Below are 72,089 nucleotides of genomic sequence, written 5' to 3' on the forward strand. Positions count from 1 at the left end.
CTGTCCTTCTCTCTGCACAGACTTCAGTGTAATCAGAGGGTGGATTTTATGCTGTAAAATTACAATAGAATAACCAAGGAAAAAAGTACAGTTTTGGCAGAAGTGGTTCAAAGATGAAAGCATAATGCAGGATCCAACAGAATAAATATTTTTATATAGCGACGAACATAGATTTTTCCATCTAACTGGGGCAGAATGGACCAACACAGTGTTTACAGGTTTTGTAGTTTAGCTTCCCTTAGAATGGTCTTTAAAGCATAGCAGGAACAAGGAATCTGTTGGGAACCGCCCTGCCTGGTTTCAGGAGCTGTAACCTCCCCATGGCTAAGGCTGAGTGAGCAACCTTCGAACCATAAGCCACTAAGGAGACAAAGCTTATCTCCCTGGCAGGAGCACCACTTCTGCTCCTTTTACCTCATCCATAACTGGCCCCCAATGCTTGGTTGGTTAACCAATGATGGGTAAGATTCTTCAAGGGGGGAATGACGTAAGACAGGCATGATCACAGGGAGGCCCCAGGGAAGGACTTGGGGGGCTATGGCAAAAGAGGGTGATGGGCCCTCACCCCTCAGCTTTGACATAACCTGAGTCCTCATTCTGTCTGCAAAGAAGTCTCCTAATTTCTTGGCTGCCTTACTTCCCCTGCCTGACTTAAGCCTGAAATAATGACAGAGGGCCTTGCAGCCCTGTGCTGGAAAGGGCGGGTTCCCTGGGTGACCGGGCCTAAGAAAGAATACATAAACTTCTGTGAAACCTGCTTTGCTAAGAATGTTTTCAATTAAATGATAAGGATCTGAGCAGGAAATGAGTTTGTTTCCCAAAGTTGTGTAGCCCTTTAGCTAACAGACCCTGACTCAGAATAAGCCCTAGTAGTTCTGTGTATGCTATCTATTGTTTGATTCTTACTGCCTGACAATGATTAATGAACTTTACCTGTATCCCTGTGCAAAATGAACCTAATAAAAGCCCATTGAGGCAAAGGCTCCTAGTCCTTCTCCTTTGAGAGATCGGCCACCTTTCCTCCTGGAGCAGATCAAGTCTTGGTAGACTTATTCTCATCTGTGGCAGACACGGGGCTCTTGGAGCAAACTCCCGCACAGGAATCCTCATAGCTCAGTGATACATGGTTGTGAGAGAATGAGGCAAGTAAGCTAGACCGGGAAGGACTCTGACAGGAGTAGATGGCAGAATGTGCTCTTGGTATATCAAGCCTAGAAAGAGGCAGATCCACCTTCCCTTTCCTCTGATGGTATATTTATTGACTCTGAGAGCACTGTAGGGACAGCACTAAAGACCTTTGGACAGTCCTGAAACTGTCAAGATCCAAATTTTTCAGAGAGTCCCAGAAAGCCTCAGTGGGTCACAAACTTCTCAGAAAAACACACGATGTAGGTTTTTAAAGTTCAGTGAGAAATTAGACCAATTTTCTGTTTTTTCAGGCTATTGTTATCGATCCGTTATCCCATGCCTCAAGTTCTTCTTCCCAAGGTTTCAGTTCTTAAAGGAAAGGAAAGGAAAGAAAAAAGAGGCAGACAGATACACACATGCACAAACATGAGACTGTCAGGAAGGTCGGCTTGATGGGAATGGACACGTAGAAAATGCTTTACCATGTGGCGTATACATCTTATGTTAAACATTTAAAGGTGGATAACTTAGAGTGAGTTAAATGCAATTCTGTCTGACTTCTGAGTCCACACTGATTGTATCAGACGAATGTGGGCCAGGCCTTCAACCGTATGTACTAATATATAAAAAATACATAAAGAGCTGAGTACCATGAGATGGGGTGGGTTAGGACCACTGAGCTAATATGGAAATGAAGTGAAAAAGAAATAGAAGGCAGTATCCATGAATAAGTGATCTTGGTAATAATAGCAATTAAATATTAGAATGCTGAGGGTGCTCCAAGTGAAGAAGTAATCAGAGCCTTTGATGACAAACCCTTTGGGGGATAAATAAATCTGGGCATAATTTTCCCTACATACTCAGGTAAAGCACCAAATTGTCCTGTTGAAAGCAAATAGTCCTTTCTTTACCATATTGACAGTCTCATTGTGTCAAAGAAAGTGTGAAAAACAAAAAGGAGCTCTTCTGTTTTTCCCTCTTTGCTTCCTGAACAATACAGTTCTAAAGCCTTCAGGTCCACGAATGCCAGAAGAGGCTCACTGGTGTGCTGCAAGAATTGTTAAAACATGCAGTACCTGACTATTTAGTGAGGGATGCTGACCTCTCTTCCCTTAGATTGTCAAATAAAAAAAATGGCAACAGCCAACTCAACAATAGCTGCCTGGTATGAATAAATCAAGATTATATCTATTTTTTGTCAGATCAGCAAAAAATATATTTTTGGCATGCCACAGAATTTTAATAATTAGTGTATGTGTACCAGAAGGAGAAAAGGGTAGAAAACCTCCATTTTAGGTGAAAGTAGATAAGGTTGTCTACTATCTACTCCAAAAGCAGGTGGTGGGGGGAGCAACAGTGGATATCAGAGCCCGAATGGACTGAGGCCGATGTAGAAAAGGGTGGCTTGACATAGGGCGTCAGAGACTGAGAAAGGTTACAAGTGTGACCACTCAGAGAATTTGTCCAGTGGGGGAGTCAGAGCCCAGGGGAAATGAGGGACATCCATGGAGGGCAGGGCAGTGTAACACAGTGAGCGAGAATCTCACCACAATGAGGTGGGTGTCCCCATGTCAGGTGGCCCAGCATGGGCAGGTAGAGCCCACTTAGTGTTGCGGGTCATCTGTACAGGGAGGGGACCAGGCATGGTGGTGACAGAATACACACAGGGAGAAAATGGTGGTAGAAATTGTAATTTGGTGGTAGAGGACAGTTGCTCAAATAAGAAATATAATGAGGATAATGAGAGCCAGACTGTTTATGGTTAGAGAAGGGCATTGCAATTGAAAAGAAAACTTGAACAAATTTTGCGGTGTTGGTTTTCAATAGAGATATCAGTGTGACTCATGGTTTTCAATGTATGAAAATAGATGTAGAAATAAATATACATGTAGATATACAGATATACTCCTAGGCTCAATCCACTGTGAAGACTTGGAAACAGTAACAATTCAACAGGGATGAGTATACTTAGTTCCTAGATCTTGGTTTCTAATACCCTTCTCCACTCGGAGGAGCCTGACTCTTTGGAGAAAGGGCTGATTCCAGGGCTGGGGCAGACGAAATGCAAGATGAGCCTGTGGCATCTCATTGTTCAGAAGGGGCAAGTGAGTTACAAAGAGATTAAGGTGAGTTGTCCAACTCGCACGTCTAGTAAAATTGCTGTTAGTTCCATGTGGATGAGACATAGACCTAACTAAAAAGTGAGAGGAAAAAAATGAATGTCTAGAATGGTTTTGCACTCAAATCGTTTGACCAATATCTTTAAGCTCCAACTCCTCTTTAAAGAAACAGAAAGGGGAAATCAGAGAGGAGGCACTGTGACTGAGGCTTATGCAAGAGCAACGACATGGAACTCCCATTAGGGGATGGGGTCACAGAGGAAAACCATCAAATAAAATGTTTAAGGTATTTATATGTCACTCTTCATGATTGTCGCACTTTCACTAACCACAAAAACAGGTCCCAACCCCTAATCACCTGGGACAAGGAGGGCTGCTCTGCCCCTTGGTCGAGTCTGTAGCTGCTGCAGCAAAGTTGGCGAGCACATCAGTCAATTCTGGCTTGTCATTGATGAAATGTAAGGGAACCTGAGTGTTTTCTGCATCCCAACAGCTGGGAAACCTTGTCTGAACCCTTCACCACTTTGTGTTTGGCTTTCTCTGTCTGTAAAGGAAGGGACTTGGACCTGAGAATCTGTAAGGTCCTGTGAGTCTTCACATTACATTTTGTTTTTCTCTCATTGAGGGAGCTGAATAAACCTTAAGAAATTCATCCAATGGTTAGTTTTAGGCTAATGTGTTCTGCTCTATTGATGAGCTGTGTCCGAGCCAAGACGGCTGATTAGTTAATCAGGATCCCACAGCTCCTGAGTGGACCTCAGGCCTGGATGCCTGTCACAGGGCCATATGTGGATGATGAATGATGTGACACACTAAAGACTACAACAGGGTACCACTGGCGTAGGCTGTTAAGGTAGCATGAGTCAGCTTTCCCAGCTTCTACCTTTTTATTTAGATTAAAATTTGGTCTCACCCTTTTTCTCCTCCCCCCTCCCCATTTGGAAAATGTATGAATGCCTTTACCTCATTCAGATGGCCAGGCACACTATGAATACTATTGTATTTCATAGTCTATGGATCCAGAACAGGTATTTTAAGCATGAACTTTAAATTTTTTGAAACAATTACAATATTACATAGAAATTGCAAGTAGAGTGCAGAGAATTTTTTCATGAACTGTTTGAAATACACACTATAGTGTTTGGAGATAATGAGGCATCAGGCTGGCAATTCCCACCCCTCCCCACACACACCCAAATCATAAGAATAAGAATTAAATGAGTTAGCATATGTGATAGACAAAATAATGCTCCCCCCTTTATCAAATATGGAAAGGAAAAAAAACCTAGAATGAACCTTGTGACAATGGTTTGGAATTGGAGATATCAGTATGACTGACTCATGGTTTTCAAATATAAATAGATATAGAAAGAAATATAAATGTAACATATACTCCTTGGCTCTGTTCACTGTGTGGAGTATAGCTAGTGCCCAGATCTCAGTTTCTACTATCATTTCCCACTAAAAGGACCCAGGACTCCTTGGAGAAATGGCTGATTCCTGGATGGAGCAGGGAAAGTATAAGATGAGCCCAAAGCATCTTGTGCCAAAAGCAAGGGTGTGCTCAAAGAATGATCAGATAGATCAAGCCAATTTGAGGGGGATGCTACTGGCAAAACTGGTGACAATTTGTGCATCAAAATAGTTAAAGTAGCATGTTAAAATTCATGAGTAAAATGGGACATTATGAGTCCTTACAGAAATAAAGAATGAATGAATTGAAAGTTGAATGAGGGACAAGATATTTCCATAGCTTTAAAGTATATCCTTACAAAATATTTATGAACTATGAAGGGAAAAAAAGTAGTGTTACAGTGGGAAAGTCCTTCAGATTCCACCTTAATGAAGTGATCCGGATGAATATCATCAGTAGTGGGACAGATAAAACTGCAGTATCTGACCAAATGCACTGAAAGGAGCACAGCATGGCTTCATCATCTGTATGATACTCCTTAAATAAAAAGAATGAGAGAACACTAGAAAACTTCATGATGAGGAAATACAAATCGGAAGCCTTTGTTTCTGACTGCCATGCTCCATCATTCTGATTCACACCAGAATAAAGACCACCAGACTCAAAAGAGACATGCCACAGACCCAGGTTTACAAACCTAAATTGGTGGTAACCATTCACAGTTGAGACATCCAGCACTAAGCTGTATATTTAAATTCTTATTAGTGTTAAGTTCTGGTACCTTGATGTTGTAAAACTTCCACTCAGTGAAACCAGCCTCTGAATTTACAAGGTTATCTGTGCTTATACCTTGTGAGCCAGTACTAGAAAAATCTCAACTAAGGAGGTCAACCTATAAGTGACAGAAGAAAACAGACTGGTCACCTACTACCATAAATCACTGAAAGGTAGACAGCAGTAGAAGGGCTGCTGCCAAACAGAGAAATATACTCAAAAGCAATGAGGGATCACTTCCAACATCAATGAGAACATTCACAAGGGTCACCCAAAATTCCAGAGGCAGGGCTTCACAAAGATGCATGGCCAAAATCCCATTTAATGAGACAAACTATGGGGGTCAGCAAAAATAGGTTTATAGTTGTGAGTACGTGAAACAGAGTTTATTTGTGTTTGATGATTTATGAATTACAATGTTATTTATTTGAATCATAACTGTAAACCTACTTTTGCCCACCCCTGCATGTATCAGAAATGAGATGCCTTAACTGCAAAATGTCTAGTCAGATCACTGCAGATGAAAACACAAAAGGCTTCTTCAAAGGAAAATTCTCAAGAAAGAATACAAAGAAAGTAGAAATGAAGTTAATGTATTCTAAAACCACAACTAGGAAAATATTTGGCATTTTCAAGTGTCAGAGGAGGAGCACTGAATATGTAGGTAAGAGTCTAATAATGAACTTGAGTTTGAACGTGGTTTTGAGGCACTAGTGAGACTCAGCTTTCTAGGATGACAGAAGCAAGGAGACTTGATGTTCAGACATCACCACCAAATCTAGTTTAAGTTTCCCTTTTATTTCCCACTGAATTTCCTTTTGCTCTTCAGATGTGGAAGAACTGAGCTCATCACAATCAAATAACCCCACCAAAGCTTCCCTAACACGAAATTATGTAATGAGTCTTTTCAGTCTTCATAATACTTTTTGCCTTCAAGTCTTTTTGTTGGCAATCTCCATAGGCAGATCGTCTGCATCTATAGCTCATTACCATTATTCTGATGGTAATGTTACATCTCATTAATTACTTGAGAGCAAGGTCAAATTTAGCAGCCAAATCTCCCCTTTTGTGAAGCCATCAAGAGCATATCTACCCTCCCTGCCAAAGCTTCAATGCTCACACTTGTTCTCTCTCTTTCCCCTCCTTCCACCCTCCTTCCCCTCTCTCTCCACCTCCTCATCCTGTCACGGTATTGCTAGTTACAAAATCCTGCCTGATTTAAGCCCTGATTAATTTATTCCTTTTCACTTTCATTTGAGAAAGGACAAGCAAGAATGGGTGAGAAACTCACAGAGACATGAAGAAGGGGAAAGATCTGCATGTGAGAGAGAGCAGATTATCTGATTTTATAAGTAGATATTGCAAACTATAGGTATGTTGTTCTGTTGAAAGTTTAGTTTATGAGTTGGATCTTTTTGATCAAGACTATGATTTTATAAAGCAGATCACTGAGATTTTTTAAACTTATTTTTTGCTGATTATGCTAGTACAGTTGTCCTGATTTACCCCTTTTGCCCCCCACCATCCAGCACCCTCCACTCCCTCAGGCAATCCCCACACCATTGTCTATGTCCATGGGTCATGAATATAAGTTCTTTGGCTACTTCATTTCCTGTACTGTACTTTACATCCCCATGGCTGTTCTCTAACTACCTATTTACTACCTATTTGTACTTCTTAATCCCCTCATCTCTTCACCCATTCCATGACACCACCCTCCCAGAGTGTCATTAAAGAAAATTTTCACAGCCAAGCAAATAAAACAAACCAAAAATATAAAACAGTTAATGTTTTTAAGATTCCCCTTTATTTCCAGAATTTGGCTTTGTTACAGAGCCGTCAGCCAGTCCAAAGTTCTCAAAAGTTGTTTCAGTTCCAGAAGAAACTCACCTGCAAAGTGTACATTGATGTGTGAATCTTTAACAACTGGCTCAGGTTTTAGATTTTTTTATGAAAGAACTTTCAATTCCACAATTCATTTACTCAATTTAACTTCTAGAATCAGTAAGCAAAACTTCAACTTCATAAACACAGCTGTACTTGGCAAACAAGCTTAACAAGATAAAAAGGATCTGTGTAATCACTTTCCAGAGTGTATTTATAAATTAACCTTGCTTCTGAATAGTTAGAATTAAGTTAAACCAACAAGCACTCTCTTACATTTGACCATATTTTGTTGAGGTGCTGAGCCTTGTGGAAATACAAAACTCCTGGAAGATGTAGAACTTCTGGTAGGCTGCTGCCAACCCTTGAACTTCTTGACTCTATACTGTTAAGTGCATGTAGAACCATGCACTTAGATTCAGAACTATATATCTTCCTGGTCATTTTTTAATGACCCTCTCTATCCATAACATTATTTTGCCTTAAAGAGTAATTTATCTGATGTAATATAGCCACAATGACTTTCTTTTGCTAAGAATTTATCTAAGAAATCTTTTCTCATTATTAATTTTCAGTCTTTCTATACCATTATGTATAGGTGTCACTTACACAACTGATTTTTAAATCCAATCTGAGCATCTCTGCCTTTTTAAAAATTGTTCAGTTTAATCCACTTATATTTATTATGATTATACACATTTGGTTTCATTTTCACCATATTACTATTATTATTTTCTGCTTTCAGCCAGCCATATTATTACTTTGCTTGTTTTCCACACTACACCTTTTTTGAGGTGTAGTAAACATGTTATAAGTAAACATGTTATGTCTACTCATATTATGTATGTGTCAGAATGTCACATTCTATCCATCATATTTCTTAATTACTCTTTTCTATTTTCTGTCTCTTTATATTAGTATCACTCACAATGACCCACTTGTGGAATTTGATTTCCTGTCCTCACAACTTTAGGCTCTGCGGTAGCAGTTCCGATTTTTAGAGGGCGACTCCTTCTACTATGGGGCACAGTCATAGTACCACCATACTTTAAACTGTGGCTGCCACTAGACTGTTGCGTGGCTGCCACACAACACTGTTCCTCATGTCAAGAGACCAGTCAGCAAGGGAAGGACACACCACTACTGCAGGGGTAATTTATGTGGATCATTAGGAGGAGGTACAGCTGCTGTTACACAGTGAAGAAAGGAAAGAATATATTTCACACTCATTGAACAATCGGGTCATCTTTTGACATTCTGCCCTATTTGGATGATTAATACATGAGTGCAGCATCTTATCCTTATGGAAACTGGTTGTGCTCTTAAAACTAGTTGCAGCAGGGACTGTTAACTTTCTCCACTAACTTTGCTTATATAAGATTCCTCCAGAAATGAGACCAACCAGAAACCTAATGATGCTCCTCCCGAGTGGGACAAAGTTACTACAAATTGCAAATGGAAATAAACCACGCAGTCCAAGGGTGGACTATGGTAAATGCTGATCTCTGCTCAGAGTCCCCAACTCCCATTTCCAATTGCAGGACTGAGACGCTCATTTCTTTGTTGTTGGGTGCATTGGCTACTGCTGGTTTGTGTCTGAGTCTCTCTGGGAATTATCTTTGGCCAAAGGGGCCATCTTTCCCAAGTTTATCAACTCTTCTCAGGGGCAACATGTATCCAGTGACTAGTTAATGTTGGGTATAAAGGCTCAGTCTAATTGTTTCAATTTAGGATACTCTTAAGGGCCATCCCAACTTGAGAGATCTTTGTGGAATCAGCTGAGGCTTCTATTGTAACTGTATCAGTGTATCTCCTTCTGCCTGGTTCTTTCACTCCCTTAATGACACTCCCTAGATGTTCTCCAAATAGCTTCCTGCATACAAATCTTCATCTCTGTGTCTGCTTTCCAGAGATTCTACAAGACATTATCCTTTTCAGATAATACTTCTATTATCATGGGTTACTGGGTACCCAACCTTCTGTTCTTGTATCTACATTTTGGATTATAAACTCATCTTGAATGGTAATTTTCCTATGAAAATCCTGTGTGGCCTAGACTGTGGAAGAATCACTCCATAGAGATTTTCTGTTCACTTCTGCCAGGTACCACAGGGATATCACTGTCCCAGGACTAATTTTTATGTAAATTTCTAATCTTGACAGTCTCAAATCATGACAGAAGTGTACATTCTAACTCCAATACAGCATGAGGCAGAAGCTGATATTTTTATTTTTCTGAGAATATTTTTTCTTTTCCAAAGCTCAGGAACAGCAAACTTTATCAACTCCCTATTAAGGTGAGTAGATCTTTTTTCTATGCCTGTCATTACTGATGCTACATCCCTTTGAACATCCCAGCTTCATGAAAGGGTATTAGTTCCCATTCAGTGTCTCATAAGACCCATGACCTTATATCCTAGCCTAATTGTGTGTTAAAACCCAAACTACATACTAAGTATTACAGAATTTGATAATCACCCATGGGGAAGCTTTAGGATCAGATCTGAAGCTTATAGCTCTTAATTTCAGGAACCTTGGTATTTCCATTTATCTTTTGCAAATTGATATGCATGAATATGATTTTTAACATATTACCAGAATCTGAAACTATCACTAAGTAGCTGAATGTTTCCTGGAGCTAGGTTTTAGTAAGAAATTGAAATCATGAGGACACTGACCTTGGAACTGAAGTGAAGGAAATGATATAACTAAGAAGAAAATGAAAAAGTCAAACTATCTCTTTTATGCTCAGGGTGGGTCTTGATTGGCTAGGTGTTAATATGATAAATACTGATGTAGAATGGTAGTGGACTTCAAGTATCTCCCTCATGGAACTGGGAGGTCCTTGTGGACAGGAACGTGTATTGTTTGCTGCTATAGCCCCAGCATCTAGTTCATGCTCAGCACATATTAGATGTTCAGTAGGTACTTGTTGATTAAATTAATGAATTATTGATAAAGCAGTACTGTGCAAAATGATAAGATATTAAAAATAAGAAAGAAGAATATGGCATCACACTACATGAACACTGGTCTAAGGAGAATAATAAAAAATAATAGGAAAGGAAAATGTGAACTGAGTTATCATATTCATTCTTTCCAGTGTTCTGCCAACAGATACTTATTGAGTGTATATTATTACTTTGGAACTATGCTAGGCATGGAGAATGTGATGGTGTGCAAAACAAAATATTCTTTTTGTCCATAGAGAAATCTGGGGAAGCAAATATCTAATGAAAATACTAACAAGCAAAAAGCAAGTTTAAAGAACAGTTGACCAGATGTTCTTTTAGCCCAAGAAAATCTCTATTTTTACCTATTGTTCCAGTGTAATTCTTTTAAAATATATTTTATTGATTATGCTATTACAGTTGTCCCATTTTCTCTCCTTTATTCCTCCCTGCTCTGCACACCCCTCCCACTTGCATTCCCCAAACTTAGTTTATGTCCATGGGTCATACATATAATTTCTTTGGCTTCTACATTTCCCAAACTATTATTAACTTCCCCTTGTCTATTTTCTACGTACCATTTATGCTACTTATTCCCTGTACCTATTTCCCCTCTCTCCCCCTCCCCTCCCTGATGATAACCCTCAATGTGATCTCCATTCCTGTGATTCTGTTTCTGTTCTAGTTGTTTGCTTAGTTCATTTTTGTTTTTGTTGTTGTTTATGTTAAGTTTTTGATAGTTGTGAGTTTGTTGTTATTTTACTATTATTATTTTTTATCTTTTTCTTTTTCTTAAATAAGTCCCTTTAACATTTCATATAATAAGGGCTTGATGATGATGAACTCCTTTAACTTGACCTTATCTGGGAAGCGCTTTAACTGCCCTTTCATTCTAAATGATAGCTTTGCTGGATCGGGTAATCTTGGATGTAGGTGCTTGCCTTTCATGACTTTGAATACTTCTTTCCAGTCCCTTCTTACCTGTAAGGCTTCTTTTGAGAAATCAGCTGATAGTCTTATGGGAGCTCCTTTGTAGGTACCTCTTGCCTTTTCTCTTGCTACTCCTAAGATTCTCTCCTTATCTTTAATCTTGGCTAATGCAATTATGATGTGCCTTGGTGTGTGCTTCCTTGGGACTCTCTGAACTTCCTGGACTTCCTGGAAGTCTGTTTCCTTTGCCAGATTGAAGAAGTTCTCCATTATTTTTTCAAATAAGTTTTCAATTTCTTGCTTTTTCTCTTCTCCTTCTGGCACCCCTATGATTCAGTTTTTGAAATGTTTAAAGTTGTCCAAGAGGTTTTTAAGCCTCTCCTCATTTTTTTCTTGAATTCTTGTTTCTTCATTCTCTTCTGCTTGAATGTTTATGTTTTTCTTTTGGTCCAAACCATTGATTTGAGTCCCGGTTTCCTTCCTGTCACCGTTGGCTCCCTGTATATTTTCCTGTATTTCACTTCTCATGGCCTTCACTTTTTCCTCTATTTTGTGCCTGTATTCAACCATTTCTGTGAGTATCCTAATTACCAGTGTTTTGAACTGTGCATTGGGTAGTTTGTCTATCTTTTTATCACTTAGTTGTATTTTTTCTGGATGTTTAATTCATCCTTTCATTTGGGCCATTATTTTTTGTATCATTGAGCCTGTTACATAGTGAGGAGTGGAGCTTTAGGTATTGGCCAGGGTGGGGCAATCCACATCACTGTATGTCGGGGAGAATTCTGAGAGGGAACAGTGCTGCTTGGTCAGCTCTCAGCTGGCTTTCAGTCACTTCCTCTGCTACCCACAAACAAATTGGGCCCTTCTGTTGCTGATTCCTGGGTGAGTCATTTTGTGTACATTCTAGGGCCCTGTGGGTCTCTCCAACAAACTCTCCTGAGAGGCTGGGAGTTTCTCCTGCTGCCTCAACCCCCACAGGTTTTTTCAGTCAGAGGTTTTGAAGCTTTATTTCTCTGTGCTGAAACCCTGGGTTGCATTGTCTGTCTCACTCTCCATTTGTTCCTTCTAGTTTATCTGCACACAAATATGGGACTGCCCCATCCTCCAGTCACTGCCTTGCCGTGAGTCCTCTCCACACCAGCTGCTCATCTCTGCTTCTCCTACTTGTCTGATATATGTTTCTTCTTTAACTCCTTTGTTATTAGACTTCCATACAGTTTGAATTTTTGACAGTTTTGGTTGTTTTTGTTTTAAAATTTGTTCTTGTTCTTCTTTTGGTTGTGCAAGGAAGCAAAGTGTATCTGCCTATACCTCCATCTTGGTCAGAAGTCTGGTGATCCCAGTTTAATTTTTAGTGGAACCCCCATTCACTCTCAGAATTGTCCCAGTTTGGATCGTCATCCTGGCTATGACTGAGAGGTATCTGGTGTTAACAGAGTGCACAATAGGGAGAATTGCCTACTCAGGGAATAGAGAAATGGCTTTCTTGGGTAAGGCAAGACTGACCTGAAAAATGAAGGATGGAGGACACAAGGTATATGCTTGCGTCTGGGTGCCAGTGGGGAGAGCCTGACAAATAGAATAGTATGTGCAAAATAAGGACCATCAAGGAATCAACATAAGATCTTTGTGGCTGGAGTATCAAGGGAAAGAGGTTCCTTAAAAGGGAAGATGGCACCAGGCCATGCAAGCCTTGTAGGCATTTTATGAATTTTGGAGCTTTTTTCCTTTCTCCTTTAATCAGGAATGGAGGTGAAAGAGTTGGGGGATGTAGCATTTTGTAAAGATTCCCTTTGGCTGAGTGTAAAGAACAGATCTGAGAGATTTCGGGAAACTAGTTAGGAGATATGATAGTAGCCTGAAATAGAATGAGGGTACAGATGAAAAGAAGCGAATGGATCTGAGACGAATCTAGAAGGCAAATGAACAGAATGTGTTGATAGATTGGCTATGGAGAGAGGGGAATAGAAAAACATCTAGAATAAGTTTCTGGCTTATGCACTTGGATGGATAGCTATGTAATTCATTGAGCTAGGGAATGCGGCTAGTATTAAGATGTGGCATGTTTATCTATCCATATATGCATTTACCTCTTTAGGGAACCAACTCATTCAATTCAATTCATTGACACCTGGTACAAGGCAGACAAAGATGTTTTCTATGAAATCTAATGAAGGGTATAAAATGCACACATCTTTTTTACCTGTGATACTTCTCAGCTGCAAGTAATAGAAAACTAGAAAACTCGTAAAAATTGCTTAAACAATGAGAACTTTCATAGGTAAATGATGAGCTCCAGCTCGGCTGATTCAGTGGCCCTAATGATATAAAAAATGTTGTTCTTTCCATTTTTCTGCTCTGCTGTCATTACTCAGTTGACCTTTCCTTGACTAGCACCCTTTAATGTTGCAAGATTATTATCCCAGTTCCAAGCACCCACAGCTATAACAATGTTCAGCAGCAGAGTGACTATTTCCCCCCACACCTCCCTTTTTCCTCTTGGAAGTCTTTCCTAGAAACCCTCCAATAGATTCCTTCTCACATGTTAGTGCATAAAGTGATATCACATGTTTATTTCTAAGCAAGAACTGTTGATAGGAATGGATTGCCATGACTTGTCCAGTGAGGCACATGGCCAGTGGAAGAGGATGACTTGCCAAACAAATGTGGGGTTTTGTTTACAAACAAAGGGTGAAATGACTGTGGAATAAACAACCAAGGTGTCTGCCATATGTATAGAGCAGAGGAGTGTTATTAGTATTGTCTTAGGAATGTTATTAGTATTGTCCTAGGAGACTGAAACATAAGAAATATCCTTGGAAATTGGAGGAGAAGAAGTGTTTCCAAGACTGGGAGAGGCTTTATATTTGTTTTTCAGCTTCATCCTCTTCAATGTTGATTCCCTGTAAATTGTTCTTTATATCACTTAGTGTCTTCTTCATTTCTGATTAGATCATATTTATGGTTGAAGTACCCATTGAGCTCCTTGAGCATCCTTATCACCAGTGTTTTGAACTCTGCATCTGATAGATTGCTTATCACCATTTTGTTTAGTTTTTTTTTCCTGGAGTTTTGTTCTGTTCTTTTATTTGGGCCAGATTTCTTTGTCTCCTCCTTTTGGCAGCCTCCCTGTGTTTGTTTCTAGTTATTAAATAGAGCTGCTTTGATGTCGTATCTTGGTAGTGTGCCCTAATGTAGGGTCCAGTGTCACAGTCTCCCCTATCACCCAAACTGGGTACTAAAGGTGTACCCTTTGTGTGGGCTGAGTACTCCCTTCTCTTCTAGGTGAGTCTTCATTGCTGCCCGGAGGTTAATGGGAGGGATCTACCCAATCTAGGTAGCTGGTAGGACTAGCTGTGACCTCTAGCCAGGAACTATCTCCCTGTGGCTTACAGAGGTGGTTGGGTGGTACTTCGATGTGGTCTGTAACTGTCTGCTGGGTGTGCAGGCTCTGCAGTTTCACAGGTAATGCAGTCCAAGGTCAGTCTCCACCTGTGTTCTGTCTGGAGCCCTTGTTATAAGTGATAAAGTGATATGCAGATGGCTGCTGCTAATGCTGGGCCTGGAGCCACTCAGCAAGAGATGAGGGGGCTGGGCTCAGCTGTTGCTTGTTTGAGAGGATTTAGGAAGGTCTGAAGCCTGTGCCTAGCTTAGCTCATTATATGGACAAGCCACTGTTACCAGCTTGGTTGGACCCATAAGTTGGATGGGGCAGAATCTTATGTAATTGTTGGGGGATGCTTACTGTGTGAGCCAGGTTGGTGGAGACTCAGATACGGTGCTGCCACACTGTGGATCTGTGTTGGGAGGGCTCAGAAAAAGTACAGTGGCCATCGTCTGCAGTTCTATTTAGGAGGAAGCTCTCTGCTAGCTTTCACCCTGATGCCAGACACTTCAGTTTCTCCCATATGCAACTGGTGCCCTTCAAGGTGCTGCCTCAGTGCTAAAGTCCAGAGGGAGTGAGTCTGAGTAAGTCCTTGTGCAGGGCCCTCCAGGAGGAGATGCCCAAGAATCCTGCAGTTTCTTCTGCCCACCCAATCCCTACTGGTTTTTATAGACAGTAGTTGTGGGGAATTATCTGTCTTCCTGGCACTGGAACCCTGGGCTGGGTGGTCTGGTGTGGGGCTGGGATCCCTCACTCCTGTGATATCCCTCTGTTTTATACCCACCACATGTGGGTTTGGGACCAGTCCATTCTGAGTCTGTGTGTCTGCCCTCCTGTCCCTCCTACCTGTCTGGATGAATGTGGTTTCTATAATTCCTTTGTTGTTGGACTTCCATTCAGCTTGATTTTCTGATGGTTCTGAGTGATATTCGTTCTATAGTTTAGCTGTAATTTTGTTGTGGTTGTTCAAGGAGGCGAACCATGTTTGATATGCCTCGGTCTTCCCAACTTCAACCCTTTTTCCAGTGATTTCAGGCCTCCTCTCAGCTTTCCTGAATTCCTCTAGTCATATAAATACTGTTTCTTATTTTGCCTAAGCTTCACTGAACTGAGAGAAGAATGGTTGAATAGTGTTTTTCATAAAATACTAGAAATATCTGTTACAGAGCTCTGGCTTAATCCGAGCCTGACCTGTTTCTGTCATTACCGCTTTCGCCAGTTTTTGAGTTGTCACGATAATAATTTATCCATCTTGTTGTCAGAGTCACAGCTAGTTTGCCTGACTCTAGGGGAGTCTAAATGATTATAACTACATATGGTGTACAGTTTATATTTTAAATGCATTTAATTCCTAACACCCTCTACCTGCCACACCTCACATCCAAAGACATACTCGTAAAACTACTGTTGTGGAACCATGTTCCTGTTGTGGAAACACCACCTACCAAAGACCAGTTTCCCTCTAGTTTCTTTTAACTACTCACTAAGGTGACTGGCAATATTCACTGACCACAGTTACCAAATCAGTCCCCAGGCTCTCTAGGCCCAGAGCTGCCCCATGTTTCCACATTCTCTCCATCCTCACAAGTCTCTGAATTCGCTTTACAAGGCCAACCAGAAGTTATTTTGCATGATTACTAATTCATCTCCTGCTTTCCCCCTTACAATGGGGCTTTCCCAAGGTTTTAACTATGAGCATTAAATTACCCTCTTGATGCATCGCTTTCCTCCTCCTCCCAGGAATGTTTGGAAAGGAATCCAATTGTGGGCAGATGTTAGGTCTTTCTCAAAGGCATCCTGTGTCAGATAACAAGCATCCAGTTGTAGCTCAGATAGAACACTAATAGTGATTTACATGTTAAGTAAGAGCAGTAATTACTGGCTTTGAAAGCATATCATAATGACTTTTTACAGTTGTTCTTAAACTCTATTATTCTTCCTTTTTTATTCTCTAGTCAGTGTTCTTAATTACATGCCCCAGAAAAATTCAGTGGGAGAAAACACAACAAAACACATGAGATGGTGACATATCCCGGCCACCACACGCAGCCAGATACCATTTGGTAGGTAATGTGGGGTCACAGGGCCGTAGGTTTTGGCTTTCTCCTACTTTCCTTTTTTCACCCTTAAGACTAAACACATAAATGCCAGGGAATCAGTTAATCAAAATATATTGATCAAAATCTACTAACAAATTACCTAAGAGATTCACACTTTATTTATATTTCTAGATGCTCTCGCATTTGTTACCATGTACAACAAGACAAGCAGAGAACCAATTCGACAACAAAATGTTGTTCTTTTCCCTCAGAATTCACAGGATTGATTTTACAGGATTTGTCCTTGGCATTTTGTCACTTATTTTACCCTCCATTGAAGGATATTATAAGAAATGGAGTAAACGTGTGGTTCTCCCGGATGCCAGGCTATTACTGAGGACATTGTTTATTATATGACGCAGTGGGTTTTTTTATGAGAACTCAGTGGGAAATTTTTTATTTAATTTCATTATTGGAGGTAGTCGTACTTCACCTGAGCAGGTTTTTTTCTTTTTTAAAATTTTATGGTCTCTGTGAATCATGTCACTGGTCATGTTTCCCTTTTTGCTCTGACTACTGGAAAGCTCAGATCATAATGTTGTGGCTCATCTCTAAAAAGCATTCACTCATACTCTGAGATGTGTGTGTGCACTTGTATGTATGCATGCGTGTGTGTGCTGGGCTCACTCTTCACTCCATCCTATTTTTTCCTACATTCACTTTATTGGGCTGATAGTTTCACTTTAAAATTTTTTTTACTCAATAGAAATGTATTTCTTTCTCACATAATTGTTGAAAGGCAGATAGTTGGTAGGTGGCTTTCTGTGAGGTAATTTGAGGACCCGCAACCCCTTCACTTTATTAATTTCCCATCTTCTAGGGCCTCCCACTCCCTGCATGGAGTTAGCACACGGTGAAGAGAAGGAATAAAGGGTCACACAGGAGGTTTCACGGTGCAGTCACACAGCCACACAGGGTGGAAAGGGAAGCTGAGAAGTGTGATCTAGCATTGTGTCTGGGAAGAAAGGAAGTGGGTATGGTAAATGACTAGCCAAGATTTGTCACAAAACATGAATAGCCAAGTATAAAGGAAACAGCTCACTCTGTGATTCTTAACATATTTCTGCTAATAGCATCAGCAGAATTGCTCATGTTAGCAGAAATAACAATGAGTTGTTCTGGCACAGAACCCCAGAGTGAACAACAAATTTGTTGTGGCACCTTTACCTACTGGCCCTGCTTCTCTGCTATTGCCTTTGCTCAGGTCTTTTCTACTTCATGCCCCTCCTGCTGGGACTTCTATTTTTTTAGCCTCTGGAGAGGACTATGTCCTGAACATATCTTGTTTTTTTTTAATAAGTTGGTTCACATTTGGTTATTATCTAGTGCTGTGTATAAAAACACCTCAAAATTTAGTGGTTTAAAATAGCAGTAAATTGTCTATATCTCTCATGGTTTCTGTGGGTCAGAAATTTGGGGACCAGCTTAGGTGGGTGGTTTTGGCTTAGTGTTTCTCAAGAGGTTGCACTGAGCTATCTGCTGGGATTTGCAGTCATCTGAACACTTAACTGGGGCTGGAGGATCCACTCCCAACACGGCTCACTTGCATGGGTGGTGAATTGGTGCTGGCTGTTGGCACGATGTCTCGGTTCCTTTCCATGGGGGCCTCTGTAAAGGGCTGCCTGAGCAGCCTCTGCACATGGTGTCTGGCTTCTCCTGGAATGAACATTAACAAGATAAGGAACAAGCCACAAGGCTCTCTATAATCTGGCCTCAGAAGTCCCACACTGTTGCTTTTGCTATTTCTTTTGTTAACCCAGACAGTCCTGATTCAATGTGAGAAGAGACTACTCAAAGCCATGGACACCAGAAGGCAAAAAATCATCAGGGGTATGTGGGAGCCTGGCCACCACACATACCCTGCATTTGAAATATGCCCCTCCCTCACTCCCAAGTTTTCACAATTCTCTCCCACTTTCAATACCCAGATCAAAGTGATGCCTTTCTGTGATGCCTTCTCTGATCACTCAACAACTAACACTCCTATTGTAACTCTTTGTTCTTACCAGACATATGGTTTGTATTATTTAGTACCTTGTTTTGAAGACCCATACATATCTTTTCTCTCCGTTGGAATTTAAGCAATTGGAGGGATACCTGCCCTCATATAGTAGGTACTCAATACATATTTCTTAGATGGATGAATGAGGGAGTGAATGAAAAGTACAAGCCAGGAATCCTGGGTCTCTGGATATGGACTTACCCTCTGTTGTTTGACCTCGGCCAAATCACTTCATCTCTCAGTCTCAATTTCATCCTACATAAAATAAAGACAATAAATTATGTGTACCTCACTTTTCCTCACCAAGTTGCTTTGAAATTTGAAAGAGGCAGAACTCAGAAAAGTGTTTGCAAGTATATTAAGAGTAAGGGCAATGTGAGGTTAGTCACCAGACTCACCAGCGATGGCTGAGATGTATATTGTTGCCGCAGGTGGAGGTCAGCCAAGACTTCCAACTTCTTCCTCAAGGAACAGTTAACCCCTGCCTCAAGCTGTCAGCATACAAATGTCTTTTAATCCAACAGCTGCTGTCAGGATATAATGGCTCATGCTGGGTGAGGCTCTCAGCAAAGAGAATGTCCTGGACCAGGGAGCTGGGCCCTATTGCAGTCACAGCGCAGAAGCATCAAAGCTCAAAGGCCAGATTTGTTTCTCTAGGGGAATCCTCTGGGCTCCTCCTCCATCAAGTACTGAGTTTTCAATTTTTCCATCATGGACAATCATCTGGGTATAATTTTTCCATCCCACCCCTTAAATATTATTTTAAAAATTGACATAAATTCATCTTTTTTGGTGTACAATTGCATGAATTTTAAGACAGGGGTAGATTTATGTAACTACAACCACTACAATCAGGATACAGAGAAGTTCTATCACCCCAACAAGTTCTCTTGTGCTTCCTAGTCATACTCCTCCCTCCCAAGTCACTGACCTGTTCTTCATTACTACAATTGAAAATATAAATAAAATCATACAGTATGTAAGCCATATGTTTGAGATTCATCTAAGTTCATTCCTCTTTATTACTGAGTAATATTTCTTTGTAAGGCTGCATCTCATTTGCTTATCCATCCATGTGTTGACCTGCATTTGGCGTGGGATTACTGCCTCATGGTAAATGCAGGCTCAGATTTATAAGGAACTGCCAAACAACGTTCCAGAGTGGTTATATCATTGCAGATTCCCACCAGCAATATATTATATGACAGGTCCATTTGTCCTTGTCCTCACCAGGACTTGGTGTTGTATTTTAAAAGCCATTCTCTTAGGCATGCAGTCATATTTCGCGATTTTAGTTTAGATTTCCCTCAAAGATGAAGTATCTGTTCAAGTCTTTGTCCACTTTTAAGTTACGTTGTTTGCTTTCTTCTTATTGTTGACTGTTGAGAATTATTTTTATATGCTAGATACAAGTCCTGTGTCAGTTTTGTGATTTGCAAATATTTTCCTCCAGTTGGCAGCTTGTACTTTTATTTTCCTAATAGCATCTTTTGTAGAGCAGAAATTTTTAATATTAATGAAGTTCAGTCTATTAATTTTAAGTTTAATACATTAGGTTTTTGGTAAGATATTGAAAAGTACTTTGCTAACTACAGGTCACAGATATGTTCTTCTATATTTTCTAAAAAATTTATTTAAAAAATTTTATCTTTAGATCTATAATCTACTTTGAGTTCATTCTTTTTTTTACCCAAATTTTTATGCTTGTTTATTTATGTACATACCAAATCTTGGGTGTGTTAACTGAGAGCCAACTGGGCTAGGCACTGTGCTGTTTGTAAAGATGAATGAGAGATGAATGCCCTCAAGTTCACAATCTTTCTTTGAGAGAAAGACAGGTACAGGTGGCAGGTTGTAGGGGGAGGGGTAGAAATCCAACATAAAGAACTATAGTGGTATAAATCAAGTGAAATATAAATTAAATGTCAAGGGAAGATAAATGCGTGTGAACTTGTTTCCCTACAGAAGTTTAGAATCAAGCTGTACAAAAAACTGTAGTCATTAAAAGTTAAGGAGGCAGTAGAAATTGGAGAACATTTGTTTCCTAAAGAGTTGTATAGAAAGAAGTGCTGTAATTGTTAGCAGGAAGCAGTGAACACTTCAGTCTTCATAAAGGAAGTGGATTTGAGCGTTATTCCCTTAATTTTTAAAGATAGAGAGGATTTGGATCAGCTGAGAGGATGGGAAGGGTCAAAAAAAGAAAGTGGTTTATGAAAAGGTAGGCATGTTAGAAAAGCCCAAGGCATGTTTTTGGTCCTGGCAGTCGGTCAGTTTGTCCAGTGGAATTCTGGGTAAGGATTCTTTTTCCTTGCTCAAATGTTCATTCACCCATTATCTGGTAACTGTACGTAGGTTTCCTTTTGGACCTCCTCCTCTCACTGCTCCCAGCACAGTAGGAAGACATGTTCAAAGCTAAACAGAAAATTATGTTTCCTAGACTAAAATATTAATTCAAGACATCAGCAAGATGAAAGATTAGGAAGTCACAGTGCTTATAACCATCTCCCCAAACACAGACATGCACACAACACAGACAATAAATAACTACAGACATCAGAAAGTGGCACACAAGACCATCTCAACCAGTGACACCCCAAGAGGACATTGCTGGAACTTCTGTTGAATGGGAACCTGAAAGAATACAGGGGTTGGGTCTGCTACTACCATTTCGTTACTGAGCAAGTCTGAACCTTCAACTCAGCAAACATAGCAGAGGGTACAGCCTAGAGTTGGCCAGACACTGACTGCCAGTGACATAATGTGAGTCCTGAATCTGGTCATGCCCACAGCCTTATTGTGGAATACTCAGAGACAAGACACTCCACAGATATGAAACAAAAGTTTGAACCAGGTATCTGGGAAGACTGAGGGGAAAACTATGTATAATTGGAGAAAAGAGGAATCTTTGGCTTTGGGGTAAAAATAAAAAATGTTCTGCAGGCTTCCAAGGCCTTTCGTGATGTAGTGCAAACCCACCTTCCCACATTTGCCTTCTCTGCATCTCTCTCTCTCCTCATCCTAAACTTTACCTATTACTTATACCAAGCTCCATTCTCTGAATATTTCTTGATCCTTCATAACCCTATGCCTTTGCCAATGCTGTTCTTCATCTGCAATTGACCTTTCCTGTCCTTTTATTTCTGAAAGCTCTTTAATCATCTTTAATGTACCTCACGCAGAGGTACACCTTCCTACTGCATGCTTATGTAGTTCTCTATTATAGTACTTACCTCATTGCGTGGCATCATTTTGTCTGTCTTTCCCATTATTCTGTGAACCCCTTCAGGGAGCACATTGAGTCTTTTACACCTAAAATCCCTTCCAAGCATTTAGTACAATATCTCACACACAATAAAAGTGTAATAGATGCTTATAAATATAGAATAGAAAGCAAATGAATGAATTAGATATGGCAGTTGACAAATGAAGAGACACCTTGACAGAGTTCCTTGGCCTTTGTCCCAATATTCCTGGAATCTGTTGCCATCTTGGTCCATGGGTTACTAGAAATTTCTTATTTGCTCACCACAACCTACTTATCCTGTGTTTTCCAACCCCCCTTTAGTCAGGTGTGGCCATGGAACTGGTTTTGTTTCAGTGCGGTGAGGTGGGGGCATGGGTACCACTTTCTGGGCCTGGACTTTAGACCTCCCCCTGCATCCTCCTTGTTTTCCTTGATGCTGGCAGGAGATTGCCCATCCCTTTGGGGGCCTTTTTTTCATGTATTTCCAGAGCTAACATTGCTCTAACTAATAATAGGAACCAGTAGAACTTTCTCAGTTCAAACCAGATTCTGAATGTGGTAAATGTTACAAACAGGGCAGAACTATATTCTGGAAAGTCTCATTGTTGTCTCTGGCCTCTTGTTTTTAAGAAAAACGTCACTCGTGATATGAGGCATTGGGTAAGGTCTTGGAGCAATGGATGGAGGATGAGAGGTTCAGTTCTATTCCTGGGTCTGCCCCCCACTGGCTTTGGGTTTCCAGCCAAGGAAAATGACAGCATGGATGCTAAAATAATCCACCCAAGGGGAAAAAACATAAAAGCAAAAGTAATCTCCCCAGCAGAAATGCAGGTGATGGTGATTTCTGCCACAGGAGAAAATAATGCCCTTATGCATCATCTTTGCCAGGCTTCGCTAGTCTTGACGCGTGATGCCGCCCAATCACACACACACTGCTTACTGATTCCAAGCCTGGCCAGCTGAGAGGAGTGTTTTGACCTTTCTTTGGTGCAGGCAGACTGCAGATGCACCAATCAAAATGCCTCTGTCCTTGTCAGTGTCAAGTTTCTAAGCCATCGGATGAATATTGACTTTGCTTAGTTAAAAAACAAACAAATAAAAAATGCCAGAAGGAGCAGCACTATTGCTGAAACCCACCAATCAATGTTTCCAAGCTGCAGACTTCCCTGGCCTGGAGTATAATCTATTTTTACAGAGCTGTCTCCAGCACATCTACCTCCTGTGAACAGGCCCTCTGAGTGTCGCTGCCCACCCAGAGGAGGGACAGTTATTTCTTATCTTCTTCCAGCAGGCTTTCCCGAGTTTGTGTCTGTGGAGAGAAATCACAGCAATTGTTTCTTAGGAGCAAAGTTCCCAAAGAGTCAGAGATTCCTAATTCCCCAGGCTGGGGATTAGCTCTTCCCCACATTCCTCATCAGCACCTGCCACCATATTTGACTCATTTTGTATTCCCAGGACTGGATGACCCTTATCTGACCCTCAGCCTGAAGAGAATTGCCACCACTGACGTTTAAGAGTCTAGTAAGCCTTGGCATCACTGGGAGAATGTCTTCTAGATGAGTGTAGGCTTGCAGGGTTCACTCCCTGGGATTCTGATTCAGTGCATATAAAGTGGGACCCAAGATTCTGTGGTTTTATTGGCACCCTGAGTGAATGCGATGCTGATGGATCTGGAACCACACATTTAAGAACATCTCTTCCTCTTTGCTGTGAGTGATTTTCTGAAAACACAAATAGGTTCATGATATACCCCTTAAAAATTCTTTAATGGTTTCCCATTGCCATCAGGATCTGGTTGTAACTCCTTACATGGCACATCAGGGTGCATTGGGAACTGGCCCTTACTTATTTCTCCAGCTCAGTTCTCACCACCTGCCCTTTGTCTTCTTCATTTCAGTCGTTCTGAGTTGGGCTCTATGGTACTTTCACTGCTTTGTGACTGTTACTCTCTGCCTGGAACCCTCTGGCCCTCTTCCCAGTCTATGCCTGGCTCACTAGATCACTCATCCCCTTGGAAAGTCCTGCTGCCCTTTCCTGACTAAGGAAGGGCCCCACCTTTGTGTTTCCAGTGCTCTGCCTGACCCCTGCCCAGAGCATTTATCACTATGTGCTCTTTTCACCCTTCACTGGTCTGTGTCCCCCACCAGAGCCAGGACTGCTCATGCACGAATCATGTACTCAGCTGGTCTCCAGGGAGTTTGGTTAGGGGACAGGAGACAATGATGGGCAGAGGTGAGCCTGCAGGGCAACTGCCCCAGGCCTTGGTCTGTAAGGGTCAACAAACAACACTGGAAAAACTTGGAAACTGTTTCTGTTCCCATCAAAATAGCAGTGTCAAGGTAAAGTAATAAGACATTCCTGCTGGTGAAGACCCATCACTATTGAGTATTTCTCACTGTTGCAGTCAGTAAGAATTGAAAAGCAAACAAGCAGTGGCCTCGTGCTATTTACAGGAGCACTGGGCTGTTTCAGGACTGTATTATGACTCAGGAGCTCTTAATTTGGGGGCCTCATTCAAACATGCTAACATAGGGAAATGCCCACATCCCACGTGGAACCTACGTCATATCTCACTATATATGTTGAGTAGAATTGTCCTTAGGATGAAAAACACCAAGGTTGAAGGAGCCTGGGTCTTAAAATGACTGGCGAGGAGCCCCCTGCCATCTTGACCTGCTTCCATCAAGACTCAACTGTGAAAGAATATCCCCATAAAACATGGTATGGTTGAGTCTCTGTTACAGAAAGTCAGCCTTCGCTATAATTAATATGGTGTCTCCCAGGCAACTTTGTTAGGGTGAAGACCCTGACTCAGCAATGAGTTTCTCATTCATTGCCCAAAACATTTCCTGTGAGGAAAGCTCTGTGGGAAAAGCAAGCAGGTAGAGCTTAGCTTGACCATTCCGTGCATGCACCTAGTAACCCTCACAATTAACCCGAAGAGCCATGTTCCTTCTTTCATCCTCCCCCGAGGAAACAAATAAAGCAAATGAAAAAGAAAATAAGCAATGTCAAGAGTAGGAAGCACTTCCTTCCTTTGAGAATTCAGAATGTGGGTGCCTACCCTCAGTTAATAGCTGAGAAATGTCAGGACATTCTCTGGAGCAAAATGTGGAAAAGGGAGCATTGAGCTCTCTAAATAATGAGTGTAGGAAAAGCCAGTATCTTTCTCTTATAGGCTGTTGCTACCTTTTTATGAATATCACAAACGCGTTTGCTTCCAATAGTTCCTAACCACCCAGGAAACCACGGAGCCTTGTCATTTGTGCAGCTTCCCAGAGCCTGCAAAGACGACATCGTGATCCCATTCTCTAAATGGGAAAATGGAGGCTCAGAGGTCGAGGGGCGTATTTCAAGTGCAGTATAAGCAAGCAAAGAAGGCAGCAGGAGATAAGAATGCATCTAACTCCCTAGTCAATTTTCAGTTCCCCAGATAACACAGAACCTAAATAAACCTACATCAACACCATATGGTCTCCTCAAAGCAGGGATGTTGGGCACCAGCATTAAAATGGGCAACAGAGGAAAGATGGTTTGTATGTGTGAATAGTCAGGAAGCAAACTATCCTTTGGGTAATTTTCATCATTTTTAGTTTAGTAACCCAGGATGACATGAGTTTTGATTGGACAACTTGATAAATACCTATCCAGTCCTTATTTTTAACTCAAATGATAAAAAATCCCCCACAATTGTTGTGAATGATGGATAGATAAGAAATTCATTAAGCATGTTTAGAATTCTGGCTTATTAAATATGCTTCTTGGCTGGAAATCTTGAAGTCCCTTCACAGGGCTTGCCTTGAGTTTTGAAATGAAAATACTTTCTGTGTTCTTTCGTGATAAACTATTTCAGAATTTTCTTCAATGCCAGTAGGAAATGTAGATGCAGTAAAATGTTGTGCAAATCTCTTAACCCGTAACAGCCAGCAACTACCCCAATGCACGGCCTCTGGACACAGCGATGTGTCCCACTAGGCTGCCATAAGGACAATCACGATTTGTCTGTAGAATTAGACTTCACAGTTAGAGGCCGTGCTTTGGGTGCGTGATATCCTGCAGACTACAGGCAGATTTAGTGTCCCCAAACAGATGGGCTTTCCCTTTATGGGCCACTCTTAAGTTTCCTAAGCAAATTGCAGCTACACTAATGTCCCTTTGTGTAAAGGAGTGTTTACGTTGAACCACTTACTTCCCTTTACCTGAGGTGGGTTCAGAGCTTTGAGCCAGGGACAACTGGGATACGCCACCATCTGCAGAAAAAGGAATATTCCCTTCTTTGCACTCTTTAGGATGGACTGCGACAGGCAGAAAAAGCTGCTCTGGACGTCAGTGAGCATCTTTAGTTATAAACAGCAAACCCACTATAGCTAGTGGAAGCAAGTTGGGAAGTTAGTAAAAAAAAAATTGTGGTGGCGAATGGAGTGTCTAGGAGGCCACAGGGTGGAGCCAGGAAGGTTTGCATGCACAACAGTGCCCAGGCTGCGGTGCTGGGATGCTATGGCCAGGAGCTCCTGCCGGGAGCCCTCAGAGAGCTGGCTGAGTCTCTGCCTCCCTCACTGGAATGTACTCTTCACAGCATCATCTTCTTCATGACATTCCCTTTCCAAGTAAAATCTCATGTGACAAATACGATGAGTGGAAACTAGGTCACATTTGTGGAAACACATCTCAAGCTGCAAAGGAGGCAGGGAAACCAAGTGTCTGACCTCTCTTTTGGGAAGGTGGAGGATTTCCCAAATGCTGAAAGGATGTTCAAAAGGTCAATGGGGACCCACTAACATAAAATATGTCCACTATGTCTACCCTTTGACTATTCAATAGAGCCCTAGAAACTTTCTCTCATACTAAAATTCTACACGACTTTAATTACAAGAACAAAAGTCTTCTACAATTACAAGCACATCATGCAATTACATATTCCTTGTACAATTGAAGAATGCACTTGCCCTCCCCTCAAAAGGGGGGTAAAGTGTTGTCAGTTTCCATGTCGAGCTCCAAGCTCAGCTGTTCACCTTGTACAATTAAGTCGCAATCCCATCTTGATATTCTGTGCCCCAGACACTAAAATACAAAGTTAATTACCACCCTCTGTGACTCACACACCCTATAAAAATGGAAGGGAAGGAGAAGACAGGAAGCATAGTCAGTATACATACATGGCAAGGAAGAGAAACAAAGGCTGTTGTCATTGTTTCTGCAGGTGCTCACAAGTGTGCAAAGGGTGTTCACGCATCCTTCCTCCACACCACGCCATGTTTGCTTTGCCCTCAGGCTTCTGAATGTGTTTGTGGCCTGAGAGCACTCCCATGAAGTTTCTCTATTGGTCAAGGGGTTCTTGGTTGCCAACAGCAGAATCCACTTTAGCTAAAATGTGCCGATGCTCAAGGTATTAAACCATATCAAGCAGTTCACAGGGTGCCAAGAAGATCGAATACAGAGGATTGCAACCATAAACGGGGTCCAAATGACCACAAGCCTGCTGCAGTTCGATCCTCCACTACTGTCCCCAGTGTAGCCCCACAGCTCGCTTGGCCGACACCAGGCACAGGGTGCCTCCACTGGGCCTCCTGACACGGCTTCTTGTGAAACATGATCATCTCTCCACCACTCTCCCCAGCGGAGTCTATTCAGTATTTCTCTGTTCATGTCACTCTCTTCTAAACTTAAATCTCACAAAAGAATGTTTGATCCTAAGTCTTAGAAGAAACTGGCAAATGTAGGGGATGTCAGGATTCACAAGGTGGAAAATTTCCTCAATATATGAAAGATGTTCAAAGCATGAATAATGCCTATTACCACATGTGGCTAGCTCCTTTATATATATACACACATATATTCATGAAATCAAAATACCAAACATTTCTATTACTTCCAAAAGTTTCCTTGTGTCCCTTTGCAGTCTCTCCCTCCTTCTACCCTTGTCCCCAGCAACTATGAACCGTTTTCTGTCACGGCAGGTCAGTGTGTGTTTTCTAGAATTTTGTACGAATGGAATCATGGAGCATATGCTCTTCTGTTGTTGCCGTTAGGCTTCTTTCCCTTCAGCTGCGTTGTATTCCCTGGCACTGCACTAGAGATATTTCCCTGGCCCAAAACAGAAATTGTCTCATGCACCAAGACGATCATGATTTGACAAAATATATATGTTGCAGACAAAGAGAACATTGGGCTTTATATATAACCTTTTTCTGAGATGCTCAAGGAACTGTGCAGCCACCTCACCTTAGTGCTAAACAGGAGTGCAATTTTCTTTTTGGAAGATGCATGAATTCCATAATTTGTTCTTGTTCTGTGATTGGAATTCTGAGGACTTAGAAGAGCCCTTTTTAAAACAGTCTATGCACCTGGGTGTGGACCATCCTGACTTCATTTTACTGCTTCCATAAAGTGGTCCATCGACTTTGTGAAATGTGAACCGTGTTGACGCACCTGTGAGTGAGAATGATTTTCTTCATGCTTGCTTTTCTAACTGTTGGAGGAACTGGCAATGCCAAGTGCAGGGATTGGACTACTTGGCCTCACAGGCCCTCCATCTTCCTTGAGGCCACGAGGCTCAATAAATCATGCACTTTAAATATGGTAAAGTTTATTGTATGTAAAATCTACCTCCAAAAAGTAGTAAAAAGAAAAGGGGGGGGTATGTTACTAAACTGAGTAAATGCAGTGTGAAATGAAGAACAAGTTAAGCTGTGAGGTATACAGGAATTTGATGGAAGCCTTCTCCATCCTGAGTGCGATCCTTATACCTAGAAAGGCTTATCACAAAGTTAGAAAATATTGCCTAGCATAAGATATCTCGAAAGGCCCATATGCCCCAGGTTTTTCCTCCACCTGTGCACAGCGGTACCCGAAATTCCCTCCAGTATCTCCCCTACCCCCCGCAGAGCCCCTGGAGACAAGCATTTATACTGAGTGCAGGCATCATGTTACCTCATTAGCTAATGCCTTACTTTATTTACACCAGTGGCTCCCAACCTTTCCCCCCAGGAACCCTAAATTACACACCAGGGAGATTCTGAGACTCTGGGGCTCAAAAGTAGCTCATATTTTTCCAAGTGATGAGTCCTGCATGTCAGGATAATTACCAGAATTCCAGCTAGCTCTTAAACTTTAAGCTGCACCTATTCTTTGCCCAGTCCTTCCATGCCCAGCACCTTTGCCATCCCCTCACCGACTCAGGCAGAAACAAAGATGGGCCAGTACAACTGTGACCGCTGCTTTTGACCTTGGCCTCATGTTGCTTGTGATCATTGAGCTGAATTTTCCTTGCAATTGTTTCATGTCCATCCACCCCCACCCCCACCCCCCAAAAAAAGAAATCATGCTTCTTACTCTACTTTGGTTTTTGGCTATAAGGCTAAGAAGTCACTCAAATGGTTCTTTATGATCTTCTATTTAATTCCTGAGAAATATTACTTTCCATGCTGGCCTGGGGTTGCCACCAGTAAGGTGGCTAATGTTGCAGAGTGATTGTTTAGTGTGATTTACCTCCGTGGGTCCACAGCCATTTTGCTGAAATTGACCTATGGGAATAATGGATAGGATGGTAAATTTAGAATGTAGAAAGGACAATGGGGATAAAATTAGGGGCAAGAGGGGGTGCCAGGTTCCGGCGTGATGCTACAGATGGGAGCACAGGGTGTTGGGAGGCCATATGGGGACGATGCCCATGTCCCAGGGGTGCTGGGCTTCCTTCCCTCTTCTCTGTCTCTGTGGTTCTGAAATGGGTCACACAGCTCTGGACACCCCTCTTCTGGGCAGAATGTCCTCCTAGGAGTTTAGAGTCCACACAGGTCTTGTTTCCACACAAAGGAAGCTATTCAGATTTAAGTTAAGCTTTTAACTTAATGATTCGATAATCTATGCATCTCGAAGGGGACAATGTGGAGCCTCAGCCTCACAGTCGCTCTTGGAATCTGTGCCCTCGCACAGGCACACTCACAAGCCTCATTTGTGAAGATGTCTTTGAAATGTATTCGCTGAAGATAATTATAGAGGTCTAACACTTCTGCTCTTCAATTAATGCTATAAAATTAATGGTCCTTCATTTTTACATCCTATGCAAATGATGGTGTCATCTCTAAGTGTAAGCCTCTCTACTCATAGGCTGAATATGATTAGTGTCCCTTTAAGCTGAATTAGAGCATGTGACCTTCTGGGGTATGGCAGGAGCAAAACCTTCAAGTGCTATTTCCAAGGTTTCATTATGATATCCTCTTAAAAAGCAGAATTTCAGAGTTGACACCAAGACACGTTGCAGTGACTGATCTTTTGGGGTTGTGGCCTTAGGAGAGAGCAGACAGGAACTGGAGGACAGCTCATAAATCTCCTGTTTTCAGCCCGAGAATCACCAGACTCCACAATAAGCACATTTCTAAACAGAGGACAGATAGATTCCTGTGCGATAATGAGGCAGGTATAATGGAAACGCAGTGGTCCTCAAACACTGAACCCATTAGACTATCCTTTTGCAAATAGACCCAGGAGAATGATTGGTCAGAGAGTGGATATATTTTCTTGACAAGACATTCTGAGAACTTACATAATGGTAGGCTCACTGGCTCAGAAAGGGAAAAACTAAGATGTTATGATTCTTTTATTTTAAGAACCGAAGTCTAAGGAACTTGTACTTTGTGAGCTCTGATGAGGATGGTGACACCTGGCAGGAATCACTGAGTACACACATTTATTCCACGAGGTGCATTTTTGCATGGTAGGCAGCTTGGATGAGTTGAAAATATCTCATAGCTCGGGTGCCCTTAGACTCAGAGTCAACATCCTCACCCTTGGTTGGAGGGTTTTTGTGAAATAATTGGATACCATCTGGTATTTGAGTTCTGTGGAGATTGTGCAAGTTGTAAAAGATTGGGTACTAGGAAAGTGACAGAAGGGACATGAAAGAAGGAAAATATAAAGAACCTTGGGTGTCCCTTTTCCAATGGGGAGGGGGAGGAGCTATAAGCAGAGTCAAGACACCTGGGTGGAACTGGGTCCACCCAGTTCCCAGTTCATGAATTCTTCCATCCCTGGCACCAGGCTCACCGGGATTGATAGATGTACTCCTGAAACCAAGTTCAAAGAGAATGTATCACTTATCCTTTGTGATCTGCTGAACTGGGTGAGACACAGATATTCAGGTGATTTGTTCTCTGTAGCAAGCAAGAACCCTTGGCTGTGGGAATATTGACTGTGAGTTGAGAAAATTTGGAAGTCTAAAAGAGGCAGGCGTAAACTGTCTGCCTGCAGCCACAGGCTTGCCTGCTGGGTGTTGAGAGCTGCATACTGCTGAGCTTTTGCCCCGAGAGTGGTGCATTTCAGTGAAGTAAAAAAGGCTTCTAGTGTGGGTGGCATCACTTTGCATCACCCTGTTGCTGTTTTCTGAACAGCTGTGGCTGCACCAGGCAGGCAGCATGCCTGGTGTACTGCTCTGTCAGAGGAAGCTCAGCCAGATGCACCCCCCCCCCCGCCCCTGTACACTGTAATGAACATGTAGGACAAACCTGGGAGCTGGATTAAAAACAGGAGATGACTTACATACTTATAATGAGGTAGTGAATATTCTATTCACCAGAATTCCTCTTAAAGACAGCCCTGAATATATTTAAATGAAGAAATACTTTAGCAAGCCACTTGGGGTAGAGGGTGAGACCCTAGAGTATATTCAAGCTAGAAAAGTTATTATTAATCTGTTCTGCATGAGATAAGGGGAGGAATTTGTCATAATCATAAGGGGGAGAAGAGAGAAAAGAAAAGAAATCGAGGGGAAGTGAGTGGGTGGGGTGAGTTGGAGGCCAGCAGGAGATGGGAGGTTGCAACCTCTGTGAGGAGAACCCCTCCCCATGGTGCTGGCCCAGCTCCCAGTTCGTAAAGTGATCAAGTTCACAAAATGCTGGGTGTGAGTGGAGGTTTGTGAAGGCCCCTGAAAGAGCTGAGTGTGGGGTCTGGTTGTGGTGGGTAAAATGGAGGTAGCACCCATGACTGTGAGCATCACCGGGGTGGGGATGGTCCAGGAGTCTGGATTTTAATGGGTGGTTCAATTGCTTTTAAATCCAGTTTATCTTATTTTCCCAACGGTGGGGCAGTTGGGGGTGTGGGCAGCTGAAATCCAGGGTATAAATGGCTAATCATAAAACAACTGATATATCTAAAGATATCTGTTATTAGTGTATTTTGTATGAGACATTATCTAAGATAAAAGGAAACAATATAAAAGCTAATGTATTTGGAGATAAGGCCTTTAAAGAGAAAATGAGGTCATATAGGTGGACCCTAATCCATGTGAGCTTGAGAGCTACTTAGAGAAGGGCTAACAGTTCAGTTAGTCTGAGGTCATTAGAGTGGAGCCCAAAGTCTATATCACTGGTGTCCTTATAAGAAAAAGAGACACCAGGGGCAGATGTGCACTTAGGAAGGACTGTGTAAAGAGGCAGCAAGAGAGGGTGGCTATCTACAAGCCAAAGAGCAAGGCCTCAGAGGCAACCAACCCTGCTGATACCTTGATCTTGGACTTCCAGCCTCCAGAACCCCAACAAAATGAATTCCTGTTGGTTAAGCCACCCAGTCTGTGGTGTTTTGTTATGGCAGCCAGAGGTGACTAATACAAACTAAGATAGAAAGGAATAAAGCAATACTGGATTGACTTGCTGGAATGATCCAGACTATTCTTTCTTACCCCTAATAGCATCTTATTCCACTTTAAGATCTCACCTTCTTACTCCTCTTTTTTTCATTGCTTCAACCACAGTCTCCTTCACGGTGCCAAAATTCTGGGCGTGGTGATCTTATATTTGCCAAAATATAGGCAGGAGCACTTCTTAACTCATGGAGTTTGAGAATCCTCTGAGGTTCGTCTGATTTTCTGTCTCTCCACGTCCTGACTTGTCATTGTCCTCTCTGGATACAAATAATGAACCCCCAATGAGAGATGAATTTCTAAAAAAAAATAATGACTAGACTACCCGAGGAATTACAATAGAGTAAGTAGCCTATAATTCTACTTTTCATCTCTCCTGAAAGAGAAGCATTGTCCCAATACTTAAAGCATTTATTATATCTTAAAAGAAAGCTCTTGTTTCTGGTTCAGAGACTCATGTGGCATTTATAATTATATTCTGGAGACAACATTGCTAAAATTTGGGTTTTCATGCTAAAAGTGATTTTTTAAAAATATATAATTACCTATTAATTCTTCTGAAATGGTGTGATTTGTCTTTTTCTTTTCTCTCTTTGTGTGTGTGTGTGTGTGTGTGTGTGTGTGTGTGTGTGTGTTTTGTCATGCCTCATCCCAAACAACCCATTTTTTAAAAGAGAAACTATGAAATAACACATGGGTGCCTTGGCCTTGGCATAGCTAAGCTCTGCAACACATGGTGATATCTGCAGGAACATTGAACTGAAGTCATAACAATGGGTAATTTTTTAATATAATAGAAAATGATCATTAACTGTTCTCGACAGGAAGGAAATGAATTTTCCTCATTATACACATTCTGAGAAAAGTATGTATGAAAAATTTCAAAGGATGTTCTACCAATGAGACTTCAAGTATGTAATGACAATAGCCTTATAGAGCCTGGTGTCAGCAAACTGAACAAATAGAGCTTCTGAGGAAAAGAATGTGGTTCATGTTTCAGAAATATATGTAAATGATTTGAGATTTTAGAGGGTGATTAATTCAATACAGAGTCAAGTACCTTCCCCAGGGGTCTTTCTCAGATCTCAGGTAACTCATTATCTTTATCACCTTTCTCTACCCCACCCACTCAGAGTTAATATTCTATTAAACCTCCATAAACCCATTTCAACTTAAAATGGTACCTAGTAATATTAGAAGCATGCCTTTATTAAATGGTCTAGGTAAGTCACAAGAACTTTAAAATATTTTTGTAAGATATATGGGACTGTGTTAAAAGTTGTTTTTCAGAACTAATTCACTTCTAACAAATCTCAGTATTGTCCTGGTCTCTATGACACCACCCATCAACAATTCTTACTTTGACCCATTTCTCGTCATCTGTTTATCTTTTCTCCTTTATTTTGAAATTTAAAAAAACTAATATATTTTGAATTGTATTTTTCCCATTACCATTGATTTCCTTTATTCTCCCCTCTCCCTACAATCACCTCACTATTGGCAATATCCATGAGTCATTTTTCCTTTTTGCTTGATCCCTCTATGTTCTAACCAACCCCCCTCAGCTGTCAGCCTGTTCTCTCTTTATAAATCTGTCTCTATTTTACTTGTTAGTTCATTCAGTTTGTTCATTAGATTCCTCATATGAGTGAAATCATATGGTACTTGTCTTTCTCTGACTGGCTTATTTCATTTAGCATAGTGTTCTCCAGGTCCATCCATGCTGTTGCAAAAGCTAACATTTTCTTTTTTATGTCTAAGTAGTATTCCACTGTGTATATATCCCATAGTTGTTTTAACTATTTATCTATTGATGGACACTTGAACTATTTCCATATCTTAGCGACCGCAAATGCTGCTGCAATGCACACGGGGTGTTCATGTTTTGAATTAGTGTTTTGAGTTTCTTTAGATAAATTCCCAGAACTGGAATCACTGGATCATAAGCCTGTTCTGTTTTTTAATTTTTTGAAGTATCTCCATACTGCTTTCCACAGTAGCTGCACTAATTTGTATTTCACCAATAGTACAGAAAGTGTTCCCCTTTCTCCACATCTTCATCAGCACTTGTTTGTTGATTTATTGATAATAGCTGTTCTTACCCATGTGAGGTAGAATCTCACTGTGGTTTTAATTTGCATTTCTCTGATGATTAGTGACATTGAGCATCTTTCCAAATGTCTATTGGCTATCCACAAATCAATAAATGTGATACACCACAGAAAAAAATAAAGGACAAAAATCATATGATCATATCAATAGATGCAGAAAAAGCATTTGACAAAATCCAGCACCTATTTATGATCAAAACTCTTAGCAAAATGAGAATAGAGGGAACATATCTAAACATAACAAAGACCATATATGACAAATCCACTGCCAACATCATATTCAATGGGCAAAAACTACAAGCATCCTCCTTAAGATCAGAAACAAGACAGGGATGTCTGCTTTCACCTTTTTTATCATATAGTACTGGAAGTTCTGGCCATAGCAATCAGACAAGAAGAAGAAATAAAAGGCCTCCAAATTGGAAAGAGAGAAGTAAAACTGTCTTTATTTGCCCGTGACATGATACTGTTCATAGAGAACTACAAAAAGTCCACCAAGAAACTACTAGAGCTGATAAATGAATTCAGCAAAGTAGGAGAACACAAAATTAATATCCAAAAATTAGTTGAATTTTTATATGCCAATAATGAACTATCTGAAAAGGAAATTAAGAAAAAAATCCCATTCACAATTCCTTCAAAAATAATAAAATACCTGGGGATAAATCTAACCAAGGAAGTAAAAGACCTATACTCAGAAAATTATAAGAAATTGAAGAAAGAAGTAGAAGAAGATACAAATAAGTGGAAGTACATACTGTGTTCATGGACAGGAATAATTAAAATCATTAAAATGTCCATAAGAACCTAAAGCAATATATAGAGTCAATGCAATTCTTATCAATATACCAATGACATATTTCACAGAACTAGAACAAATATTTCAAAAATTTATATGAAACCACAAAAGGTCCCAAATAGCAACAGCAATCTTGAGAAAGAAGAATAAATTTGGAGGAATCATGCTACCTAAATTCAAAGTATACTACAAGGCCATAGTAGTCAAAACAGCATGGTACTTACATAAAAACACACACATTGATCAATGAAACAGAATAGCCCAGAAATAAACTCACATCTTTAGAGTCAATTAATATTTGATAGAAGCAAGCACATACAATGGCCTAAAGAAAGTTCGTTCAATAAATGGTACTGGGAAAACTGGACAAGTTATGTGTAGAAAAATGAAAGTAGGCCACCATTTTATGCCATACCCAAGAATAAGTTCAAAATGGATTAAAGACTTAAATGTTAGACCTGAAACCATAAAAATCCTAGAAGTAAACATAGACAATAAAATTGGACATTGCTTGTGGCAGTATTTTTTCTGATATATCCTCAGGCAAGGGAGACAAAAGAAAAAATAAACAACTGGGCCTTCATCAAACTAAGAAGTTTTTACACAGCAAGAGAAGCCATCAAGAAAATAGAAAGATAATCCGCTAAGAGAACGTATTTGCTGATATATCTGATAAGGGTTTAATATCCAAAATTTATAAAAAACTTATAAAAGTCAACACCAAAAAACCCCAATCCAATTAAAAAATGAGCAAAGGACCTGAATAGACACTTCTCTGTTTCTTTTCAGTCCTTTAGTCTCCAGTTCTCAGCTGCCCAAATCAAACAACTGTCTAAAATAGATACACACCCTAGAATTCTCCTCCCAACATTTACATCCAAGTCAAACCAAAAGGGAACAGAGACCAGATTCATGCATTCAGAGATCAAACATCACTTAAGGTAATAAAAGAAAGCAGACCAATTTTTAACCCATCAGGACAAAGTAACCGATTGATTAGATTTTTTTTTTTTCACTTTAGTGTTAACCTTGGGTCATTGACACACAGCTGCAGTGCTCTGAGGGTCTTGCCAAACATCTCATACTGCTTTTCTTTTTGGTCTATGGGCAGTCCATTCAGGCATGGAAATAGGCCACCAGTGCCCCTCCCTCACCATCATAAAGCAGCTTGTTGTTACACAGATTTGGGTCTTCTCACCACCCAACATAATAACTCCTGGCACAGAGTCTGGAGTCGGCTGTGACTCTCCCAGATGTGTGAGCCTTCCCCACAATGCTAGCCTCTGACATAGGATCCTACGCACAAGCCCCTGTAGCTGGAAGGACTGTCTGCAACTTGCATCATTAAAAAAAAACTTTTCACGCCTCTCCAGGTTGTCATCACAGATCACCTTTTTCCATCCCCACTACTCCCCTCCTGTCATCCTGATGCCCAGGGAAGCCCTGGCAAGGGAATTTCTGCTGGACATGCTCCTACTGTACGTGCGTGTGAAACTTTGGCACACCCCAACATGGCCCTGCCCTTCCTCTCCCCAGCTCCTTCTGTCCCTGGGGCAGAAAGGACTAGAACGACCATTCCTGCCAGTCTGCCAACTGGGCTCCTGGCAGCTGTGCTGGGGACTCCCCTCAGGCCCTGGGGTTCTCACAGCCTGGCAACAAAGCTCTTCTGTGGACACCCTTTGAGGGGCAAAGGCTTTTGTGACCAACAGAGCAAAACTACATTTTTAAATCACTGTCTTGCAAATGGCAAAACAAACAACAAAACAAAAAACCCTCTAGGTTTCTAAAAATAAAAATCTGATTCAGTTTTGAATTTTAGGATTCTGACTGATTCTGTACCCAGTGATAGCTGATGAAATATATTTAATTTGCTCTATTCCTCTCTCTCTCCATCCCTATATTTCCCACTTCCTTCTCCATCAGGGTGTTAAACTTTACAGTAAAAGGTAAAGTTGGGATGAAGTTGGAGGAGACTTAGAAAGAACAGAGAAGCCAATTAAAATCAAAACTAAACTCAAAACATCTTCCTACTTTCCTCCTCACTTCATTTGATACTTCTCTTGTACAAAAGAAATAGGTCTTCATTTGACCCTTCCCTACTAAGATGGAAAACATGAAACACTGGGACTTATTTTTTCCAGTTAAAGCCTTGGTTTTATTTTGCTGTTGTTTATTTGTTTTGTTATTATTAGTATACTGAACACAAAGAGAAACAGACACCAAGAAACAGACAATGCCATGAAGAAGACTGAGGCATGACAGTTGGACAGTGAAGTAAAGGTGAGGACCCCCCCGAAATCAACTCCAAGGCAGACACCACGTCCTTACAATAAGGACCATCTCCCAAACCCACTGTAGGTGCTCAGTGATAAAGACAAAGAAAAGGAAAAACCCAACATGCCACCTGCTGATGTTCATTCATTCCTCACTTCTGCTCACAGTGCTTCCTGGCAGGCATCCATGGCGCCATATGCTTTGGGGGAAGTGGGAACACTGAATGTTGTGATTATGGGGAATTGAGTCTCATTGCTTCATAAGATTCTGGGTGCCAGAAATGTTCTGAAAAAGAACATGTCCCAATAGGGGTGTGATGAGAGTCTTAGAACAGAATGGGGCTTTAGAGCTTCTCTAAACTCTTAATTATACAGGTGAGGAATTATACAGGTGAGGAATGGACGTCCTGCAGAGGCAAAGCAACTTGCCCAAGGTCACACAGGTGGTTAGTGTTTAACTAGAGTGTTGAAATTAGAACCTGGGACTCCTGATTCTCTTACCCTTTAGGCCAACTAACCACTCATGAGTCTTGGGCTCCAGGCTTCATCCTGGGGCTTTAAGGGTGATGCCACGGGAATTGATACTGGTGGTCCCCATATTTTTTCCATTAAGGTGTTAAAAAACACCCTTTTTGTTTCCTTACACCAAGTGATAATCAAATCACAAAGGAAGAAGAATGTGCACAGAATTTCACATTCTGTGAAAGTAAGAAGAATTTCACTTTTGCACAGGCAGCAGCTTGGTTTCTTATTCTGTAAACTGGAAACATCATTATCATCATCATCACCACCATCATTGTCATCATCTTCATCCATGTCTTACAGGGTTCTCATGAAGACAAAAAAATATGCAGAGGGACCGGCACATAGTAAATACCTAATAATCACCATTCGGCAGGAAAAATGTCCTCTAAAATCTCACTGCAAGCCCTGAGCCTGCGAAGCTGGTTGTGGAACAGAGGCCTGAAGTGTTCATGGTACGGGAAGAAGCTGTCCCATTGTGTCCCTTTGACGCTCTCACAGCCGAACAATTAAAAGCTCACACTGAGGGCTCTTGTTTATAGACATATGTATGGACATAAACCCACCAAAGAAAAGCAACCTCTGAAGTGGCATATGAAGGAGGAAAAGTGTTTTTATAACATTCAAATGACATTGAGATTCCTGGCAAAATAAAGAGGGAGACAGGACTCTGGCTGGTGTAGCTCAGTAGATTGAGCGCAGGCCTGCGAACCAAACAACCATGATTTGATTCCCAGTCAGGGCACATGCCTGGGTTGCAGGCCAGTTCCCAGCAGGGGACACACGAGAGGCAACTGTTCATTGATATTTCTTTCCTTCTCTCCTTCCCTTCTTCTCTAAAGATAAATAAATAAAAAAATTTTTTAAGAAGGGAGACATAGACTTGGGATGAGGAAAGAATTAAGAAGAAAACATATTTTAGAAAGGAGTGATTGTAGAGTCAAAAAAGGGATGTGTGAGGTCTGGTTTTTGCCCTAACTGCTGTGTGACTTTAGGAAAGCCACTTACCTGCTCTGTGTCGGTCTCCTCAGCTGTCAAGTGAAAGTAGAATTATATTCCTTATGGAGTTACAGAGAAAATGTATACATTTTCTGTAATGTATACAGAAAAATGTAATACATTTTCTCTGTAACTCCATAAGGAATATAATGCCTGCCAATGCACGCATGTGCATTGAAGAAATAAGATATATATATACTTGCTCATTTTAATTATGTAACCAAAGATGTTACATAAACAGATTTTCAGAATTGGTCAGATTTTAGAATTGGCTTTTTAAAAAAAAATTCCCACCGAGTGAAATAGGAATTAAAAAAAAAAGTGTCTTCTGGTTCTGAGGTCTGATGTTAACTTAGTTTTCTCCAACCTGTCCCTGCCTTTGAGAATGACATGTTGCTTTAACCATGCTTGTTTGGAACCACCTGACTCACAGGTGCCTCAGTGGTGGGACTCAGCCCCAGAGGGGTGGGCAGTGGGCAGGAAGTGGAGGGAGGGTCAGTTTGAGTGGCAATCCCTGGGGCCTAGAGGGGGGCCACAGCCTGCTTTTCTCCATTGGCCCCTATACTAAGCTACAGTTAGAACACTGCTGCCCCACAGGGATAGAGAAGGAAGGTTAGAAGGGAGGAAAGTAGGTTTTCTGAACATACAGCAGCTCCCTTTGAACATAAAGAGCAGCTGGTCTTGGTTTTCAGTTGCACTTCCCATTCTGGAATGTGCCCCCATCGCCCTGGGTAAAGTTGGGCAGCTCTGTTGCTCCTGTCTTTAGGAGAGGCATGCCTGCAGTGTGCACAGATGCAAGCACAGGTGCCTGCACGCATGTGCATGTGCGCACATGCAAACACACAGCACAGCCCACAGGTCCGGCAGTCTGCCTTACTTTGCTTAGTGTGTGCATCCTGGAGGAATTCCTGCTCATACTCCTGAGGCTCTGAGGAGATGTGAGCTCTGCTTCCGCAAGCAGTATCTTTTAGGAGTGATTTTCATTGGAGCTAGTCTCATAAAGATGGTCACTTGCCAACATCAGAACAGACTTATTACTTTATTAGAATTATTTGAAGTTGTTGTACCCTTGGTGATTCAATCACACAGAGAATCAAAGATGGGAGAGAAAGCAGGTAATTAAAATATGTATATAAAGCTGAAGGGGCAATCGCTGGCACATATCATGATCAATAAACCAATAATTTAGAAAGGCCAGCTTGCACTTGCACCCTGAGGCTAGTTCGCAGAGTCTCTGTCATGTTTTAGGAGAGGCAAACATTCCTTAAGCAAGTGACACAAAGACCTGCCAGCTGCCACCTCCTCAGAGAAGGAGTCTGGGTGTTTTCAGTGAGGCACTGACTTTGTCCTCAGTGGTTGTGCAGGTAGTTTGGGCAAGAGGTTCTCTTAAAGGCATGATTCTCAACCCTTTCTTTTCCAAACACATACAAACATGGTGTCCACAAGCCTAATAAGACTCCCAAGGAAACATGCAGATTTCTATGAAAAAATTAACAATTTGAGATAAGTTAATCTCTGTGATTATTTATAGCTTCCAAAGACTAATGGTTACAACACTGGTGTGGCTCAGGCCACAGGGGACGGGCTGAAGCCTACCTACCCCCACTCAGGACTGCTGACACTACCCCACGAGAGAATATTCCAATATAAGCGAGAAAGAGAATAGTAACATAGGGACCGTCTTGAATCTGTCCAACTTATAAAAATAAAGCTTCTTCATTAAGAGCATATACTTAAGCTGCTAGGAACAAACTTCTTTCCATGACTGGTTGAAACGTCCCTATATGACACACAGTGGAACTTAAGGACCACTTTTCCCATGTAGCACCTTAAGGCCTTCTGAGCCCAACCCAGAACGTCAAGTCCTTGTGGAGGCAGAGCAAGCCTCTGGCCAGAGGCTGCAGCCCATCAGCCCCTGTCCCCACCATTAATACTGTGGGTCAGCCGTGGGCAGAGCTATGTGCTGGCTGGCAGGCGAGAGAGGTATGAATGAAAACCAAAGTCCTGATTTTAGTCTTTAAAGTGCTGATGAATCTACTGGGATTAGTAAGACAAACATACATGAAAGACCATGCACACAGTCTGGGTAAGGACCTTTCCCAATGCTACCTCATCTTGTATGGTGTTGCTCACTTCTGTATCCCAGAACTTAGCAGCATCTTGAGCAGGTTCCAAGCCTACGCTCATTGCCTGAAAGACAAAATTCAGAGGAAACCCAAACATCAGTAGTGCAGTGCACCTGGGGTCTCACTACGCAAAAGGAGCCAGTTGTGTGGCTGCCAGGAGCTTTGGTGAGGTTAATTTGGCTATGAACTAAGGATGGCATTGTTTCATGGGAAAAAGGCATGGGGACATGAAGTTGCCTTGAAGAAATGGCCCCTGGTTAAGAGTACAGGGGGTCTCTGATTTTAGATATGTCCTAAAGGATGATAGGAGGCAGATCACCATCTGGCCAGCTGCTGACCGACAGCGTGCACACTGCTCCCTTTGCCCATGTGTACCTTGTCCAAAGGAGAGGAAGGGAGGCTGAGGTGTTCGTGGGGCAAAACTGAATGCCTGGGATGTTGTGAGCTTTGTAGGGAAGGAGAGATGCTGCCTGAAACAAGACTGGGAGTTGGTAGAAGAGGGCTTAGTGAGTGGAAGGCTGGCCCAGCAGGGCCTTCGGGACCCTGTGCACTGGGAGAGAGGCTGTAGTCAGTGGGAAGCAGGAGTGTGTTTGGGCCGAATACCTGGACTAAACTTAAAGCATTCTTTTAGGGCCCACAGGTCCCTAAATTTGTGCCAAAATAAGCAGAAAAACCTGAAGACATATGTGTATTCAGAAAACATATAATCGAAGACATTAAAAAATGTCTAAATGCTGTGCAATTGCTACCCCAGAAGTTTGTATGGCCTGAAGCCCTCACTTTTCTTTCCAGGTTCCTCTCCCTCATAGGAAAGGCTCTGGGTTTGGCATGGGGGGGCCTAGCTGCCAGACATGCTCTCCCAACTGTCAGCCCCCCAGACACTAACCAGAGAATCAAGCGGGAATCCCCCGGGGCCCTGGAAGGGAAGTCTGAGAACAGCATAAAGATGCATTTTCTACAATTTAAATGAGGCCTGTTTCTCAGCCAGCTCACACACATGAATCCTGCAAGTTCGTTCTTTCTGATTTTAAGATGCCTGAACCTGTGACTAAAAGAAAATGGGTCAAATCCCATCCTAACAAATCTCAGCGGATGTTCTAATTCTTCGGTAGTCCTTCACGTTGCTTACATTGGGTATTTGCCTAAAGGAAGTAGGACTTGGAAAATATCTGGTTCTACAGATTTTTGGAGGCAATTTGATGCAATTTGTTGGTAATAGGATTTGATCTGTACTAAACCTGAATGTCTGTGTTATGTCGATGGATTTAATGAAGTTTTGTTTGTTGTTGAGATGTGTGCAATATCATCCCTCAACCTGTCTTCTGTGGACTCCAGGTGGGAGTGATCAGGAAGGCTAGAAATAATAGTATACTTTATAAGGAGGCATTACTCTGTCAGGGAATTCAAATATTATCTCATTAATATCTTACCTTGGGGAAAGCTGAAGGGAGAGGAGATGAATTGTTCACAAAAGAAAAACCCACATGCGAAAGCACATATGAAATGAGGACCAGCCTTTAGCCTTGCCGCCCATGGTGGCTGGTCTCCACTGACAGCTCCTTCAGTGAACCCTGCCTCTCATTAGCTGTGCTTTGTGTACCTGCTTCCTTGAAACTGGCAGGTGCTGTGACTAGCTTTTGACCAATGAAATAGGACAGAAGCTTGTGTGACTTCTGGAGTTTGTGCATAAGGAGACTTGCGTCTTCTTCCTGGGTCTCTTGGAATACTACCTCTTGAGACATGCCCCTGTAGGACCCAGCTGCCACATCGTGAGAAGCCCAAGCCGTGTGGAGAAGATACACAGGTACTCCGGTGGACAGCTGAGTCCCTAGCCAGCATGGACTGCCAACCTCGTGAATGAACTGTCTGGGACTTTCAGCTCAACTGAGCCTTGGATAACTCCCACCCCAGCTTCCATCTGACTGCACCAGAGCAAGATGGTGTAAGTGAACACTGTCCATCTGAGCCTTGTTAACTTACAGAGCTGTCAGATGAATAAATACATTATTTTAAGCCCCTAAGCTTTGGGGTGGTTGACGGCTTAGTCATAGTGAACCAGAACCCTGCTCTTAATGTTTCAGTAGACGCTGTTTGGTGCAAACTTAATCTGGTCCTCTTGGAATAGCTGGTGAAGACAAGCCTCTGCTGGTCTCTCTTCTAGAGAGGTCTGTGGATTTCCCTCCTCACCTGCTTCAAAAAAGGTAAATCCCCTGTCCTTGGGAAGAGAGCATGGTGGTGGGGGGTGGGGCAGTGCAAGTAAAGGGGGAAGTAAGAGGCAACTTGCTCAGATAAATTCCTGGAGGGCCAGGCCTGCAAATTCAGATGCCCCCAAGGGCTAAGCAGGCAAGGTGAGAGAATGGTGAGGGTGTAAGGTGGCAGGGATTGGCCAGTGAGCACATTGGGTGGAACAGTGAGCACATACCAGTGTACACGGGGCAGTTGCTGTAGTCCAAGGGGCCACCGCCACAGCCTCTGCAGCCAGCTCTTCTAATTTTGGAAGTGAAGCTAGAAATCCATTTCTTTATTGCAAATGTTCCTGGTTTTTTAATTTTGGCAATGAATTTTAAATATTTTTAAGCCCTATGTAGAGAAAACACAATACACCTAGGACTCCAAGGGCCACAGGTTTGCTGGCTCTCCCACAGACTGCAGGATAAAGCCCAGGCTGGCCTCATCTCAGCGCCCATGCCCTCTGAGGAAAGACATCACACTCATTACCCGGGCACTGTATCATGGTTTACAAAATGCTGAATACTTTCACATCTACATCTTACTTGAACTTCTCAACTGGGGGACATACGGAGGCCAGGATTTTTTTTTTTTCTTTTTTATAGAAAACAGGCCCAGGGAGGTTTTGTACTGTACCTGAGTCAGCACTGCCCCTCAGTCCATAGCTCACATAACTTCTGCTCTTTCTTCAGACAGAGGAGCAGGGAAGGGGGGCAGTTAGGCCCTGAAAATGTATTGAGCCCAGGGTAGTAAAGTCAGTTCTGGGCAGCTACGAGACAGAGAGGAGAAGAGTTGAACAAGTTGAGAAGCTGCTTTGGGGATCCTCTGAAGTTCCCTGAGACTTAAGTTCCAACATCACGACTGACAACTTGGATTCTTCGCAGGGAAATGAGGTGAATGTTGGTCTCGCTGAGTTTGGCTGAGGTCTGGGCCCTTGGCGATGCCTTGGAGATGACCAAAAGGCTGAGGTCATTGAAGTAGGCTTTGGGCTTCCCACATCCCACCACCACACAACACAGACCACATGGGGGCCACAAAGCCATGGCCAGGTCATCTATTACTTTCTCATTCTCCCCTTGACCTCTGAGATAAAAACAGCTAAAGAAGGAAAAACTCGTGACCTGTGCAGCCTGGCTGTTGAATGTACCCAGCTCCCAGCAGCACTTGTGGGAATGGAACATCATGCTCCTGATGGACAACATGCCAGATGCTTCCACCTCACCCTTTTAATCTTTACTTTAGTCTGTAAATCACCCATTGCTGTGCATGGTTCCTGTGGGAAAGGCTATGAGGACTTATAATCCTTCCAGGATTATAAGAGACCAAGCAACTGCATGAACCCAGGTCAGTCTGCACTTCAGGCTGGCCTCATTCCCGAATTCAGGCTACCTAGGTAGATGTACATCAGCCCTACTGTTCCCTGGGCCAGTAACACGCAAGTTTTGAACTGCCTAACTCTGTGTGGCCCTGTCCCCACCTGGCCATGCTAATGGGATGCCCTGGAGTCCTCTGGGGTACAATATGCTCTCTCAAGGTGCATCTCTGACTCACTGCAGCAAAACCATATTTTGGTTAAGTAATACATTCTCTGTTGGAGACAGTCTGAGATAATCAGCTATCCCAAATTGGGACTCCTAAGAAATATCACAGTGTTTTCGTTTGGCTTAGCAGACATTTCCATTTTCAAGTTGTTCACTGCTCTGCACCCAGGAGTTTATGGTGGTCAATTTAGAACACCTGCCTCAGAAGTGGGAGGAGCCAAGCCTTGCCTCCTGGGATTTGAACTTGCAGTGTGAGAGATAGCTCAGCTGAGCTGGGGAATAAGGATTCGTTCCCTCTGGCAAAAAAAAAAAAAAAAAGAAAAAGAAAAACCCAACAACAACAAAGAAGAAAAAATCTAGGTCTAGATAGGCCTCATTTAGCTCACTTCAGGGCATCTTCCCCAAAGCTGGCGCAGGAGCCCAGTGTCTCCGGGAGGGAGGGAGGGATCTGACTAGCCATGTGTCTGACACACCCTGCAGCTAAGCTTAGGGAGGGAGAGAACTGCCAGCTGCCCTGGATGAAATTCCAGAGGGAGCTTCCTAATCAGAAGAGAAGTGTCCTGGCATCAGACGTGGGGAAGGAGGTGTCTTGAGCTGTGGGAAATGCAAGGAAGGTATCGTTTCTGAAAACAAAGTGTGATGTGCCAGGCAGGGTTTTTAATATTCAGGTTGAAAAGGGTTTTAGATGTGACTTGGCATCATCGACAACAATCTACTTTAACTCGATTTGCTATAAAAAGATGTCACTTTTGCTTTTTCCATAACACAGGAGAAAATGCTGTGCTTGCCTGATTAAGTACCTTGGCTATGCTCCTGTGTCCAAAAGACACCATTCAGAGAACCCCTGGGGTCAGGCTGCCACAGCTGGGTGGGTCAGCTGCGACTCTTCTTAACCACAGGGCTCAGGTCACCACACTTAGTTCAGTTTCCCTTGGAAGATGCTCCTGCAGTTCCACTGCTTCATGGGGAAAAAACGTTATCCAAACCGTGATTGCAAATTGTCCCTTGCTTCGTTTCCCTTTCTTCTGATGCCTGTCAAGCCACTGAGATAAAGAGCTTCTTCAGCACAGCGAGACAGCTATCACAGACCAAGCCAGGCAATCCATGTTTAGTTTTCCTAACTTTTCCTCACTTCCTGTTTCTAAGTCCCCAACATTAATCCACACATAGCACATGTTGTCCCAAATAATTGACAAATGTCCTTTGGCAACATAGTCGTTAGGAGCAGGTAAACAACTGGAACTTTAGCCACTGCACTCGTTCATCTCGCAGAGATTAAGAAAAACTGCACATCTGGAAACAGTATGTGCAAGGCAGGTCTCCCAGCAATTTGTGACCAATCACAAGTGTACACTGCTTTGCACAATAGATGTGCTACTGAAAAGGTTATATGCAAATCAAATTTTTGTAAATTGAATTATATTTAACATGCACCAAGGGAGCTGGCTATTTTAGGGACACCAAAGTTGAATTCATTTTGTGGAGCAGGGAACACTTTGTAAAGCAAATTACCATCCTCCAATTCATATACTGTTTGATAAGGTCAGGTTTTATTATTTTGGACCTTTTTGAACTAGAGCATGCCTACATTGTTAAACTGGTAATAATAAGATATTCAGAGCCTTTGCCAAATTCTAGATGTCAGAGAAGGAGAGAGTGAAAACTAACTCTAACTTTCCTCCTGAAGGGAAGGATGAACTGGAACAAAGGAAGACTTTCCAGCATCGATTTGCAAGGATGCCCAGGGCCCTATTATTTCTTTTGGTCTCAGCCCAGCTGACCCTCCTCAGCCAGGGCTCTCAGTGCCCCTGTTACATTAGTTCTTTCTGGAATTGCAGGCGAGACTGGTAAGTTCTCAAAGTGACATTCAACCTACCCAGGACCTGTTAGCCCACAGGCCCTCTTATTACAGGACCGGGGGCCTATCGGCTTTTTAAGATGTCTGAGAACTGAAAGAAAACAAAGAAAAATTGCAAATTAAAATCAATGTGTTTAATTAAGGATCTACAAAATATAGCATTGTATCAACTTCATTAAGTTTGATATTCATGAAAATTTAATTACCTAAAAATTAGAAAAGAAGAAACAACCTCATTACTCAAAGCTGCTACAATGGTCCACTTAAACCAATCCAAGAGGACCCACAGACAAACTGCGTTAGCCAATAGAAGCTGGGTTATGCTGTGGTAACAATTAATCCTGAAACGGCAGTGACTTAACATCACAGCAGTTTATTTCTTTCTCCTGCCACGGAAGCTCTTAGTGACTCTCTACCACATCCTGATTCATCAACCCAAGCTCTGCCTTCTCCACACTACGCATCCACATCTGTCTCAACAGGAGGGAGAGATGAAAACACCACGCTTTTCACTGCCTCAGCCTGGAAGTGGTCCACATCATCTCTCCTCCCGTTTCACTGGCCACAGCTAGTCACATGTCCCCTAACTGCAGTGTACCTGGGAAGTGTGTTTCTTTTCTCTTTGTATGCTCAAGGAGACCTGGCAATGTCTACCATGTGAACTATTAAGTTAATAAGAGCTCAGCAAGATCAATATACCCAAGTCAATAACATTTCTATACATCTGTAACAAAAATTAGAAAATGTAAATTTAGTTGTCCACTTAAAATGAAACAAGCCATTGGGACAAATCTAACAAAAGATGTGCAAGACATTTGTAGATGTAATTTAAAAACTTTATTGGAGGGTAGAAAAGATGTCAGTCCTCTCCAAGTTCATCTGTAGATTAAATGCAATTTTGACTGAAATACAAATAGAGTTTTTGGTGATGGTAAGCTGATCCTGAGCATCATATGGAATAATAAATAACCCAGAATAACAGAGACAATTTTACAGAGGAAGACGGCTGTGGGTGGCAGGCAGGGCAGTGGTATTTGCACAGGGATACAGCAGACGTTGCAAAGGAAAAGGAGGGCCTTGTTTGGAAATGAAACTGGTGTTTGACAAAGATGCCATTGTGAATCGATGCAAAGAGGGGCCGCTGGGTGCTGAGATGACTGAGCATGGAAAAAGTGATCACGGATTGCAAATGATTGTAAGTAGTACCTTCTAAAGCAAAAATTCCGAAAGAAAATTGTTTCAAAATCCCTTCCAATTTTTTATAGCAAAAATAACGTCTTTAGTGTTCACTGTGAGCATAGTTTTTGATATAATGTGGGATGAGGTCTCCCAGCCCAGGAATGGCCCAAGTCATAAACTCCCATTTCTGCGGATGAATTTCCCCTGTTTGATTCTCACTGAGTACATCAGAGGGTTGTTGGAATGCCTCCAGAAATGATGATGGGGAAGCATCAGCTCTCCAGAGATCTCACTTCATCCTGACTTGTCTCTGGGTAGGGAGCAGTGGGGGATCTTACACCAAGGGGCTATTTACAAGCTGTACAATCACCCCTGTTGGAGGAGGTTCGGTGACTCGAGGGCCTGTTGGGGACGATTCACATGAAGGACATAAGAGCTCCCTGGAAAACTTTAGGGGAGAGAAAGCCAAGCAGACCAATCCAAAGACTCAGTGAAGGGGGAACAAAAAGGAAATGATCTTGAATCTCACTGTGATTTGCGCAGATTGCCAGATCTGATTTGCCAGGTTGGTGCCGAGTCTTCTCTGCCCCTTCCTTTAATCCACGTCCACCAGCACATCAGTCCTGTCCACTGAGCAGCCTTCTCCTGCTCCAAGGTGGTGAATTTTCTAACATCAGCACCTTTTAGGGTTCCCCCTGTACCCTCACTTGCCCCTGACCACCATCAGCAAGAATTCCAGGGCAGGTTAGCCAAACTGTGCTGCTTTCCTGGGAGACTGTGGGTAACCACAGACAGAGGTTTTCTCTGGGAGACAGAGGGGAAGCCAGGAAAAAAGAGAGCATCTAGGAAACGCAACATTTCACTCGCCTCGTGAATTGCCCAGGAGGGCCTCCCGTGCCCCAACAGCACGTGAAGAGATGAGGGCTGTGAAGAGGCCCATTGTCCTCTACGACCATGACATAACCAAGTGTCTAGCTCAGTGGCACACTCAGCAACGTTCACACGGGAAGTACTTCCTGAACTCCATGTCAGGGCACCACAAGCACTGTCTTTGCTCTTTCAGCCACAGTGTAAGAAAGCGAAGCCCCATGTGGACCAAGCAAGTGTGCGTGCTGTGGGCAGGGGGAGACCTCGGTAACTTCAGGGAGTGTCCTAGGGTGACACCGAAAGGTCCACTCCCATCTGTCCTGATGAGGCATAACAATAAAACACTGTGACTGATTTTTGTCTTTGGCATGACCTAATTAAGATAGTGGCCCCAATTTAGACAAAACAATGAGATTCAATTACGCGTTATTTAAATCTCTCTTTGATTGTGGCTGTCATGTGAAGAGTTTGAAAACAATTCTATAATGAAGCAGTAAAGAGAGAAGTTGAATCCAAGCAGGTGGTAGAGCAAAATGCAGGGATCAGAAATTCTTAAAGTCACTCAAATGTAGAATAATGGCGTGATGTTTGCGAGCACGGACAAAGCACCTGGAGGTGCTTTGACGAGCCTCGTCAGTGTAGCGGGCACACATGCAGTTCGCCCATGGCCTTGGCCTTTCCAGTCACTGCGTAACCTAATTCAGTGAAAAATGTAGTCCTGAAAACTGCTTATGAATGTTACTACAAAATTGTTTGGAATGATGTAATTCTTTCTTCAGTAGACATGCATCTTTAAAGAAAATTAATCCCTTTATGAGTAACATGCATATTTGGTATTTGATATTTAATCTTATAATAATTAACAGAATTTAGCCTTTGAGAATACTAGGTCAGTGTTGTAATTCCCATTTAAAATGAGTAGATTTGTGATTTTTAAGCTGAAACCGGTTTAAAAAATGTGTTTGCTAGTTGGACAAAGGGCGCACTTAAAAATAAAATTGAGTATATGAAATTTATATACTCAGTTTAAAATGTTTAAAGAAAATTTAGTGATGAATTTGTAAATCAGACCAAAAATTAATCAAAGGCCCCCTTAAAAGCAAGTGTTAACATTTACTGGATTTCGAAATAAGTAATATTTGAAAGTCGAACTTGGAAACCAAATGTTTTTAAAAATATAAACCTAATAAATTAAGTATTAATTTTGAAAACAAAAGCAACAATGAATAATCTTTATTGAGCACAAAAAGTTGCATCAAAGACACTAAAAACTGATGTCAATTTTTTTAACATATCAAAACTTGCACATCAAGTATTCTTCTTTGAAATAGACACAGTAGAGGCCCCACTAAATGATATTTTCATCACTCAAAACTTTCCAGCCCTGGCTGGTGTAGCTCAGTGGATTAAGTGCAGGCCTGTGAACCAGAGGATCAAGGTTCGATTACAAGTCAGGGCACATGCCTGGGTTGCAGGACAGTTCCCAGCAGGGGACCCATGAGAAGTAACCATACACTGATATTCTCTCCCTCTCTCCTTCCCTTCCCCCCTTAAGATAAATAAATAAAATCTCTTAAAAAAACCTTTCCAAACTCACCTTTTGGGATGATTTTCAGAGCCAGTTTAGATTCTTTCTCCCCTTTTCCAATGCACTCAGGCATCTTAGTTGGGAATGGGTGACAAAATCATTTAACACCAAATGTAATATGTCAACACCCAAGGCACCGTGCGATTTCACACAGGTAACCCAAAAAACAGGACCTCACATGTGGTTGCAGGGTATTTCTTCTCTCAGGGTACTTCCCGGCACCTCATGAATTACATGCCTCCTAGGCAATTGGTGTGACGAGAAAGCTTTTCTTGCAGGAACTCAATCCATGCACAGATTAGGACTTCAGCCGAAGCCCAAAAAATTCTCAACAGTTCTGGATGGGAGAGATTTGATTTGGAACCACTAACAGAAGTAGGGATGTGTCCTCGTTCAGTTTGGGGACTTCTCAAATACCCATGACACTTTACTGGGACCCTGTTCAAAGCTACTGCAAGAATCAAAAGCAAGCAGCACTGCAGGCAGAGACAGGCAGAGGTGTCCACAGAAGCAGTAACAAAATGGCCCGAAAGATGTCATGACTCGGAGCACCAAGTCCCCTAGGAGTCAAATGGAAATTTCCTTCTGAATATGGTCAACTGTGTATCCCTTCGGTTCAAGTAGCCCAAGACTCAGGAGATTAAGATATGGGGGGTAAGCAGGAGGCAGATTATAGGGAAAAAAACTGCAAAAGAAAAATCCTTAGATTTGACTTACGGTCTTAACCACCTTCATATAATTAAGGCACAAATAATCAAGTCATTTTTATTTATGGGGTGTGTATGTGTGTATATATTTGAAATGGAAAACTCCATACACATCATATTTCCTCAAGACTGTGAACACTTGCAAATTACTACCTCCATAATCACTCCCATCTTTATTTAATTAGTTAAGAAGTGGGTCAAAGAAGGAAAATTTTGCCACTTTCAATAAGTAAAAGATGATAGATTCACACCCATTTTTTTTCTGATCCCCATGATCGGTGACAATGAACAAAGTGATTCCTTAGTGTTTGCTCTGAAGTCAATTGCTTTTAATGCATGTCAGGTAATCCTAAACACAAATTCCACCAGCTTTCGCAGGGAATCTCAGGCAAATGCTCAGCATGAATATAAAGCAGCATTTCCACAAAGAACTGTGTACTTTACACCTCACCGTAGGCTACCTTTAGAGCTGGACAGCCCAGTCTGCTGTTTATTCACCTCTCACACATCTGTATCAATAGCAATAAATTCAGAAGATCAGAGAAGCCCTGGGGGCCTTTAAGGGTCATTCATTTGTTCCATCATTCACTCATTCATTCCACTCAAATCTTTATTAAACATTTAATACACACAAGACACTATGCTAGACTCTGGACACCATCTATTCACAGGTCTAAAAAGTTTTACGATTTGTTTCCTTTGTTTGAAGTACCATCAAGGACACAGCTCCTCTCAGGGGGAACGGTGCTAGTTAGCATTGGAAATTGCAGTGTGGCTCAGCAAGCCAAGTAGATTAGTAAAGATTAATAAAGATTACTAGTGTCTAAGGGGGTTCTAAGTTCTCATTTATTCCAGAATGACCCTAGGACCTCAATTTGAATATATGGATAATGGGAGAAATGCCTTCTCTCCTGAGGATTATAATAGCAAATTTCTAGCAAAAAAAAATGATGGCTACAACTCTGGGGCAGGGAAGACAGTATGTGTAGAGAAGGGGCTGGAGAGCCCTGGTGCACAGGCTGGCTCCAGTGCCTGTGGGCTGGGATATGTGTGGAGATCGTTCAGCTTCCCTGTGCCTCAGTTTACTCATTTATAAATCAGGGATAACAGTGCTCTCCTCACAGGTTATTGTGGCAAATAAGATGCCACAATAGAAGTACTCAGCAGGATGCCTGGCACATGGTAGGCACCCAGGTGAGCATTGAATGAACAAATAAATGAATAAATGGAAAAGTAGCTCCTGTAGAAGCCAGAGAATAGGACTGAGCATTAAGAGCACAAAAGAGGAAAAAGCAGGGTGTCTTTTTCTCCTTACATTTGCTCTCTTTGTTTCTGGCTTAGGCCAGGGTGGGCCAGGAGAGCAGCTCAAGGAAAGGCCCAATGCCGAAAGTGTGACTTTTATGGATTAATGGGGACATGAGAGAGGTAGGGGATACAGTTCACAAAATCAGTCCATCATATAGGATAGTCCTATATCTACAGAAATTCCAGAATTTTAAATATTCTTCATTAAAGATGCTTATACTTCTATGGAAACAATTGCCCTACTTTCAGTTTGGAAATGATACTTGCTGTTCACTTGGGCCTCTTCAGGAAACTAGGCCTAGAAGGTTTCTTTCAGCAGCCTGTGAGTTTGTCTAACCACGTTCTCACCTTATTCTTCCCTCTGCCTTGCTTAACTACCCACTCCTGGTATCAGCTCAAGAGCTGGGTCAGGGAGGGAGAGTGCCACAAAGTCACATCCTCCAGACGTAGTCCTGGACAAAGAGCTTTGAGAGGTACAACTACGGTTACTTTGAGGAACTCGATTTCTGCTCCTTCTTCCCTCCCTCACCATGATTTTACCTGTTGTGCTCTCCAAATAGTTTGGGGAGGTGCCATAGAAGGTGACTGGCATATCCATAAAAACTTTAAAAGTCATAGTTATCTTTAAAATGACATCAGGCCAATTCCTTAATGCATCTCAGTTGTCATTTGCCAATCTGTAAAATGGAACATGATACTTTTGACATTGGCTGATGAAACATAATGCTAGAAAAGCACCAGTCACATACTAAAAAAATGTTGATTTTGATTCTACTATATCACACAACCTTCTGCTTCTCATTTCATCAAGTAGAATGAATGAGTGGCTACTGTTTTCCATTTGCACAAGGCAAGCTATAGAGAAATGATATCACCAAGGTGTGAAACACAGAGCAAGTATGGCCTTGGGCAAGGCATGTGGGGGCATTGGGGAACTGTAGACCCAAGCCGTCTTGTGTGGGGCTGCCACTGTGGGTAGAATTCTAAAGTGGGCACTGTTTCCCCTCTCCATCAAAAAGATCCATCCATCCCTCTTGAGTCAGCTGGTGAGGCTATTTCCTGCTGCCTTCTTAATTGGACCTCGGGCACAGTGTTTTAGCTGACTCTCCCTATCAAAGGGTGAGTGTGGACTCTTACCATGGTCATTCACTCCCCAACTCTTGGCATGTCCCCAACCTCTGTGATAGAAGGCACGAGTTAAGATTTATAGTGTAACTCTATTTAAGAGTCTAGACTTCCAACAACACATGTTGGAAAAGTTTGGAGCAGTGGAGAAATACCAGCCTGCAAATCTCTACAGGAGCCCTTAAATTAGGGAGCCAAGACGCAAGAAACCAGGGTCAAGTCCCAAAGCCAAGGGGGTGCCCGCCTGGATGTGCACAACCCATTTCCATCTTGTCTTAAGCTGCATTTTACCTGGTCATGTGGACGGGCTCTTGTTCCCACCATTCCCCCATGCAGATGAGGATTTGGAGTTATTAAGAAAAGAAGCTCAATTGTCCCCCTTGGCTTATCATTACTAACCAGGCAGAGGAAAGCTTCAACCCACCATTGATTTAGATTAGCCCCTTCGTTTCAATATTATTAATTACCCAAGTCAGCATACAGCATGTCAACACCAAGCCCCTACTTTTTGTGAGTTAACTGTTTCATTTGCAGAGTCATGGCTGTCTCTGCTTTCTTTCCTGCCTCTGGGACTGATGCAGAAACACCTCACAGATATGGTTTTCACTGTCATAAAATGAAGTTATTAGTCTGGCTCTGACACAGGTCATTTCTTTCAGGGGAGGCTACCAGGTTAATCTTTTGAGCTGACACATCTATAATAACTTAACATTTGCCAAAGTTCTCCATTGCATTCTGTGCAAAGTAAACAGAAGGGTTAATTTAGTTCTCTAATCTCTTGTTATAAGCCTAATTATTTTACATGTCTTCATTTCATTAATGAATTGCTGCTTTTTACATGCAGCTCCTTCCCCATTGCTTTTGTTTAAACCTCCTGGTGGGAAGGGATAGATTAATTTTGTTGTGCCTTAATGAAACTGTATGCTACATTAGATTTAACCATTTGGCATGCACTGCCAACATCACCATTATGCATAATGAATTATTTTTTGTGAGTCCCAAACTACTGTAGACCTTCGGAGTTCTCTTTTAGATATTGTGACTATGCAACAAGCAAGCATAGGACAGCTAGCTCAGTCATTGCCCTTGGTGTTTAAGGAAACCTCCTTATAGCTTTTCACTTTCTGTCACCTGTACGAGCGTCCAGATTTTCCCTTAACCCCGGGAGCCCACATACCCAGTTGATTTACAGTGAACATCTCAAATGAAGCTAACAAGTCAGTTCTGAGGTTTTGGGGGCAAAGCACTATGCTAGGCAGCAGGAGGCATGGTGAAAGTTATTATGTTTTCTTTGTCTTCAATCTTTAATTGTTGCTCCTGTGTCGACAGGTCATTGGAGGTATGCATGCTCTCATGCAGGACCTCATGCTCTCATGAGGACTGGTTTTGACTGGTAGCTCTGCTTCAGGCTGCAAGTGGCTGGGGTCACTCTGTTCCTCATGTTTCCATTTTCCTTTTGGGACCAGTGAACTAGCAAATATTTGTTCTTCTTATGCTGATGGCAGACTCTCAAGAGGGCAGGTAGAAATGTGTAAGGCCTTTTAAGGCTTAGGATCGAAACTCACACACCATAACTTTTACTCATTTTTTGTTGGCCAAAGCAAGTCACATGACCGAGTCCAAAGTCAAGAGACTGGGAAATATTCTCCTCCATGAGTTGGCCACAGGCAAGAGTGTAGTTATAGGAACTGGCAAATAATTGGAGCCAATAATTAAATTGTTCATATGTTTCCAAAGGTTGGCTGGGTTCAGGATTGTGGCCATCTCCAAATTTCAAAGCTGGTGCCATTTAATCCCACAATTAAGGTGGCCCCAATTCTGGAACTAGTCTTGTCCCTAGACAGGACGTCAGAGGATCTCAAGCTGATAACTCTCTGGCTCATCAGTGAGTTAGGCCTGAGCCAAGTAAGGTGGAACCAACTCCTGTCTGAGTCCTGGGAGCTCTGGTGACTGCATTTCTGGACCCTGAACTTGGGTTTCCCAGAAGTCTGCTGCTGGACCTACACTAACGCACCAGCTTTTCAACATATTTCTACATCATCTTCTTGGTTCCCTAAGTTGCCTTGCTGCCTGAATGACTTTTCTGAACTGACTTTTCTGAACTGACTTTGTGAACATTTGATCTTAAAACCACCAGTAAATATTCCTTGCCTGGCTTCTCCCACAGAGCAAAATCAGGGTTTCAGAACTACCTCCAGATTCTGAACTGAGATTACCTACCCTTTCCCCTACTGCTAGAGTTTAGTTTTTCCAGTATCTTAGGATTCAGACTAAACTTATGATCCTGACCTTCCCCCTACTTGGTCTTCCTCACTACTCCTAAGTGCTGGATCCCAGACTTGATAGATAACCAGATACAGCAATATGGGAGAGTCAATACCAAAAGGCCCCGAAATGCTCCCCATGGGTTTGGGGAAAGGTGGGCCCTGTGAGTTGGGATCCCAATTAACTTAATGAAAAGAAGGACTAGGAGCCAGAAGGAATAGAATAATAAAATAAAATGATAAAAATTGTATTATGATCAAGGCTAAGTGCCCGATGTGCCTGGGATGTGTCCAGGGTGAGGTTGCTATGCTGTTCCTTGAACCACCATGGCCCTCTCCTGACTTAGGACATTTGTTCTCACTGCTCCCTCTACTGAGAACTTGTTTCCCTGGTGTTTACACCATCTCTCCTTCATTTCCTTCAGCTCTTTACTCAAATATCGCCTTCTCAGTGATGACTTTTCTGACCTCCCTACTTATTATCACTACTCACAACTGCTTGCCCAACAAGGCACTCCCTCCCTTCCTGCCCTGCTTTACTTTTATTAAGAGCACTTATCTCCATTTCATGCACTTTATGTTTTACTGTTTGGTTTGTCCATTGCCTCCCTTCACTAGAGTAGATACTCCATGATTGTCTGGTTTGATTTATTTGTTTGCCCCTAGAACACATAGTAGGTGCTCAACAAATATTTGGTGAATAAATGAAAAAAGGAAGGATGAACTGAAGAAGATAGAGGGGGAGGCTGGCCAGAGTGGGCTGGAGGGCAGGGAAGACAGAGAGATAAAATCGTGTACGAGTGTAAGTGCATGAAGACACCCATGCTCATATTCAGGACACCAGTGAGATCAGGCCAGGGCTCCAACCCACTGCTGCACTTGAACTGTCCCCCACCCTCCCACTAGCTTCTCATCTTCAGCCAACATAGGGCTCTTGGCATCCTCCATTCCTCCAGAAGTGTCCTTCATCTCTTTTCTCTCCACCTCTTCCAAGCTTCTTGAAAGATTAGTCTGCACCCTCTATTTCCACATGCTCACCTCCATTGACTTTTAAGTAGACTCTGACCCAGATCTGTCTGCTCAAGTTCTCCCCACAGGGACTTCAAATTCCAGAGTCCCAAACTGAATCAATCATTTTCCCTGCTCTCACAAGTATCTCCCTCACCAACCCCTCATCTCAGATTTGGTTGTTGACACAGCATCATCTATTTGGAGGCCCAGGGAGCATCTTAGGCATCTTCCTTTACCTTTTAAAGACTTCTTAAATTCACCTGCTTCCCTCACTCTCTCCAGGACCACAGCTCCGGTTTATGTCCTTCTCTTTTCTTAGTGGACAATAGTGTCCTAACCAGCTCCCTATTTCTACTCCCCTTCTACCTTATCCACCAACAATTCCTGGCACCTCTGGGACAATGTTCAAACTTGTTAACGTGGCAGATAAGTTCCTTTGTGTCCTGACTGCTCCTCTCCAGCCTCATCTCCCTTCTCTGCTATTATGCTGGATTATATCCTGGGCGTTTGCACAGAGAGAGCCCCTGCCTGAAGGCCCTTTTAAAACTCTTACTCATCCTTTAAGATTCAGCTCAAGTGCCATTATGATTTGGCCCACATTGCACATAGCACAGGTTCTAAGACATATACATTTCACTTTTTAAAATACTTATCTTCAATCTGATCAATAATGTTTAGGAAATAATGTACTGGATTTTTTTTCTGATACAAAATAAATATACAGTTATTAAAATTAATGTGTCCATCCATATATCTGCCCCCAAATTCATCTCGGGTACCACCACAACTATCCTACCTTTTCAAAGCAGCAAGTTAGGCCCCCTGACTGTCTAAAATCACAGAGTTGGAGAGGGCTCTGAGAGGTGAACCACTCTGCCTTAGACAAGATCACTGCTTAATGGCATATTTAAGTTGCTGACATCTACTGAGTGCCTCTGACATGCTGGACACTGTTCTACATGACTTACTTGTATTCACTCATTTAATCTTCATAATAGCTCTAAGCAATGAGACTAAAATAATTGTATCTTACAGAAAAGACCATGGAGGCTTGTGCTTAAGTAACTTGCCTAAGATCATACAATTCATAAGAGTAGACTCCTTTATTTAAACTTGACCATTTGGCTGGAGTCCATGTGCTTACTCTATCCATATAATATCACCTCTAATAGGTAAGGCTATGGGTAAGACTGTCCTCAGTGCCCAGACTTGGCTGCAGTCTGTTCTCACCTCGGGGGGAGGAGCAATGCTTGGCAGGAGGGCAGGCAGGATGTCCCAAAGAGGTGACCTCTGGAAGTGGGCAACTCAGAAGTCTGTGGTTCTCTAGTCTTGGTTTAAGAAGTTCTTTGTGGCAGGAACTAAGATGGTATAATTTGAACAGACTCCTCAGCTGACGGCCTATTCTGCTATACTGTGCATTTTTTGGTCTCCAGAGATGGCCTAAACTTTCCACATCTAAGCAGGAAAGCTTTGGAACCAAATCATCCAATTTTATAAGCCCAACCCCTGTTGAGCATAGCAGAGACTAAGGCCTCTGTTCTCCTACAGAAGAACCTCAAGATCTGGTGCTAGGGCTCCTGGTTCATGCTACCTACACTTGACTTGCCCCATCTTAAAAAAAAAAAAAATCTTAGCTGAATCGTTTCTGCACCTGATTGTTCGGGAGTGTTGTGGAACCTGTGCATATCAATTCGACAGCTCCTTCCCATCACATGCCTGTCACATTCACTGGGAGCCTGTATGTCACAGCTTTTGAAATGACACAGCCCAGACACTATCGATCAGCTCGGTATGTCTCAGAGAAACTCATGCAGCTACTCCTTGTAGTTCGTAAACAGGATGGGTGCCCCATCCCCTGATAAAGTATTTATATCTACAAATGTATAACTCAAAAGGAATTACCACCAATATTCTCTTAATTGGAAGGATCTTTCTTCCCCTAAGCAGATACGTGCAAGCCCCTTTTCCTGCAGAAGCCATCCATAGAGAAGGAACATGTGTGTGAACGACAGGCTGTTTAATCTTCCCCTGTAATCAGCTCCCCCGAGCCCAAATGCTGAGTCTGTAAGAGTTGCAAGCCCAGGCCGCTCTCTTGCTCCCTCCTGCTAGACACTGGCTTGGCCTGCCCCACCCTTGCTTCCTGACTTTGGCAGAGCAGCTCCTTGGCAAATCAGTATTCTTCCATCCCAAGCAAGATTCTCCATCAAAATCAGATGCCCTGGAAAAATACAGCTTAGAGGAAGCGGCTTTTCTGATCCCATTATTGATAAGCTCTTAGAGCTCATCAATGAAAATTAGAACTTGTTAATCCTGTACATTTCCCCCCTTGATTTTTAATTACAGAAGAAAGAAGTAATGGATAACTTCTGGGGCTGCAGAGACACTGAGGCTGTCAAAAGAAAATTAAATTTACGGTCAGAGAGTTTTGTTTTCTCAAGTGTCCTTGTAAAATGCAAAAGAGGCTCCTGGCATCACCAAGGCAGTTCAACTGGTTTTCTAAACTGGCAGGGCTTTCCTCGAAGAAGCCCTCCTTCGTTTGCCAAGAGAATGTATTAATGACAAGAACTGGACCTAAAGGGAACTCATTCAGAAGAAAACTGCATTAAAAGAACATTAAGGGCAATGTTTTAAAGTCTGATTTAAACTCATGAAAGCAAGGAGATTTATTGTGGAAACCAAATCGCCAAGCTGATGCGCCCTGCCTGGTAATGCATTCCGACTGGAGCACCAGGGATTGAGCCCGATCAGAAGCATCACTCACCGGGGGCCCAGATGCTCCCGCTGGGGGAGAGGAAGACAGCCACAGTGGGCAGGGGGCTGGGGTGGCCACATTTCCGAAAGCAGATGGGCTAATATCCCACAGGGGCCAATCCACCAGGGAAGCAGGAGGAGGAGGGCGCTGCCAGCTGAGGTCAGCTTTGACGTTAGCCGGCAGGTTAGCAGCCTTTGCGCATCCCAGCACAGGATCATGGCTGCTGGGGGGCTTCTCTGGGGGGCAGGGAACTGGAGGCTCAGCAGAATGTTCCAACCCCTCTCCTCAGAATCTCCTAAAATCTCAGAACCCCTCCTGAGACTCCTTTTTAGCAATACCTCTGACAGGCTGGTAAAATCACAATGGAAGGGCCACCCCTCCTACTCCAACCCATTGCTGTTTTACTCCACCACACTAGGCTTTGGAGTAATAACAATGCAAGGCTCTTACCTGTGCTGTGGATTTGGACCCCGGCCAACAGGCCAGCTGCTTGCCATCCTTGCAAGTCAGGATCTGATTTCTCGATTAGAAGTGTTAGTACCAATGTTGGAAAGGCACAATGGAGTCACCTGGAAAAAATCAAAGCAAACAATCTCAGGCTTGTGCAGGGAGGTTGCCAGGGTACTTGTCACCTCTCCAATGCCAGCTTGTCTAGTTCAGCCCACCACACCACCACGTTCTATTCCAAGTAGTAGCAGCCCTACAGTACAGCTCAGTACTTTTTCACAAGGCTTTGGAACTGGCTTCATTTCATCCTTTTCCTGGTGTCCCAGTGCCTGGACAGACATCCATTTCCTGGTGTCTCTACCCCCTAAACCTTGTAGAATCTTTACCATGGATGAGTGTCGGGTTTTCCAGGAGCTGAATTTGGACAGCCAAGGGAAAATAGGGATGTGGATATGGGGTAGTCTGCCAAAATTAGAGGAGTAGAGAGCATCGCATGGGGAGAGACACAGGAGTCTTTGGTGATGGCAAAACAGGGATCTGAGACCAGGAGAGCCCGCCAAGTTGGAATGCCTCCGAGAACAGAGCAGGCAGGAGGGTCGGAAGTTCAGGTGATTAGCCAGAGCTGTGTAATCCTTTCACCTTGTATCCATTTATTCATATGCTGTGTGTTTCACAGTGCCACTGATGATGAAGCTACTTAAACAAATAAAGCATAGTACATGTGGTAAATAATATAAAAGAAGAATGCACAAATTATAGGCAGAAGCAACTGGGAAGAGCGTTGGGGCAGGCTTCCCAGAGGCAATGGCAACTGAGTTGGGTCCTGAAAGAAAAGCAGAAGTTGACCAAGATGGGACAAGACTAAGAAGGGGGAGTGTGGTGAGGTGAAGCTCAGAGCGTGACCTGGGTAGGAACTAGTGGCCAGTTTCTTTTGGGGAGAGGGGGCTATGAAAGGAGAGAGTGGAAATGTATCGGAAGCATGATTGCAAAGGTCTGTGGTGTCATGCTAAGAAACAACTTTCTCACACAGCCAATAGGAAGCCATTGAGTACATTTTAGATAGCATATGAATTATCATTAGTTTGAGAGAGCAGAAAAGCCATCACCGACCATGTTACTACCTTACTTGGCATAAAGAGGGAAAGACCAAAGTGGGCATTTATTTGGCGGTTTGGGCCTCTGATGAAGGTCGTGAACTGCCTCCCCAAAAACTGCTCACCCATTCACAACTCTGCACAGGATGTCACAGATTTCCCCAAAAGCCCACCCATAACCCCCAGCTTCTAAGTCATCACTCTAGTGGTATTTGTGGGAAGTAATTTGTGGAGAATTTCATAGTTCTTAGAAGATGTGTATTGCAGTATTTAAAGATATGTTGCAATACATACCTGCAGCTTCCTTACTTCATTTTCTAAGTGAGTGAGTGTGTGTGTTTATTTTGGGAGGAGAGAGAGAGAGGGAGCAATTGAGGCAAAATGTTAACAATTGATGAATCTAGGGGAAGGTTTTATTTGTGTTCATCACAATTTCTTTCAACTTTGCCGCACATTTGAAATATTTAAAAATAAAAGCAGAACAAAACAAAAGCTTCTCTCAAGTCAGAAGTAGCAGGAATGAATATAAAGTGATGAATTTTATTCATTTATATTCCTTCACCATATACTGTCTGAATACCTACTATAGTTGTTCAATATTTAGTTGGAACAATCAATAGGACTTAGTGCCTGACGGGAGGTAGACGAGGTGAATGATGGAGGAGGTGCCGTTGAGGAGACCGAAGTGGCCAGTGTAAATGACAGGTAGTTCAATTAACAAAGAGACAAGAAGGCAGAAGGGCAGCAGGCCAGAGGAGGGGAGAATGAGTTCGATTCCGTGGGCAGCATTTTAAAAGGAGTGTTGATGAACTTGAATGAGAAGGAAGGGGAATTAAAATTATACTATATGGAAAACCATGTAGGCCAGGGCCAGGGAGATATTTGGGAAGAAATGAGGATCAGCAATAAGTTTGGCAGTTGTCAGCAGAGAGGAAAAGTTGTAGATGATTTCTGTGACTTCAGAGGGTTGCACTTGGAAGATGAGGGACAGTTGAAGAAAAGATTGGGCTCAGGGTGCAGAGAGAGCTTCATCCCCATTGCACTGCTGGATGAGTTCTGCGCCAGGCACACAGTGCTGGCAGGAGTCAAATGCGGGCAAGGCAGGGTCTTCACCCTGAAGGGGCATCTGATTCATGATCAATACTGAGCAGAAAGAAATTTAATTACTTGATACAGAGCTTCCAATTCTTATAAAACTTTGAATTGTCTACTGAATGTCTTCCCATCCCATCTAAGTACCTAACAGGTCTCTATAAGTCTATAGAATTAAGTAGACTACAGAATTCACCTGGTTTATTTGTGGCAAATAGAAATCCCAGCTGTACAAGGTAAGCAGTGATTCCTAAAATGTCAGGGTCCTTTCCATCCCCTCCTATCTTCCTAACACACATGTACAGCTAAAGAGGACCGGCCTTCTGGATTAACATTTGAACTTGGCCATAAAAGGAAGGTAGGCATCTTCCAAGAGGGAAAGGGAGGAAGACGTGCCAGGTGAATAAAGTAGCAGAATGGAAGCCAAACCGTCTCCATCACCCTCCTTTCCTCTTTCAGGGAAAAGGAGAATCAAAGGGAAACTCAGAAAAGAGAATCCTAGTGTCTTCTAGGCCTTGACTGCTGTGTCCCGAGTGCTATACCCAGGCTATTTGTTTATCTCCCTGGTTTAGGAGCTTTACTGCTGATCAGGGGTCACAGGAGAAAACTCAGGACTTCCCTTCTGAAGTATCTGAACTCAACTACCTGTAAGACTTGGAAGAACCCTCAAGTCTCATTTTGCTTTCAATTTCTGTGCATTCTGTTCCCCACCCAGCACAGAAAGAACAGTGTAAACTGTGTCCCTCAATTCCCAAAGAACTGCTGTAGCTGTTCCCTCACTTCACAAAGGAAGACACAGAAATTGCCTTCAAAAATTCTCAGTAGGCGGGTCATCACACCATTGACCTCCTCCTTCTCCACATCCCCATGGCTGACATTCATGGAGCATTTTTCTATGTGCCAGGCATCCTGTGGATTCTCTCCATGCATTTCATCCTCATACCAGCACTATGAAAAAGACAGTATAATTAACCTCTTTCCTCAGATAAAGAAGCAAGCTTAGAGGGGCCGAATAATTTGTCCAAGCTCACCCAGCCAGGATGTGAGAGGACATATGCCACAAACCCCACGAGACTGACTGACTCCAGAACTTAAACTTGAAAATCCAGGACTTCCACCAAGATGGAAGCACAGGTGGAGACGCCGTGCTTCCTCACACAACCAAGTTTAGAGACAACTAAATATTAGCAACAGAAAACGCAGCCAGAACACAGAAAATTGAACTTTTCGGAAGTCTGATAACAACAAATTCTTCAGCCTGACCTGTAAGAGAGGTGAAACCAGCAGCTGGTGGAGCGGGATTGAACAGGAAAACTCGGTCAGACAGACTCAGGCGCGCGGAATCCAGGAGCAGGGTTGGACCTGGTGGGCAACTCAGCGAGCGACCGCCGGGAAACAGCGAGGGAGCAGGGCTGCAGGTTGACTGTGGTCGCACATTCGTGTGTGGATAGACAAGCGAGGGAGTGGGCTATTGGACAGGAGCCAGCAGGCCCAAGTGGCGAGCGGCAGCAGAGGGTGCCGCCATTTCCCCCGCTCTGACCCGGCCTCCACATACAGCGTCATAACCCAGCGACCTGAGTGGCCCCACCCTGGTGAACCACCTAAGGTTCTGCTCCTCACCCAGCAGCGAGAAACAGCAGAGGGCACCGCCATTTCCCCGCTCTGACCACGCCCCCACATACAGCGTCACAACCCAGCGACCTGGGAGTCCAAGGTTCCTCTCCTCATACTTAACTGGCTCGATCAGACCAAAAATGGCTCAAGAAGATCTCAAAGCCCCAGAGCCTATAAATCTAAGTGATGAAGAAATAGCAAACTCTCAGACGCACAGTTTAAAACACTGGTGATCAGGATCCCCACAGAACTGGTTGATTATAGCCACAAATTAGAGAAACATATGAAGGCGAAACTAATTGAAATGAATGGAATTGCACAGGAAACCAATAGCGATGAAAAGGAAACTGGGACTCAAATCAATGGAGAGGACCAGAAGAAAGCAAATAATGGCCAAACAGAAGAGAGTGAAGAAGCAAGAATTCAAAAAAATGAGGAGAGTCTTAGGAACCTCCAGGACATCTTTAAACGCTCCAACATCCGAATTATAGGAGTACCAGAAGGGGGAAAGGAACAGCCACCAATGGAAAACTTATTTGAACAAATAATAAAGGAGAATTTCCCCAATCTGGCAAAGGAAATAGACTTCCAGGAAATCCAGGAAGCTCAGAGAGTACCAAAGAAGTTGGACCCAAGAAGAAACCACCAAGGCACATCATAATTACATTACCCAAGATTAAAATGAAGGAGAGAATCCTAGAAGCAGCAAGAGCTAAGGGGACTGTCACCTACAAAGGAGTCTCCATCAGACTGTCAGCAGATTTCTCAAAAGAGACCTTACAGGCAAGAAGGGGCTGGAAAGAAGTATTCCAAGTCATGAAATCCAAAGACCTACAACCAAGATTGCTCTATCCAGCAAAACTTTCATTTAGAATGGAAGGACAGATAAAGTGCTTCTCAGATAAGATCAAATTCAAGGCGTTCATCATCACCAAGCCCTTATTATATGAAATGTTAAAGGGACTTATCTAACAAAAAGAAGTTAAAAAAACTTGAACAGTGAAAGGACAGCTAGACAGTGAAAGGAGTGGAAACACAGAAATGAAGATCTCAAGGAGGGTTAGCAACAGAGGAGTGGGAGGAGGAGAAGGGGGGAGAAGGTACAGAAAATAAGTAGCATAGACAGTAGATAGAAAATAGATGGGGGGGCAAGAATAGTATGTGAAATATAGAATCTAAAGAACTTGAGACACATGGTCATAAACTAAAGGGGGGGAATGATGGGAATGGAGGGGTAGGGTAGAGGGGAATGAAGGGGGGGAATAGAACAACTGTAATGGCATAATCAATAAAAAATTTTAAAAAAAGAAAAAAAAAGAAAATCCACACGATAGCTCATGTCTTTATTTAAAATATATTTTATTGATTATGCCATTACAGTTGTTCTATTTCCCCCTTAAATTCCCCTCCACCCTCAGATCACCTTCATTTCTATGGTTCACTCCTGATCTAGCTGTCCTCTTAGTTTGCTTTTGTTTTAGGTGTGGTTGTTAATAACTGTGAGTTTGCTGTCCTTTCACTGTTCATATTTTTTATCTTCTTTTTCTCAGATAAGTACCTTTAACATTTCATATAATAAGGGCTTGGTGATGATGAACTCCTTGAATTTGATCTTATCTGAGAAGCACTTTATCTGTCCTCCACAGGATAGCTCCAGTGTCTTGTTCTGGAGGGCTTCAGTCTCTATTCCGAACACAAGAATAACAGACACTGGCAGAGTACTTCAGGCTTTGTTCCAAAGATTTTACATTTATTAATTCTATTAACTTTGAAGTAACCCTGTGGGGTAAACATGAGTGTTTTCTACTTTTCATAGATAAACGAATTGAGGCATGAAGAGGTTAAGGAACTTGCCTAGGTCAGAATTTGAACTCAGGTAGCTGGGCTCTGACCTCTATTGCTATGGCACAAGGCAGAGAAGTGTACGGAGTGTACACTTCTGACTTGCAAGGAAGGATCTTTTCAGGAATGACCCACACTTGGCCTGGACTCAGGGCACCTAGTGTGGCCCCCTCTCCTATACCATGTTCAGCAGTCAGAGACTGTCTAAATGACAGTCATGTACAGTCTCTTCATTGTCATCCTTGTCCCTGAAATCTCATACACTGTGAGAGAGGAATCATAACTGTTTCCCGAACTATAAGAGGGGCTTAATTTTCAAGTGCTAATCATGGGAAACCTGGGAAAAACATGTTCCTACTGTGAAAATCCTGCAAGATAATAAGGTTTTTTGTTTTTTTAAAAAATTAGCACAGTTACTTTCAAAGTTAGAAAGGAAAAATTTTCTTACTACTAGCCTTTGTTAATAGTTTGATTATCTCAGCTTAACTGTAAAATGTTTTGGTACCCTCTTTTCCCCTGCCTTCAGTAAAAAAGAAAATCACTTGAAGACAAAAGAGGAAAAAAGGGAGAGAGGGAAGTAGAGACAAAGGAAGGAGGGGATGGAGAAAGGAAAATTTTCTTAAACTATGACAGCATGGTAATGAGAATATAATCTGGTCACTCAAAATTATCTGGCCTTATCGATTCTCTTTTGTTGATGTGATTATTTTTGTCTTCACAGGAAATATTTTGATTGAAGGTTTTCATCATACATAACCTTCCTTAAGTGTTAGAGAGGCACACCCCAGGACCAGGGCCCCGCCAGCCAGCACATGAGCTCCCTGGATGGGGTCCCTGAGGACCAGCTGGACCTCAGCCTTCAGAAGTCACTGATCTGGAGTTCAAAAAGGAGGCCAGTGGGAAAATACTATGGCAACATATCACTCCTCTCAGGTCATTTTTTCCTACGATTTAGAGAATCTAAAAAACGTTCAAGAACCAGGAGAGCTGAGCAAAAAGAGGACTGAGCCACTTAACCTACCTAGAAGAGTCTCTGTACCAAAACCCCCATGCTTAGCTCCTGGGAAGTTCTGGGGGATTCTGGGCCAGTGGTCTTGACTCTAAAACCACCTTTAATGTTTGCCTTGTTCTCATCAGCTGGGAGTCTGGAAACTGCAAAAGGAAACTATAGCAGAACAATTACTGTTGGGGACAGTATACAGTGGTGACAGCAAAAAGAAGACAGGAGACAAAAGAGCAGAGAGAGAAAAAAAAACCCTCAACAATCAGACACAGTAAAGAATCTGGGGCGTTTAGAGCAAAGAGCCAGTACAGTCCAATCAATACCCCAGAGGGCAGGGCATTCTCACAGTCATGCATACTGATGACTCGGGACCACCAGCAAAAGATGAATTTGTGTGCTGGATGAAAAAAAATCAGACGAAGATGAATGCAATTATCAGAAAAAGCTTTACATACAAATGTTAAAATTCTAAAAAACATAACAAAACTAGGTAATTCTTAAAAGAATAGCTATAATGTAGGAATATGCACATATGTGTGTGTGTGTATATATATATATGTCAAAAATAGCTTGTTCCACAGAATTAAGGAGATGGCATTATCCATGAGAATATCGACCACTGAGTTTTGTAGTGAGTTAAAAAGGTAATAGGAAAGAAGTTGCATTTCCCCAAATCCCAGGGAGGCTGGAACAACCCAGTTGGTCAGGGTGAGCTGTTCTCCACCTGAAAGCAGTTAGAGAAGGGAGGGAGGGACTGGGCTACACCTCCCAGGCCTGGGGCTGCAGGTGTATGAGTTCCAGGTTGTAAGACACTCTTTTGGAAGAGAGTAGAGCATGGTGGGGGATCAGGAGAGTGACAGAAAGACAGAAAGCCCAGGGACACAAGATCTGATCTCTTCTCAAATGTAAATCTCCATTCTATTGACTAGATTCACACTATTTGTGAGAGAGGATGGGATTTTTTTTTCATGTGTAACAATGGCTAAGAAGCCATTTTCCTAAGTATTGGCTGGCCAAGCATTCAATTAACCTGAGACTAGAATTTGAAAGAATTCAAAGAAATCAAGAGGATGTGAGGTCATGAACTTGAAGGAATTGTAAGGAGGACTGATGGGTTCAGAATTTGAGAATTTGAACCAATGTACCTAAAGCTCTGAGAATCAGAAGAGTCTAGTAGAAATCTGGATCTCTCTCCCTCTCTCTCCCTCTCTCTCTCTCTTCCTCTCTCTCTAATAGTTACTGAAAACCTACTGACAGGAGCTGTGCTAAATACTTTTACATTCAGGATTTCATTCAATCCTTTAGCCATCTTTCATGAGGTAGAAATTACTACAGTGAAGAAACTGATGCTCAGAGAGGTTAATTAGTTTGCCCAAAGTCAAAGTCACACAGCCAAAAAATGATTATTATAAAACACATTCTTCCTACCAAGCCCCAAGCAAATTTTAATGTACCAGGAAAAGCTGCTCTTCTTTATTCCCAAACCTACGTTCCCTCAAATAGTCAGGGTGTCTGTCTTCTGGTTGTCAAGTTACTAAACCTTGCAACAATGAAGGAGAATTTTAATGTTCCAAGATTTCAATAGATGTGAAGTTCATGTGGGAAATTGAAGACGCAGGTTGAATGTGGACGACGAGGACAGCTGTATCTTGTAGATTTAAGGCTTTTTGCTGTGTATACATGTTAGGAGTCATTTTCTTCTGCTGCCTCCACTGCCAGAGATAAAGAATGAACGATACCAAGTTCATGGGACTGATATTTATCAACTGCAGTATTTATTCCAGCCTCGTAGGATTAAATGCAAGGATGTGCTGATATAATTACACCTTGATATGTGAAAGAATATATAAAAATGCTCTCTCAATTTGTCTAGAGCACTGTGAATAATAATGCCGTTCATGGGTTTATAGGAAGCAAAGTACTTAAAGCTCTGTTGCTATTTTAATAGGAAAGCAACTTGAGAAAAGCATGCTTTCCGTATTCACCCAGGAACGTGCAGTTTATCTCACAGTGCATGGCTTTCCTTTCCTTTTCAAACCAGCGCACATTCCTGGTATTTAAATGCATCAGAGACAGTGCACCTTCACTTTGAAATGAGAAAGCCTTACTGAATGTCAAACGGACACCTTGTTTCCTGACTTCTGACCTACCTCAGGGTGGTTTTTTTTTCACTCTTTACATGACTCAGACAGACACTTGGAGGCCTTGGAGATAAAAGGCCCTATTAGAAGTGCAAAATATGACTATTATAACCTCCTTTAATAAGGCTTCTTGCCAATTTTTCAAACGACTAGAGCCTGTTTGCTAATTGTTACTCCACAGTTTCTGCATTCATTTTCGTTCCCTGAAGGCGCCGGATCCCAATGAAAATGGAGAGCAGCACTAGAAAGTGTGTCGACTGCCATCTATGGGAGGCCGCTGGCCTAGCAGGCAGGTGGGCCCTCGGTCCCCGTAGCTCCCAGGCAACGCCAGTGACCAGCGCGCAGAAACGCTCGCGCACTGCGAGCACAGGCATTGCACTCGGCCCCCACACAACGGCACCACTGAAAGTTCGTTTGTGTAAAGTTCTCCAGAAATACAAGTTCATATCGCTACTTCAGAGAGTGAGAGAACAAGTTTTCCTCTATTCAAGGCAATTGTATTTACATGGATATAACATCTGGGTAATGGGCTCCACGCGTAGGGCTTTTGTGGTTTTGTGATGTTCTAGCAGAGAACGCTGGAACTAGGGATTCTTTGCGGGACTGATTCTGAATGCTCTGAAGAAGGCTGAGAACGAGGAAATGATAAATACTCCCGAATGGCCACAATAGATGTATAAATAAGTGTGCTGGGGACCCATGAATCAGGTTTCTCAGGTATTATAACAAATTTTGTTTTAGTATCAGAAACTCTTGATATTTAAGGCAGTAAATTCCAAGAGGGGGACACGGGTTTTGAAAGACAGACATGTGAGGGAAGCAAAGTGGTAACATAACCCATATCCTAAAACCTAGAGAGAGAAGAGAAAACTAAAAATAAATAAAGACCTCAAGTGAGCAAAGCAGTTTGGACAATCACATTACATTGCAGCAATCAATATTCATGTTAATTATTCAATTCTCGAATAATGGTTAAATGTTAAGCCTATTAAGTCATTAACATGAAAGAACCAAAAGATATGGTTGCACAGGTCCCAGAACAAGAAATACAAGTGATCCTTTCAAAATGAGTGATACTCAACCTCATTCAAAATAAAGCTTCAAATGAAAGCCACGGACTGGGAGAACATATTTGTGAAACAAATATGAGATTAACGATTTGCAGCCACAACATAAAAAACCTTTAGAAACTCATCAATAATAAAATGAATAGCCAATTAAAAGCTAGGCAAAAAAAAAAAATCTCACCGAAGATACAAACACGGAGTGAGGATAGGGACTGAGTGTTCCCGGAATGGGCTGCTCTGGCACACAGATTATTTCAAACTACAATCCATTAAAGCCCAACAAACGCAGGAAGAGTTGTTTGGGGTTTTTTTTTTTACCTTCTCCTTTTCTCCTTCAAGAGTTTCACATAGAAGAAAAACCTGCTTCGGGAAAGGAACCTTAGCATAATCACCTTAAGCATTTTCACCTTAGCATTATAGCTAGGGAGGATCCAGGCTGGGGCGTGAGCTAGATTTGCTGGGCATTCCATTGTTTCCGAATCGCCTAGCAGGAGTTTGTTTGCCACTTTCTCCGGCTCCCTGCAAAGTGCCCATTGCCACTTACAAAATCTAAGACTCCCCTTCCTCCCCTTTGCTCATTTGTCCAAAATGACATACATACAGAATTTTGCCTCACCGTCTTTGGAATGTTTATGCTTATGTAAATTCCCTGTGTGCAGGTATCAAATTCTGATTTTTTTCCTGTTAATCTGCTGCATGTCAGAAGAAAGAAAGAGTTATGGGGAAAGTTTCCCTGGCCCCTGATGATAGTAAATAAACATATAAAAAGGTGCTCAATATCATATGTCATTAGGGAATTGCAAACGATGAGCTATTACTACACACCCATTGGAAGAGCTGAAGCCCAGACCACTGACAATGGCAAATGCCACGGAGAATGTGGAGCAACAGGAGCTCTCTTTCAGGGCTGGTGGCAATGCACAGTGCACAGCCACCGGGGAAAACAGCATGTTGACAGAGCCTTCCCATCCAGTCCAGCAAACACGCCCCTAGGCATTTAGCTGCATATTGTACATTGGAAGCTCATGTGCACATAAAGACCTCCCCATGAATGTTTACAGAAGTTTTATCTATAATTATCCCAAATTGGAAGCAACCAACATGTCCTTCAATAAGTGACTAGATGAACTATAGTACGTCCAGACAATGGAATGTTATTCAGTGCTAAAAAGAGATGAGCTAACGAGCCATGAAAAGACACAGAAGGATCCAAAATGCATAATGCTCCATGAAAGAAGGCAATCTGAAAAAGGGTAGACACTATATGGTTCAAACTACATGGCATTCTGAAAAAGGCAAAACTCTGAAGACAGTTAAGAGATTAGTGGTTACCAGGGGTTGGGTGTCGGGGCGGGGATGAACAGGCAGAGCACAGAGGAATTTTTGGGGGGGTGAAACTATTCTGTATGACACTGTAATGGTGGATACATGACATGTATTTATCAAAACACAAACACAGTTTAGTTCATAATAGTGTATTCATTTTAACAAATGTACCACACAAATAGAGGGTGTTAATCATAGAGGAAGTTGTGGTGGTTGAGAGTAGAGGGACAGAGGGAGGAATATGGGAACTCTACTTTCTCTTCAATCTTTCTGTAAGCCTGGAACTGATCTAAAACATAAGGTCTGTTAGTTAAAAAAGGAGGATGGACAAAGATTTATAAGAAAAGTGGAAAGAATAAGAATGCATGTGTTGCGATCCTAGTGTCAAAGTAAAATTCAAGCTGAACCATGTGAGGAGAGACAAAGAACCCATTATAAAAAGCCACATCCATGATAAAATATTTTTAAAGTAATTGAATTAATATTCTTCATTCACTAATTGATAAGGCTTCCAATAGAAGGCTGGTTACATATTGTGCTGATGAAGCTGTTAGGGAACAGGTCTCCTCATTCAGTGACAGAAAGAGAAGAAAATCGATGCAAACTCTATGAAGTACAAAGTAACAATAGTTTTCAAAAT

Source organism: Artibeus jamaicensis, unplaced genomic scaffold, assembly GCF_021234435.1.
Source record: "Artibeus jamaicensis isolate MK-2021 breed Jamaican fruit bat unplaced genomic scaffold, CSHL_Jam_final scaffold_369, whole genome shotgun sequence".
Lineage (NCBI taxonomy): Eukaryota > Metazoa > Chordata > Mammalia > Chiroptera > Phyllostomidae > Artibeus > Artibeus jamaicensis.